This window comes from Crinia signifera, chromosome 8 (genome assembly GCF_055691185.1).
Source record: "Crinia signifera chromosome 8, ASM5569118v1, whole genome shotgun sequence".
Taxonomy (NCBI): Eukaryota; Metazoa; Chordata; class Amphibia; order Anura; family Myobatrachidae; genus Crinia; species Crinia signifera.
In genome coordinates this window covers 136,835,209-136,907,297 of record NC_139224.1, presented here as the reverse complement: position 1 = coordinate 136,907,297, position 72,089 = coordinate 136,835,209, and the positions used below count along the sequence as shown (strand labels likewise).

General features: G+C 45.9%; 1 long non-coding RNA gene across 1 annotated transcript; it reads left to right on the top strand.

Moving 5' to 3' along the window:
• Window positions 1-14,285: 14,285 nt before the first annotated feature.
• On the top strand, window positions 14,286-42,885 carry LOC146027107 (uncharacterized). Its single transcript, XR_014454672.1, has 3 exons — window positions 14,286-14,393; window positions 41,189-41,374; window positions 42,755-42,885. It is a non-coding gene; the product is annotated as an uncharacterized LOC146027107 (long non-coding RNA).
• Window positions 42,886-72,089: the final 29,204 nt, after the last annotated feature.

Here is a 72,089-nt window from a genome sequence, read left to right as displayed (position 1 = left end):
CAGGCAGCAGGTACTGTATTGTACAGTATATTATCCTCCAGGCAGTGGGCACTGTATTGCATATTATCCTCCAGGCAGTGGGCACTGTATTGCATATTATCCTCCAGGCAGTGGGCACTATATTGCATATTATTCTACAGGCAATGAGCACTGTATTTAATATTTTCCTCCAGTCAGTGGGCTCTCTATTACATATTATCCTGCAGGCAATGCACTGTAACATTAGTCTCCAGGCAATGTGCACTGTATTGTATATAAGATTAAGCCTCCAGGCAATGGACTTTACTGCAATACAACTGTATTGCATTTAATCAACCTGCTCTGAGGACAGTGGCAGGTTGGGGGTTTGACAGGGACGGTACAACTCTCAAACCATAATGCATGTTAGACTTCAGACAATGGGCTCTTATGTACACTACTCTTGTGTACTACACTACCAGGCATATAGTAATGATTTCTGTATTGTATACTAGAATAGCACACGGGAAGTAAGGGGTTCTGTATTGTATACAAGAATACCAGACGGGATTGGTATGAAATCCCGCTGCCAGAATCCCGACCGCCGAAATCCTGACACGGGGGGGACGTGGATCACACCCCCCCCTTACGGGTTCGCTACGCTCGGCACACTAATTTATGTGTCGGAATTTTGGTGGACGGGATTCCGGCGTCGGGATTTTGACCGCCGGCATTCTAACTACATCCCTCCTAGACATATAGTACAGGGTTGCCGACTTTCAAATGCTCCTCTCCGGGAGAAGCCCGGAGAGGAGGCTTTCATTACCCGTTCGGGGGGCGGGGCTTGACTGTGACATCATTAAGCCACGCCCCCATTACGGGAAATAGTCCAAATCAATGATCTCCATGGAGGGGGCGGGGCTAAAATGACACAAGTGTGTTGTTTTAGCTCCGCCCCCTCCTGAGACCCGCGGATTGCGACATTTAAATGCTGCGATCGCGGGGCTCGGTGGGGGTCCCCCTGATTCCGGGAGGGTTGCCCACCCTTCCGGGGGGCCGGGAGGGGGACCCGATTTTCGGGAGACTCCCAGTAATTCTGGGAGGGTCGGCAACCCTGATATAGTAATTGTTTTGTATTGTATGCTACAATACTAGGCAGGAAGTAATGGGCTCTGTATTGTATACTAGACTACAATACATATAGTAATGGGCTCAGATTGTATACTAGAATACCAGACACAAAGTAATGTTCTATGTAATATATTGTATACCAGATGTATACTAGGAAATCTAAAATAAAGTAAATTCCCCACAAGGTGTGGGCCCTCATGACACAATAAGCCCAGCATCACCCCAACACTTCCCACCTGCTTCTCCTCTATGGGCATGACTACTTTCCTAGAATATATAGATAGATTTAATAAAGCAGTGGCTTATTTGTCTGTGTATTCTGTTTATATACATGTATATAGCAACACATATAATATATGTTAGAGTAGTGCTTCTCAGACTGTGGGGTAGATGTATGAAGCAGTGATAAGGGAGGAGAAGTGATAAAGTGCCTGGTACATTATCACGCACACATTGGCACCTCTGCACAATTCTAGGGTTAATTTTGTTAGGAGCCAATTAACCTACCTGCATATTTTGGAATGTGGGAGGAAACCAGAGTACCCGGAGGAAACCCACAATGGGGGAGAATATACAAACTCTGCACAGTTAGAGCCATGGTGGGAATGGAACCCATGACCTCAGCGCTGTGAGGCAGTAATGCTAACCATTACACCATCCGTACTGCCCATGCCACCTGTTATCTATATTGTGTTAGCCTACTGACTATATTGACGTATACACGGTCCATCATTTGGATTACCAGTGAGTGCAGGTGATGATTACTAGCATGTTTTGTTAAACTCATAACTGGAAACTTGCATGTGATTTATATTTTATTATAAATAACTGAATCATATGCAGCAGATTGGGAAAAGTTCTCAAAAAATAAAGTACAATTTTGGACGACCATTCGTCAGGATTGGTTGCGTGTGGTTCGATTGTATGTTTTTTTTTGTTGTCTGCAGTGATTGGAGGAGAGTTACTGGTTTCCAGAGAGACTTTTCCCTTATCAGACGCGACTTGTGATGCCTGTGAGCTGGAAGATTCTCTGGAAACTTTCTTATAGGTGCTTTGTAAAATGGGGCACCGCATCTCGGTTCCCTGCTCTCTGCTCTGTTCCCTGTGTCACTATCACCTCATGCTGTCCCAGTGTTCTCATCACTACAGTAGCTAGCAGCATTAGATCACTGGGGACAAAGGGGGAGCAGCCTGTGGTCTCCTATTATTATACAGTTGGAGTAGCCTGTGGTATCCTATTTTTATTATTATACAGGGGAGTAGCCTGTGGTGTCCTGTTATTATTATACAGGGGGAGCAGCCTACAGTGTTATTATTATTATTATTATTATTATTATAGAGGTGTAGCCATCTGTGGTGTTCTGCTGTTATTATTTCCCAGTCCCCCCCCCCCCCCTCCCACCCTCACCACACCTCTGATGGAGCAAGTGCTTTAATTTTTTTTTTTCTGTCTAAACAAGGGTTGGGATCAAAGCCCTGTCCTCTTTCTGAATTACTCACCCCACAATATTTTTTTATTGGGGGGGGGGGGGGGGGGGTCAAATGCACTAAGCTGTGCTAAAGTGGAGAGACATTATTATTAACCCAACCCAACCCACTGCACTCTCTATAGTTGGTAAGTATCCCCAGCATGATACTGGGATCATCCCTCCGTTGTCTGTCCTTCATCATCCCTCCTTGCAGCAGCCACAGTGACACCTATAGAGGGGCTGGCTGCCTGTAGTCCCAGGGCTGCCATGAGGGAGTACTGTATCATGCTCAGGATTATTTCTATACTGCGCTCTAGGGATGGGTAATTAATCATATGATGTTTCATCGGTAACATCGGATTTATGCTTTCAATGTTCTATGTTTAACCCTGCAATGTTAAGGATCCAATGTTTCCTCAACATCGCTAGATTTCTCCCCCGATGTTTTTCTCAATTTTCCCATTTTTGTTTTTTTGTGTGTGTGTCACTGTGTGGTGCTGTAACTGTTTACGGTAGCAAGCTCACTGCTTGTTTTATGTTCATAGACAACTTAAAAAACATACAAAACAGTAACACACACTGGGCCATATGTACTAATCTTCAAAAGTTATAAAATGGAGAGTGATAAACCACCAGCCAATCAGCTCCTACCTGACATGTCACAGACGGTGTTTAAAAAATGTGAGGCAGGAGCTGATTGGCTGGTGGTTGATCACTCTCCATTTTATCACTTTTGAAGCTTAGTGCATCTGAGTGGTGATGATACAGACTTCAGTTGAGAGAGGATAAGAGAGAGAAAAAGATTAACTAAAGAGGAAGTGAGAACATTAAAGCTACTGTATAGTATACTCCTAATATTGCAACAAATATTAAGGTACAGTATGTTCTATTTTGCACTGTATGGACAGTTTCTTGTTATTTTCTATGTTCAACTTAAGTTATTAGCCTGTTGCTACTGTTAAAAATTAAGTTAAAAATGTTACTTCCTCATTTTTGCGGCCACCGCTTATGCTACGGAACATACATAGCATATAGCAAGCTGCAAGAGTTATTTTCGGGGTCCACGCCACCATCTATTACCTTTAGTAATGTTGTGGCAAGCGAAGCACAGTGAGCCACCTAGCCCGAAACATGGTGGAGGGGACAATCGCGATTCACGTAGCGGCTAACGTAACTGGCGTAAGCAGTGGCCGCAAAGATAAGGAAGTACCTTAAAAATATTTAAAAATAGCAGATTTTACCACATAACATAAATGATTTATCCAATGTGTGTGTAAATTCTAAGCCACCAATAAGATGAACTTAATAGAAGGATTATTTATCATTTCAGAAGTTTATTAGTGTATTATATGCTTAAGTAGGCAGTTTATTAGAAAATATATAGAAACATCGGTTAACATCGGCTTCAGAGTACCAATGTTTAGGTATATATGATGTTTTGTAACCAAAGTTGAAAAACATAATTCAACTGATGTTTTCTTTCGATGTCCCATCCCTACTGCGCTCCCCCCTGTCAGACACTGTGCAGGGCAGCATGGAAGCTCCTGCACAACAGGAAGAGGCAGCAATGAGCAGTCCACAGAAGCCCCGCCCCCGCCCTACTACATCCAGCAGCACGAACGTATCCCAGGCTCCAGCAAGTGTGTAGATTCCTCACCACCACAATCTGCAGTGCTCGTGGTTTTGGGACAGACAGGAGGAGATGGAGGCTGACTTCTGCTGCACAGATAAGGTAAGAGTGAGTCACTGTGTCAGGCTGCTTCCACCCATCCCCCCAGTTAAGTACTCTTCTTCCAGGGCTTCCTCATGGATCATGATTCATGAGGGGTCTTTTATCAGGCACAAAACAATACTGTAGTTTGTGTAGGGATCTCAGTCCCTGTGTTTTGCATTTCTCTACCCCCCTCAGTTTCACCCTGCATCTATCTTTTCCCATCCTACCGCTCCGCATCTCTCCGTCCCCATCCTACGGCCCCGTGTCTCTCTGTCCCCATCCTACGGCCCGTGTCTCTCTGTCCCCATCCTACGGCCCGTGTCTCTCCGTCCCCATCCTACGGCCCTGTGTCTTTCCGTCCCCATCCTTCTGCCCTGTGTCTCCCCGTCCCCATCCTACCGCCCCGCGTCTCTCCGTCCCCATCCTACGGCCCCGTGTCTCTCCAACCCCATCCTACCGCCCGTGTCTCTCCGTCCCCATCCTACGTCCCGTGTCTCTCCGTCCCCATCCTACGGCCCTGTGTCTTTCCGTCCCAATCCTACTGCCCCGTGTCTCTCCGTCCCCATCCTACCGCCCCGCGTCTCTCCGTCCCCATCCTACGGGCCATTGTCTCAGAGAACAGTCTGCTATATGGGGGCAGACATTTTATGATGGTCCGTCTCCATAGCCTCAGAACAAAGCCATGAGGGGAGCCGGGACCGCAGCGAATACAAGCAAATCTGCGGGTCTGTGGTGGCAGCGGCATTACAATAGCCCCAAAGCCCCCCGGCGCCTGCACTTACACAGCGCCTCACCGTTACCGCGGGGGCTGCAGGGTTATTGTTATGCCACTGCCCCTAACCTCCCTGACATCGGCCTTTAACCCCTTGGGTGATATGCCTGGAAATTTTCCAGGCATATCTGGGCTGTCCCAGAAAATTTCCGGGCATACCACTTTGCATTAGGTGCAATCCAGTGGTGCCTCCAGTGGAGCACCACCTTCAGGAGTCCCCTCCGTCAAACCCCACCCCCCTGCCGCTTCTGTCGCAACCCCCTCCGCTCCGGCGATCGTACTCCGGAACTCCCCTGCCGCCAGCCGGCTCTCACTATATGCATCAGTGACGTAGGCAGCAGGCTCGGGATGGTCGGCGCGGCTTGGGGGCACTCGGGAGAGTTCAGGCTCCCGAGTCCTCCTGAACCGCCGCAAAACATCCCCGAGCGTACTAATGTTGGAGCGGAGGTGAGGGGGGGCTGCGGCTTCCTACGATCTGTGGTGGGTTTTGCTGGGGCAGGACAAACCTGTCAGGGCCCCACAGCAAAACCCACCACTTAAGAGGTTAAATACTGCGATTCACAGCTTTCCAGGGGAAAGTGCTGCTCATAGTCTCCTCTCCAGACTTCTCCCAGAGACGAGTCTATAAAATTATACCCCGTTCTCACTGCAGCCAAATTCCCGGGTCTAGCATGTAGACCCGGGAATTTTCCTTTTAACACGGGATTTTTGGCAGTGTGAACGGGTCGCATACCCGGATCTCAGACACGGGTTGACCCGTTCACACTGCCGAAAAACCCGTGTTAAAAGGCAAATTCCCGGTAGAACTTCTTCACCCGGGAATTTGCCTTGCAGTGAGAACGGGGGTCCAGCGCGTGTATTTCTCACTCGCAGTGAGAACACGGCATTAGTTAAGCCTGCTTTGATGTGACCTGTAGTCCTACTTTTACACGAGAGGTGGGAGGAATATCTCTTGGCTTCACACCAGGCCTTGGGGATACCTGGTGGGGGCCGCATTTATCTTCGAGGGAGGGGGGTACACTTCTTGATGAATCGCAAACCTGAGAACACCATACCTCCCAACTTCTGTGACGATGAAATAAGGACACTCGAGCGCCCGAAAAGGGGGAGGGGTGTATGCAAATGAAGGCACGGCTTATGCTAATTAGCCGTAACCTCATTTTCATACGAGAATAGACGCTGTGCGCATGCGCACAGTGTCTATTCTATTAGATTGGGGGGTCTCCCAACTGCCACCCCCCGCAGCGGGACAATGCCTGCCGTGGGTGGGACAGCGGGACAGGACCCGAAAATCGGGACTGTCCCTCTGTAATCGTGACAGTTGGGAGGTATGGAACACCAGTTTGGGGCAGGATAATGTGATAGCACTGAATACAGGGTGTGAGATCCCTGTGCAGCTGTCATAGAGAGGGTTAATCTCTGCAGCTCATTGTTACATTGTTGCAGAATCTGAGCTGGGAGCTGTAACCATGGACCAGCTGCAGCTTACTAATCACTCCTGCACATAACACAGCATCAGGGCCAGACTAACAATGGGAGGCTGCAGCTCCAGGCCTCCACATAAATAGGCCCATCACCATGGCAGCGTGATGATCACCAGGCAGACACCACAGTCACATGGATGAACATAAAGTATTGCAACTTGTCCGCCACCCATTCACAGTGTGTGTTCGCACGCACTGGCTGCGAATGGAAGTTTTACATAAACATCCATTCGCAGCCTGCGGGGTAACACCCACATCGCCGACCATTGAATGATGTGGAACATGCACACACATTTAAGGTTCCCAATCTGAGGGAAGAGGGTGGGCAGCTGACATCCGGTGATGTCAGCTGCCCGCCCCTCGCACCAGCTTCATCGGTGCATTAACATGAGAACACCCAGCGTTCTCATGGAAACACGCATGGAAGGCTGGGCATTCCCATATGCTAATGAGCCGCCCCTGCCCTCCGGCTGCAAGGTTGGGTGCGTGCACAGTTTGATCGCCGTGGGTGCATGCACCCAGCACATGCATTGAAATGCACATGCGCAAACAACAAACATCTGCCCTGTGGGAACGCGGCCTTGCGAATGCACCTGAATAAGGTCCATAGTGTATAGGTCTCATAGTGTGTACACACGGGGCGATATGGCTTCCGATGTTGCCGATATAGTGAACATCGGAAGCCATATCGCATGCAGATCGCATGCTTTTCTAGGGCTTGCGAGCCCGATGCGCTGCCGATGCGTGCTCCCGTGTGAGCGCAAATCGGCAGTGAAATAGAGAGGGCAGCCAAGACTATATACTGCAGATCTGCACTATGTAGTCTAAATTGTCCCTCTGCAGCATGCCGTGCGATGCGAGTCCCGATAAGATCTGATCGTATCGGGACTCGCATCTCACGGCATATCCTGCCGTGTGTACACACCATTACATGGTTTTGGACTCCACTTCTCATAATAGGCCCTTGAACAGCTCCAGGCCCATGAGGCCCTACATCTGGGCCTGTATGGCGGATGTAGGTGTAATGTGTCCCCCTGCTATGGCATTGTGCGGTGTTTGTTACTGGTACTCCATGCTGATTTCCCCCTAACTGCCCAGTACCGGAATGTGTGGCTGATTATGAAGGTTGGATATGGTTGTTAGGTTGGCCTTTATTAGGTAGGCATACTGTACATTGGGTCGACACTGTTAGGTCGTCACCTATATAATATCGTCATGGCCTAGGTCAGCAGGGACTTTAGGCATACCTCCCAACTGTCACGATTTTAGAGGGACAGTCCCGATTTTCCGGTCCTGTCCCGCTGTCCCACCCGCGGCAGGCATTGTCCCGCTGCGGGGGGTGGCAGTTGGGAGACCCCCCAATCTAGTAGAATAGACGCTGTGCGCATGCGCACAGCGTCTATTCTCGTATGAAAATGAGGCCGCGGCTTATTAGCATAAGCCGCGCCCTCATTTGCATATGCCCCGCCCCTTTCGCCGCGCGAGTGTTCCTATTTCCTCCGGACAGAAGTTGGGAGGTATGCTTTAGGTCGATATGATAAAGGTCAATATAAAGATGGTCGACATGTTTTGTTTTACACTTATACAGTTTTCATGTTGACGTAAGTCAGCATAGACACACACACACACACAAAAAAAGTAGACCTTTTTCAAGTCGACCTTTTTTATGCCGACCTAAAGTCCCCATTGACCTAAGCTATGTCGACCTTTCATAGGTGTTGACCTATGGCCTGCCAACCTAACTGTGTCGACCCAATGTATGTCAACCCAAATTGGGTCAACCCAACGACCCATACCCATGAAAGGAGAGACAGAGATCTATGCAGTGTTTTCCCCAAACCCCACTGCCTCAGGCAGGTGTAGCTACAGGTGGGATACTGTCATTAGGTCGACAAGCATTGGGTCGACACCATTAGGTCAACATGCAGAAAGGCCGACATGGGTCTAGGTCCACATGGGTCTGGGTCGACATGGGTCTAGGTCAACAGGTCATTAGGTCAACACAAACATTAGGTCAACATGGGCAAGGTCGACAGTGAAAAGGTCGACATGGTGTTTTTCACAGTTTTTTGAGCCGACATGCGCCAACAGGCGGTATTGTGTGCCGAGCGTAGCCCGAAGCGAGGAGACGCGGTGCTACGGTTCAGTGTCCATGTTTTCTGTGTAGAAATTTGGGTAAAAAAAGAATGAAAACCCCATGTCGACCTTTGACTGTTGACCTTGCCCATGTCGAACTACTGACCTGTCAACCTAGACCCATGTTGACCTTTCTGCATGTCAACCTAATGGTGGCGACCCAATGCTTGTTGACCATTCTCTTGTAGACCTACTGATCCATACCCCATAAGTTGTCCATAGATTTTTTAAGATGATTTTTGTTAAATTTAAAATCAACTGTTTAATACAGTAGTAATACTGCGCTGTATATACTGTACGTACCTAATGTGTTTTTAATGAAGTGGTTCCTACATGGGGCGGTATTCAATGAGCCTGATTCGCCATGTTTTTATGGCGAATTTGTGCTGTTTGGCGAATTTTTTACTAAAACGGTGAATCGCCCCATTCAATGACCACATGGCGAATACATTTGAAGGGTTTTTTCGCCATGATTCACCGAGTAGCAATCGCTATCTTTTTATGGAGAAGTGGAAGGTGAACTTTTAAAATAAAGTGTTTTGTTTTTTACATTTGGTGTAAAAAAATCGGGAATTTTATTCTGAGGAGGGGCATGCTATTTTTATTCATGTGCTGTAAGCACATGAATATATATTTAATTTAAAAAAAACATTTTTTATTTTTTTATTTTTTACACAGCAGCCAGCAGGGGGCGCCGGAGCCGAGCCGCTCATTACATATTCATATATTCACTGTACCCGATCGTTACGATCGGGTGTAGTGAATATACGCGGTCCCCTGCTGGCACCCCCGGGGGGCAGCCTGTGCTGCATGGCACCCGGGGAGCCCACCTCCCCCCCACATACGCTCTGGGGCAGGCAGAGAGACTTCCATCTCTCTGCCTGCCACCGTCCTCAGGCTCCCTGCGGCGTTCGCCGCAGGAGCTCATATTCGCCGGTCACGGGCAGCGAGCCCCTGACTCGTTGAATACCGGAGCCGGCGAGGCTCCGGAACGTGGCGAATGTGCAGCGAATTCTAAAAAAGATTCGCTGCACCTCGCAGGTATTCACATTGAATACTGCCCATGATCTTTGTACAGCATTGACACCATACGTGATGTATCATTTATGGGTCCCGCCTAGTACATTTAACCTAAAATATATATATTTTTTGCGAGCCGGATGGCTCCCCGACAGTCGGGATTCCGACAGTCATTACTCCGACGTCAGAATCCCGACTGCTCGCTCGTGGGGGTCCATGGCCCCCATAGAGGGAGAAAAAAATAGGTGGCGAGCGCAGCTCGCTACCGTGCCCGCAAGGGGCTTCATTGCACTCCCCACGCTGTGCAGTTGGGATTCCGACGTCTGACTAATGACTGTCGGAATCCCGACTGTCGGGTTTTTATACCACACCCATATTATTTTATCCCAGTTACTGATACTTGGTAGCCATGGGCCAGCAGCTTCTTCTCTAACTGTTCAGTCATGTATATGTAACGCAGAGTTGCCTACCCTCCCGGAATGGCTGGGAAGGTCCAGAAAATCGTGTCCCCCTCCCGGGCCCCCCGGACAGGTGGGCAACACTCCCAGATACCGGCAGACCCCCGCATTTACCCGGTGGCAGAGTTTTACATTTAAAATGGTCGGCGGAGGGGGCGGGGCTAAATATGCAAATCATCGTTATTTAGCCCTGCCCCTTACTCAGAGACCCACAAATTGCAGGATTTGCATTACTGGGGGCATGGACTAATGATCTCTCCATCAGCCCCGCCCCCCAGAAGTGCTGCTGACAGTCTCCTTTCCAGGGTTCTCCCGGAGAGGAGACTGTAAAAGTCAGCAAAACTGAAGTAATGTAAGAAATCTCTCCATGTGTAGGCCCCATAACAGTATGTGGCCTGAGGAGGTGACTGTCACTTTCAATATCATCCTTAAAGCAGCAGCACGCAGACTAGTGATGTCCCCTAGGAAATGATGTAAGACCATCTCTATCAGTGTGTGGTGCACTGCTGTATCTTCTGGGCTCCTCTATATTACCCACATTTGTTTTGGCCTGAGGCAAACTAAGGCAAATCCTTGAGAATTGTCCCATAATTCTGGTAAAATCTGGGGTCAATATAAATTGTCCATATAAATAATCCAATGATTTGACAATGATTTGTTATATTGATTTGGTTTATAGTTTTCGGATGCAGATTTAGTGGAGGAATTCAATTGTCGGTGAATGCATCCGTCCTGCCAGATCAGAGCAGCAATAGCCGTGCTTTATGGCAGCCTGATCGCATGGCATGCCTTGAGGAATATGCACCTGGTATGGAAACAAGTAGGTGAGGAGGGATTACCAGAGCGCTGTTATGGGGTGTACACACGGTGCAATATACTTTCTATTCAATCCCGAATAAATTGGGATCGGATCGAATGTTGCGAGTACACATTCGATTTAGACTGTAAAGTACAGATCTGTACTATATGGTCTTGCTGCACAGTCTATTTTTCTATTTGATTTCAATACCACGGTGCCGCGTATTGGGGATTGAATGAAAATCGAATACGTTAAATTTCTGTTCGATTTGAAGCAAAAATCGAATAGCAAAATAGACATACAGCGCGCCCCCTGGGAAACGGAGCCTTCCTCCGGTCCCCACCGCCTCCCCACCTTCGCCCTTGCCGCCCCGAGCGCCCCCTAACCCTGCCCGTCTGAAGCGGAGATGGGAAGGGACACGCAGCGTCCCTGCCGAGAGACTGGGACGCGCGTGCGTGTGAGACACACGCGTGTCCCAGTTTAGTGAAGCCCCTGCCGCCGGCGCTCGCCAGCGGGGAGGGTCTGGCGAGCCCCGGCCAAGGATGGCAGGGGCTCCATCTGTAATCGAACCGTGTGCACGCCCTATTAGACTCTGAGCCTGGCGGGTAACCTGCCGGGTAACTCTGAGGATTCAGATGAAATCCCGGCGGTAGGGATCCCGGCGTTCAAAATCCCGACGCCGGAATCCCAACCACCAAAATCCCGACAAGGGGGGGACGTGGATCGCCCCCCCCTTGCTACGCTCGGCACGCTAATTTATTCTCCCTCCAGGGGTGTCGTGGACACCCACGGAGGGAGAAACTGTCGGGATTTCGGTGGTCGGGATTTCGGCAGTCAGGATTCCGGCGTCGGTATTTAAACTGCATCCCATCTCTGAGCCTGGCGGGTAACCTGGGGGCACCTGATGTACTGTACATGTTACTGTTGTGATTACGTTACCTTTTTCTATAGTAGACTATACAACTAGTCAGAGTCCAATTCACTCCTGCACTTTATGTTTTTATTCTTCTGCACTTTATTAAATACTGTTTAAACTAGATTTCTCCATTTGTTTCATAGGAGTTGCTGCTGAATGGTGACGGTGTGATTCCCAATATTGACCTCATCCGAATAGGGTGTAATCCTCTCTGTGGATGAGCAATTGTCAGCCATAAAACATAGCCCATGTCCTCTGGTAGGAGACTCCACCTGACCTGCTTGGGGTTGTACTTAGAATGATGCTGTTATACACTAGGGCAGTGGCTCCCGAACATCATGGCGCCCTAGATAATCACATGCTTTTTGCGTCACCCCTAGACCAAAGGTTTCCTATTGAGAAATTTCTCAAAGAATATTAAGTAATTTGTGTTTATATGTCATTCTTAGGTTCACTTATGTGATGAGGGACAGGATTCTCTTCTGTCTGTCCACACATCTGGTTTTCCTAACACAATGACCATACATAATTGAAGTTTTTCCTGGACCCCCAACCCAAGTCACCCCTGAAAGTGTCCTGAGGCCCCCCAGGGTGCCACGGCACACAGTTTGGGAACCACTGCACTAGGGAATTTTGCTTCTCCTCTCTGGGAGCGTCTAAGATCGGGGGAATGATATCACTGAAGATTACATTTTGCAGAATTAAATTGCAGGACATTTTATCAAGCTAGTGCTGACAGATGCTTTGGTGTAATTGTTCCCATAGTGTGCCCAGGGCTGTGTACGCAGCTTTACCAAATGTTGGTCAGTAATTGGATGCAGTCAAAATCCCGACATGATCAAAATCTTGAATGGGTCAAAATCCCGACAAGGACAAAATCCCGACATTAATATCCCGACAAGGTCAAAATACCGACATATAGAATGTACAGGTGAAACCTTGCGACCTGTCGACTCAAAGTCATGTTGACTTTTTCACCTGTGCATTCTATATGTCGGGATTTTAAATGTCGGGATTTTGTCCTTGTCGGGATTTTAAATGTCGGGATTTTGTCCCTGTCGGGATTTCATAGTGAATCCTCAGTAATTTCAGCATTGTATAGCGGGGCGGGGACAGGATAATCTTCCGACACAGATTTTCAGGACCATTTTACAGAGCCGCGGTGGCCAATTTGTGTATTCTGAAGGTTATCCAGATAAGGAACGGTCACTAGGTCGACCACAAGAAGGACGACATATACTGGGTCAACCATTGAAGGTCAACAACCTCAAAAGGTTGACATGGGTTTAGGTCGACACAAGAATTAGGTCAACATGGGGAAGGTCGACAGCCAAAAGGCCAATGTTTATTTGTTATATTTTTAGCTGACATGTGCCGACATGCGGATTTTCATGCCCTACCATCCACTAGGGCGTGGAGGGAGAATAAAATAGTGTGCCAAGCATAACGAGGCACCTTGCCCGAAGTATGGTGAGCACAGCCAGCCATGCGAGGGGACGCGATGCACCGATACGGTGTCCATGTCCACTGTGTCGACCTTTTGAAAACCCCATATCGACCTTTTGAGTTTTATTGTAGATCTAGACCAAGAATAGTAATAAAATATTAGGACAGAACAAGGGTGACATGTACATTAAATACGGGGTTTATAGGCAACTTGTAATCCCTGTGGACAGATTGCCAGACTCCAATGTCCAGAAAGCCGATCTGCTTCATTGTGCGGACACTGAGGTCTGTGGGAACCTGATACTAATCCTGACCACCCGACTAATTCATTCAGAGTATTGGTTCAAGTTTGGGTCACATCAAGAATCACACTGCTGTAATAGTACGTCTGCAAGTATCCCAACACCCCATATTCCATTTGTTATGGCATTGTGTATTCCTGGAATTAGAAATGTATTCACATCACAGGATGAGAGATCATGCTCTTTATAATATATGTAATATAGGAGCAAAAAATAAACCAGAGAAATAAGGGTGATGGGTACAATAGATAGAATTTATTATAAAAAGAAGTTTTACAAATATTGAGAGAGAATGTAAACTTCCTAGCAGATGTGATTTCAATAATAAAAGATCTGTGAGTAGCGATGTCTTCTACCATCCTGGACAGGGGGCGTTCCATGCTGCAGTATGCAGGGGACAGAGGACCTTGGCTCCAGCACATTGGATCTGGCAGTACCGTCAGCTGCCCACAAACATCTATGGGACCAGGGCATGTGCAAATATACTGGTTTCTAGGGTCTGCATTACTCATTATTTTGTATACACTGAAGCCTATTTAGCAAGATGTCAATTTATTAATTCCTGCAGGAGATAATAAACTACAGATCCCAGGGTAAACTGGCACTTGTGGTTCTCTAGTTTTATTGATATAAATACACATGCAAAAGTGTTTTTTATTTTTCTGACAAAATGTTTATTTACTCAAGGCATACAGAAGTATACAGACACTGCCCGCTTGCCTCTGTGACATCACAAGTTGGAGAGCGACAGAAGTTGGCTGGTTTACACTAATGATAAAGTTTGTTAGGTATGTGGAGCAGCACAGAACATAAAAGTTGGATGGTTGGAGGAAAGTTGAGGCCCATACACACTAGGCGCTTTTGAGCTCAAAGTTGCCACTTTTTCCGTTTTGAGCTACTTTTAACTCAAAATCTCCTAGTGTGTATGGGCAGGCAATGAGCGGTGAGCGCTGATGTACCACAATACTTCACCCTGTATAACAGGATAAGTGGGAGACTGTGGAAAGTCATGTCAACTCCTCTTTCTGCCAGCACTGCTTGCTTGTTGCGTCCCATTCCCCATAACCTCCTTTTCTCTATCTGCCACCCTGCCTGCTTTCTGCATCCCACTCCCCTTCACCTACTGTCTGCTGCCACTGCCTGCTCTCTACATCCCATTCAGTCACCTATTCTCCTCGATCTGCTACTACCGCCTGCTTCCTGCATCCCACTCCCCTCCTTTCCTCTATACTGCTACCACCTGCTCCCTGTGTCCCATTCCCTGTCAGTTTCTTTCCTCTCTCTGCTACTACTGCCTGCTTTCTGCATCCCTTTTTCCTCCTCTATGCCACCACTGCCTGCTTTCTGCATCACATTCCCTGTCACCCATCCTCTCTCTGCTGCCAGCACCTGCTTTCTGCATCCTATTCCCTATCTCTTCCTCTACGCTTTCTGCTGCCACCACCTACTTTCTGCATCCAGTTTCCCATCACCTTTCTCTGCACCAATGCCCCTTTCTAGCCATGATTTGGGTTGGTTTATTTTTTCATCAAAATATTAAAATGTAAAGAAAATAAAAACCTGGCCTCCAACCGTCCCCTCTAGCCAAACCATCACTCGCCTTTATTGTGTTGTTATTTCATGAAAAAATAAACTGACACAAAAATATTAGACCTCCTGTCTTTGCTACCACCGACTGCTTCATCACTTTCCCTAGCACTTCCTTTCTTCTCTCTGCTTCCACTTCCTGCTCTCTACATCCCATTGAGTCACCTACTCTCCTCTATCTACTGCCATCGCCTGCTTCCTGTGTCCCACTCCCCTTCACCTACTGTCTGTAGCCACTGCCTGCTTTCTTCATCCCGTTGCTTGTCACATCCTCTCCACTCTCTACTTCCACCACCTGCTTCCTATTCCTATTCCCCTTTACCTACTGTCTCTGCTGCCACTGCCTTTATTCTGTGTCCCATTCACGTCACCTCCTCTCCTTGCTGCCACCACCTCCTTTCTGTGTCCCATTCCGCATCACTTACTGTCTCTGGTGCCACCTCCTGCTTTCTTCATCCCATTCTGTCACTTCTCCTCTCTGTATTGCCACCTCCTGCTTCCTACATCCTATTCCCCTTCACCTACTGTCTCTGCTGCCACTGCCTGTTGTCTGTGTCCCATTCACTGCCACCTCCTCTCTTTGCTGCCACCACCTGGTCCCTGTGTTCTATTCACCATCACCTACTGTCTATGCTGCCACCGCCTGCGTTCTTCATCCCATTCCGTCACCTCCTCTCCTCCCTCTGCTGCCACCACCTGCTTCCTGCGTTCCATTCCCTGTCACCTACTGTCTCTGCTGCCAAAGCCTGGTTTCTTCATCCCATTCAGTCACCTCCTCTCCTCTCTCTGCTGCCACTGCCTGCTTCCTGCGTTCCATTCCCAGGCACCTACTGTCTCTGTTGCCACCTCCTGCTTTCTTCATCCCATTCCATCACCTCCTGTCTCTGCTGCCATTGCCTGCTTTCTTGCATCCCATTCCCCGGCACCTACTGTCTCTGCTGCCACCGCCTGCTTTTTTTATCCCTTTCCCCTCACCTCCACTCTTCTCTCAACCTCCACCTCCTGCTATCTTTATCCCTTACTCCATCACCTATCCTATAAAAAAAGTAAACTAACACAAAATAATTAAAATTTATCTTGATTTCTTGACTTGTGTATTTGATTTTGTATATCTTCAATATAATTTCAATACACTTTTATGATTAAAACAATTATTCAATGTTAAATTCTCTGTCACCTCCTGTCTCTGCTGCCACCGCCGGCTTTCTTCATCCCATTCCTCTCCTCTTCTTTCTTTGCTACCTCCGCCTGTAGTCTGCATCCCAATCCTCACCACCTCCTGTCTTTGCTACCTCCGCCTGCTTCATCTCCCCGTCACTGCCTCTCTTCTCTCTACTGCCACCACCTGCATTTTTCATCCCATTCTGTCACCTCCTCTATTTACTGCCACCGCCTGCTTCCTGCCTCCAATTCACAATCACCTCCTGTCTCTGATGCCACCGCCTGCTTTCTTCAATCCATTCCTCATCCTCTCCCTTCTATGCTGCCACCGGCTGTAGTCTGCATCACATTTCCCTTCACCTCCTCTCTCTGCCCATACAGCCTGTTTTCTGCATTGCATTCTCCTCCTCTCCTGCCACTGCTTACTTTTGGCATCCCATTCCCTGTCACCTCCTCTCTTCTCTCTGCGACTACTGCTTGTTTTCTGCATTCCATTCCCTAACACTATCTCTCCTCTCTCTGCTGACACCACCTGCTTTCTGCACTTCATTCCCTAACTCTTTCTCTCCTCCTTCTTTGCTGACACCACCTGCTTTCTGCTCTCCATTCCCCATTGTCACCTCTTCTCCTTCTGCTGCAACCACCTGCTTCCTGCATCCCATTGCTTGCCACATTATCTCCACTCTATACTGCTACCACCTTTTTCCTTTTTCCTATCTCTTCCTCAACGCTTTCTGCTGCCACGGCCTACTTTCTGCATCCAGTTTCCCATCACTTTTCTCTGCACCAATGCCAATTTCTAGCCATGTTTTGGGTTACTTTATTTTTTCATAATACAACATCATAAACATATTAAAATGTAAAGAAAAAAATAAACCTGGCCTCCAACCGTCCCCACTAGCCAGACCATCACTCGCCTTTATTGTGTTGTTGTATCATGAAAAAAGAAACTGACACAAAAATATTAGACCTCTTGTCTTTGCTACCACCGACTGCTTCATCACTTTCCCTAGCACTTCCTTTCTTCTCTCTGCTTCCACTTCCTTCTCTCTACATCCCATTGAGTCACCTACTCTCCTCTATCTGTCTGCTTTCTTCATCCCGTTGCTCGTCAAATCCACTCCACTCTTCACTTCAAACCACCTGCTTCCTACTTCCTATTCCCCTTCACCTACTGTCTCTGCTGCCACTGCCTGTATTCTGTGTCTCATTCACGTCACCTCCTCTCCTCTCTCTATTGCCACCGCCTGCTTCCTACATCCTATTCCCCTTCACCTACTGTCTCTGCTGCCAATGCCTGTATTCTGTGTCCCATTCACTGTTGCCTCCTCTTTGCTGCCACGGCTGCCGGACGGGGTCCCGACAGTCGGGATCCCGACAGTCATTAACCCGACGTCGGGATCCCGACTGTTAAAACACTGACGGCCGGGTTCCCGACGGCCGTCGGCTATTTTCCATCGTGGGGGTCCACGACCCCCATAGAGGGAGAATAGAATAGGTAGCTCGCCACCGTGCCCGCAGCGAGCCTGCAAGGGGCTTTGTTGCACTGGCCACGCTGTCTGAGAACAGGCAGTCGGGATCCCGACGTCGGGATAATGACTGTCGGGATCCCGACTGTCGGTGAATCATACCACACCCGCTGCCACCACCTGGTCCCTGTATCCCATTCACAGTCACATACTGTCTTTGCTGCCACTGCCTGCGTTCTTCATCCCATTCCATCACCTCCTCTTCCCTCTCTGCTGCCATTGCCTGCTTCCTGCATTCCATCCTCCATCACCTACTGTCTCTGCTGCCACCGCCTGCTTTCTTCCTCCCATTCAGTCACCTCCTCTCCTCTCTCTACTGCCACTGCCTGCTTCCTGCATCTAATTCCCCAGCTCCTACTGTTTCTGTTGCCACTGCCTGCTTTCTTCATCCTTTTCCCCTCACCTCCTCTATCCTCTCACCCTCCACCGCCTGCTTTCTTTATGCCTTTCCACATCACCTATCCTATAAAAAAGTATACTAAAATAAAAGTAGTAAAATGTATGTTGATTTCTAGACTTGTATATTTAATTTTGTATATCTTCACTATAATTTCAATAAACTTTTATGATTAAAACAAATATTACATTGTAAATTCTCCATCACCTCCTGTCTCTGCTGCCACCTTTCTTCATCCCATTCCTATCCTCTTCTTTCTATGCTGCCACCGCCTGTAATTCTGCATCCCATTCCTCACCACCTTTGCTGCCACTGCCTGCTTCATCTCTTTCCCCATCACCACCTCTCTTCACTCTACTGCCACCGCCTGCATTTTTCATCCCATTCTGTCACCTCCTCTCCTCTATTTACTGCCACTGCCTGCTTCCTGCATCCCATTCCCCATCACCTAATGTCTCTGATGCCACCTCCTGCTTTCTTCATCCCTTTCCTCTTCTCTCTTTTCTATCCTGCCACCGCCTGTATTCTGGGTCTTATTCCCCATCCCCTCGTCTCTTTTGCTGCCACCACCTGCTTGTTTTATCCCTTTCCATCACCTCCTCTCCTTTATTTTCCGCCACTGCCTGCATTCTGCCTCCTTCTGCATCCTTTTCCCATAATGCTCTTACCAGCGTCACCATCAAATACAAAGGTCTTATACTACTTGACCCGTGTGTAGCCTTTGCCACTGTAGATGACACTCATTCAAATGCTGCCACTGCCTGTAGTCTGCGTGCCATTCCCCGTCACCTAGTGTCTCTGCTGCCATCACCTGATTTCTTCATTCCATTCCATCACCTCCTCTCCTCTCTCTGCTGCCACTGCCTGCTTCCTGTGTCCCATTCCCTGTCACCTACTGTCTCTGCTGCCATCATCTGCTTTCTGCATCCTATTCCCTATGTCTTCCTCTGTGCTTTCTGCTGCTGCCCCCTACTTTCTGCATCCAGTTTCCAATCACCTTCTCTCTCTGCCACCACTGCCCCTTTCTAGCCATGTTTTGTGTTATTTTTTTTTTCATAATACAACATCACAAAAATATTGAAATGAATAAAAAAAAAAACCTGGCCTCCATCCGTTCCCCCTCTAGCAGACCATCACACGCCATTATTGTGTTGTTGTATCATGAAAAAATAAACTGACACAAAAATATTAAACCTGCTGCCACCGCCTGCTTCTTCCCTGTCCCCATCACCTCCTCTCTTCTCTCTGCTGCCACGGCCTGTTCTCTATCTATCATCTACCTGTCTATCTATCTACTTACTATCTGTCTATCTATCTACTCACTATCTATCTATCTATCTGCCCTAGTAAAAGTCACCAATGACCTGCTGTCAGCCAAATCCAAGGGTCACTTCTCCCTGCTTATCCTTTTGGACCTATCTGCTGCCTTTGACACTGTGGATCACCTTCTCCTCCTCCACACACTCCAAAACATTGGCCTCTCTGGCACAGTCTTCAACTGGTTTTCCTCTTACCTCTTCAACCGTTCCTTCTCAGTCTCTGCCTCTGGCTCCACCTCACCACCTTCCATCCTTCCTGTCGGGGTCCCTCAGGGTTCCGTCCTTGGCCCCCTTCTGTTCTCTCTGTACACCTCCTCTCTGGGTGCACGCATTAACTCCTTTGGCTTCCAATATCACCTCTATGCGGATGACACCCAAATCTACCTCTCCTCTCCTGATCTGTCCCCCACTGTTTTCTCTCAAGTTTCCAACTGCCTCTCTGCCATCTCCACCTGGATGTCTGAGCGATTTCTGAAGCTGAATATGGACAAAACCGAACTTATTATCTTTCCCCCACCCAGAGCTATGTGCCCTACTAATATCTCTATCACTGTTAACAACACCATCATCTCCCCCGTTCCCCAACTCCGCTGCCTGGGTGTCACTCTTGATTCCTCCCTCTCCTTTGCACCCCACATCCAAGCCCTGGCCCATTCTTGCCGGTTCCAGTTACGCAACATTGCTCGCATCAGGCCCTTTCTCTCACAGAGTGCAACTAAACTGATCATCCACGCATTGGTCATCTCACGGCTTGACTACTGTAATGCTCTCCTCACCGGCCTCGCTCAATCCCAACTGGCTCCTCTCCAATCTGTCCTCAATGCTGCAGCCAGGCTTATCCTCCTCTCCCGCCGCTCTAATTCTGCCACTCCCCTTCAACAAAATCTGCAATGGCTTCCATTCCCCTACAGAATCCTCTTCAAACACCTCACACTCACATACAGGGCCATCTCAAATTCCATTACTCCATATATCTCTAAACTCATCTCCATTCATACACCCTCCCGCCCTCTACGGTCGGCTGACGACTGTCGTCTCTCCTCCACCCTGATCACCTCTTCCCATGCTAGAGTACAGGACTTTGTCCATGCTGCACCCCTTCAGTGGAATTCACTCCCTCGCTCCATTAGACTCTCCCCGACCTTGCAAAGTTTCAAACGGGCACTGAAAACTCACCTATTCATCAAAGCGTACCCTTCCACTGCATAAACCAGCTGGTTCTCCGACCCCTTGCCTGTTTACATCCTGCTATCTAACCACCACCCACTCGCTTGCACCTCTTGTAATCTGTCTGTCTCCCCTTTCTACTAGATTGTAAGCTCCTCTGAGCAGGGCCCTCTTCCCTCCTGTTGTCAAAGCCCACTTATCTTCACATTTCACTCACAGCTCTCCTATACTCCAACACTCAGTGACCATCTTCGTCTGCATACTCATCTCCATCATTGGCCTCTAGTTGTATGTTGATTGAGTCCTCACTACTTACTTTTAAGCTGTAATGTGTATTGGTCTGTGGCGCTCTTTATTTGTACTGTATTTTTGTTATTTATTCAATGTTATGCCAAGTTTTGTCTCCCTGTATTGTTCCTTTGTACGGCGCTGCGAAACACTTGTGGTGCCTTATAAATAAAATTATAATAATAATAATATCTATCTATCTAGTTATCTATTCATCCACTATCTATTTTCCCACTATCTATCTATCTATCTATCTATCTATCTAATCATCCACTATCTATTTATTTATCCGCTATCTATCTATCTATCTATCTATCTATTAATCCACTATCTATTTCTCCACTTTCTATCTCACTATATATCTCACTCTAATATATATGTCTTCACTATAATATCTTATATGCTTAATTTTTTTTTTTGCTGCCACCGTCTGCTTCATCTCTTCCGTCACCTCTACTCTCCTCTCAACCTCCACCGCCTGCTTTCTTTATCGCATTCCTTTATCTATCTATCTATCTATCTATTCATCCACTCTCTATCTCACTATATATCTCACTCTACTACATATTTTCACTATAATTTCTTATAACATACTGTATATGCTTAAAAATGTTTCAAATGTAAATAATAAAAAAAAATGTGCCACGCCTGCTTCATCTCTTCCGTCACCTCCTCTCTTCTCACTTCTGCCACCACCTGCATTTTTCATCCCATTCTGTCACCTCCTCTCCTCTATTTACTGCCACCGCCTATATTCTGCGTCTCATTCCCCGTCGCCTTTTCTCTTTTGCTGCAACCGCCTGCTTTCTTCATCCCATTCCTCTCCTTTCTTTGCCACCACCACCTGCTTTCTGCATCCTATTCCCAAATTGCTCTTACCAGCGTCACCATCAAATACTTGTAGTCTTATACTACTTGACCTGTGTGTAGCCTTTGCCAGAGTAGATTACACTCATTCAAATGCTGCCACTGCCTATAGTCTGCATACCATTCCCCGTCACCTAGTGTATCTGCTGCCACTGCCTGCTTTCTTCATTCCATTCCATCACCTCCTCTCCTCTGTCTACTGTCACTGCCTGCTTCCTGTGTCCCATTCCCTGTCACCTACTGTCTCTGCTGCCACCACCTGCTTTCTGTATCCTATTCCCTATGTCTTCCTCTATGCTTTCTGCTGCTGCCCCCTACATTCTGCATCCAGTTTCCCATCACCTTCTCTCTCTGCCACTTCTGCCCCTTTCTAGCCATGTCTTGTGTTTTTTTTTTTTTTCATGATACAACATCACAAAAATATTGAAATTAAGAAAAAAAAACCTGGCCTCCATCCGTTCCCCCTCTAGCCAGACCATCACACGCCTTTATTGTGTTGTTGTATCATGAAAAAATAAACTGACACAAAAATATTAAACCTGCTGCCACCGCCTGCTTCATCCCTGTCCCCATCACCTCCTCTCTTCTCTCTGCTGCTACGGCCTGCTCTCTACATCCCATTTAGTCACCTACTCTCCTCTTTACTGCCACTGCCTGCTTCCTGCGTCCCACTCCCCTTCACCTACTGTCTGTTGCCACCTCCTGCTTTCTTCATCCCATTCTGTCAGCTCCTCTCTCTACTGCCACCACCTGTTTCCTACATCCTATTCCCCTTCACCTACTGTCTCTGCTGCCACCGTTGGTTTTCTGTGTCCCATTCACCGTCACCTCCACTCTTTGCTGCCACCATCTGCTTCCTGTGTCCCATCCCCTGCCACCTACTGTCTCTGCTGCCACCGCCTGCTTTCTTTGTCCCATTCATTCACCTCCTCTCCTCTCTCTACTGCTGTCACCTGCTTCCTGCATCCCATTTGCCGTAACCTACTGTCTCTGCTACCACCGCCTGCTTTCTTCATCCCTTTCCACATCACGTCCTCTCTTCTCTCAACCTCCACCGCCTTCTTTCTTTATTGCATTTCCCTATCTATCTATCTACCCACTATCTATCTATCATCTACCTGTCTATCTACTCACTATCTGTCTATCTATCTACCCACTGTCTATCTATTCATCCACTATCTATCTATTTACCCACTAGATGTCTATCTATCTACCCACTATCTATCTATCTATCATCTACCTGTCTATCTACTCACTATCTGTCTATTCATCCACTATCTATCTATTTACCCACTAGATATCTATCTATCTATTAATCCACTATCTATTTATTTATCCACTCTCTATCTCACTATATATCTCACTCTAATATATATATATATATATATATATATATATATATATTTGTCTTCACTATAATTTCTTATAACTTTTATGCTTAAATTTTCTTTTGCTGCCACCGCCTGCTTCATCTCTTCCGTCACCTCCTCTCTTCTCTCAACCTCCACCTACTGCTTTCTTAATCGCATTCCTTTATCTATCTATCTATTCATCCACTATCTATTTATTTATCCACTCTATCTCACTATATATCTCACTCTACTATATCTTTTCACTATAATTTCTTATAACTTATATGCTTAAAAAAATTTCAAATAAATTTACATTTTTTTCTGCCACTGCCTGCTTCATCTCTTCCATCACCTCCTCTTCTCTCTACTGCCACGCCTGCATTTTTCATCCCATTCTGTCACCTCCTCTATTTATTGCCACCGCCTGCTTCCTGCGTCTAATTCCCCATCCTCGCCTCTCCTTTCTATGCTGCCACCACCTATATTCTGCGTCTCATTCCGTCGCCTCCTCTCTTTTGCTGGAAGGTCCTGCTTTCTTCATCCCATTCCTCTCCTTTCTTTGCCACCACCACCTGCTTTCTGCCTCCTTCTGCATCCTATTCCCAAACTGCTCTTACCAGCATCACCATCAAATACAAAGGTCTTATACTACTTGATCTGTGTGTAGCCTTTGCCACTGTAGAAGACACTCATTCAAATGCTGCCACTGCCTGTTTTCTGTGTACCATTCCCCTTCACCTAGTGTCTCTGCTGCCACCGGCTGCTTTCTTCATTCCATTCCATCACCTCCTCTCCTCTGTCTACTGTCACTGCCTGCTTCCTGTGTCCCATTCCCTGTCACCTGCTGTCTCTGCTGCCACCACCTGCTTTCTGCATCCTATTCCCTATGTCTTCCTCTATGCATTCCGTTGCTGCCCCCTACTTTCTGCTTCCAGTTTCCCATGACCTTCTCTCTCTGCCACTTCTGCCTCTTTCTAGCCATGTTTTGTGTTGTTGTTTTTTTTCATAATACAACATCACAAAAATTTTGAAATGAAGAAAAAAAAAACCTGGCCTCCATCCGTTCCCCCTCTAGCCAGACCATCACACGCCTTTATTGTGTTGTTGTATTATGAAAAATAAACTGACACAAAAATATGAAACCTGCTGCCACCGCCTGCTTCATCCCTGTCCCCATCACCTCCTCTCTTCTCTCTGCTGCTACGGCCTGCTCTCTACATCCCATTTAGTCACCAACTCTCCTCTTTACTGCCACTGCCTGCTTCCTGCATCCCACTCCCCTTCACCTACTGTCTGTTGCCACCGCCTGCTTTCTTCATCCCATTCTGTCAGCTCCTCTCTCTACTGCCACCACCTGTTTCCTACATCCTATTCCCCTTCACCTACTGTCTCTGCTGCCACCGTTTGTTTCCTATGTCCCATTCACCATCACCTCCACTCTTTGCTGCCACCATCTGCTTCCTGTGTCCCATCCCCTGCCACCTACTGTCCCTGCTGCCACCGCCTGCTTTCTTTGTCCCATTCAGTCACCTCCTCTCCTCTCTCTACTTCCGTCACCTGCTTCCTGCATCCCATTTCCCGTAACCTACTGTCTCTGCTGCCACCACCTGCTTTCTTCATCCCTTTCCACATCACGTCCTCTCTTCTGTCAACCTCCACCTCCTGCTTTCTTTATCGCATTCCCCTATCTACCTACCCACTATCTATCTATCTATCTACTCACTATCTATCTATCTATATATTCATCCATCCACTATCTATTTATCAACTCTCTATCTCACTATATATCTTAAGCCCCCCATACACGGTCCATTAATCGGATCCGTTGTGTGCTTAAACAGCACACATCGTGTCAGATCGCATCCCTTGTTCATGCTTTGTGCATGCACTGCGATCCGATACGATGTGTACCTAGTACAAAAAGTATGTGCAGCACATACTTTTTGTACCGTACTATGTGATGCGCGGGAGCACGCATCGCATAGTACAGAACGGAGCCGGCGAAAACGGAGCGTGTATGGGCTCCTTTACACTTACATGTCTTCACTATAATTTCTTATAATTTATATGCTTAACATTTTTGTTGCCACCGCCTGCTTCATCTCTTCCGTCACCTCCTCTCTTCTCTCAACCTCCACCGCCTGCTTTATCGCATTCCCCTATCTATCTATTCATCCACTATCTATTTATTTATTCACTCTATATCTCACTATATATCTCACACTACTATATCTTTTCACTATCATTTCTTATAATTTATATGCTTAAAAATGTTTTGCTGATATATAGCCTCCAATTATCACCTGTTTGGGGGTCCCCTCCGCTCCTGATACCTCCACCCGACCTCCTAAGAACCTCTGGAGAGGGGAGACGGCGACTGCAGACCCGGGGTCCCCTCTGGTGGTGATGCGCTGATCGCGGCCTAGTCTGCGGCAGAAGCGGGGGCCTAACTTTGTTGCCGCCACGCGAGCTCCAGTACTGCTCGGCGGCTCCAGAGAAGTGCGGAAGCGGCCCAAAAGACTCCTCATAGCCTCCCCGGGTGAGCGGACATCTGCCAAGACCCGAGGAGACCCCTTGGAGAGACCCCTGGATTATATCTTTTACTGCCAGGTTGGTGCCCGCAGCTATCTCACCTTGCCGTTCAGCCCTTGGCACTGGGGGAGCTGTAAGTGCCCCGTGCATTAGGCGGCCGCGCTGGTGGGAGACAGCAGAGTCGGGGCGGTCGCTTGTGGCCGCTTGTGGATTGCGGCCTACTCGCCCGCAGGAGCCACGGCCTTGTGTGCGTGCGAGCCAGGGGACGGGCGGGACCCGACCTCCAGGTGGGAGAGTGCGCCGGGTGTGTGGAGAGCCTGCTCCGGACACCCGGGGACGGCCGGGGGCATCTCTCCAGGGCTGAGTGTCTGGGGCGGCAGCGGGCAGATGCTTGCTGGCTGAGGCCTACACAGAAGCCAGGACCCGGGGTGACGGAGGCCTTCATTTTGACTATTACGGCAGGAGTGCTGAGGGGGAACTGCCCTAAAAATATCCAGCAGGACCACCGGTGAGTCTCTACCTACAATTGCCGACCCTATTTGGAGTAAGTTGTGGATCAGCCACATACAATCTATCACCCCCCTGCAGTGGGATCCCATAGGCAGGAGAGCAAGGTTGAAGGCTTGGGCCCATGTTACTATGATCCAGAGGAGCCCAATACGAAAAACAGGGTCTGAGGAAGTCCCCAGAAAGTGTCTTCTTCCCGGGCAACGGCACCTCCTTTCTTAGAGATAATATGTAATCCCACCATGGCTCTCTAAAGTGGGGGCACCGGACGTTTCTTAGACACTTCAATGATTTGTACTTTTGAGGCAGACTTAATGTAATTCTGCCAGGGGCCTGCAATTTTTCTATTCTCCTATCCGCCCTGCGTCATTAGATTGTCTTGCCTATCTCACTTCTGTAATCATTACTAACATAATGCCGTCTAGGCGTCAGAAAGCTGTACCGGGGACTTCTAAGTCTTCTTTCTTCAAACACCCGTCCCCAATCCAGGGGATTAAACTCAAGTCTCCGGTCCCAGCATCTCAACAAAAGCTTCCAATATCTAACGCCTCCTCTGAACCCATTCCGGCACCCACTTCTCCTATTCCCAACATGGGAGACAACGACCCACTAACAATTGGTGCCATGAAACAACTGCTGCAGGCTTTCAAAGCAGACATCTTGCAGGAACTCAAAGCAGCTTTTCAATCATACCAACAATCTATTGACGCTGTGGAGCAACGGGTCGATCACCTAGAAACTAAAATGGGGGAGGTGGTGAAATCCCACAATGAGCTGATAGTCTTACATGAAGAATTACAGGAGGAGAATGCCATTCTACGTGGCAAGCTGTGTGACCTGGAGGACAGGTCACACAGAAACAATCTCAAGATCAGAGGGAAAACCTAGTGCAATTCGTAACTGACACATTCACAAAACTCCTACCCACGGTACACGTGTCTGATTTCCTCTTGGATCACATTAATCGTATCCCTAAGGCTAAAAACGCTCCGCAGGGAGCCCCCCGAGATACTTTGATGAGGTTCCATTACTTCCACATAAAAGAGCGTGTTCTGTGAGCAGCGAGATCTTCAGATGACTCTGAATCATTTGGGAGACTTACAGTTTTTTGCAGATTTCTCCGCTTCTACCCTGGCTATGAGATGGTCTTTCGCACCAATCACCAGATCCCTAAATAATGCAGACATCCCCTATTGTTGGGGCTTCCCGACAAAACTGATAGTGAGACGTAATGAGACCACAACCATTATCACATCTCCATCAGTGGGGGAGAAGATTCTAGCGGATTGGAACGTTACCCTTTGCGCGCCTTCTACCAACAGAGTGGCGCAAGACTGGTCTACAGCTAAACATAATGCTTGAATGTAAAGCATTTGCTTTTCTCAGTTCCCAGATTGCCCCTTCCTGTTGATTGTGATGGTTACTTTGGTATGTTTTGAAAAGTTGCAGTTTGGGGCCTAGTTCTCCTCCATTTGGTGGCTCGGGCTGGGGCGGGGTGTGGAACACCATCCGTTTAAATGTTCGGTAGTGGACATGGTCTGGGCCTTCCCGCCTGCCTCGGTCGGAGGATTCACCACTGGAGGGTTATTAGTGTATCTATGCTTATTATTAATATAGTTATGTTTAGCTTAGTTAGCATGTCTTATACTCTTGTTCACTCACTTACATCCTTCATTTCCTCTTACAATGGACTACGATATTTTCTCATGTCCTTGAGTAGGTTGTCCTAGAAGCTCAGGTCGGACTTTGCATGTTACAATAATACCATGGGTCTTCAAACTGCGGCCCTCCAGATGTTGTGAAACTACAAATCCCAGCATGCCTTGCCACAGTTTTGCTATAAGGGAGTGTTAAAACTGTGGCAAGGCATGCTGGGATTTGTAGTTTCACAACATCTGGAGGGCCGCAGTTTGAAGACCCATGCAATAATACGATTTAGTGGCACATACACACCCATCCCCAATTTGCTACCTCACTGATGTGCCATTTATATTTGCATCATCGTGTACATTACACCTATTGTCGAGACTCTTCGGTGCACCCTTGTACTAATACCCACGCCCCTATGTGCTGCCAACCTGGGCGGCCTTTTCAAACACCTGTACGGTGTCTCTTTCTTTGTTTCTTTCCCACACTGTATTTTTCCTACACTGTATTTTTCCTACCCTACCGGGCTGTTAGCCCAATGTCTACCCCTTTTAATCTCATTCCTGAATTATCACCCCCTATGCAACACTCATACAGCATTTAGGTACACTGGATTTAACACTATAAGTCTTCGATGTACAATATTGGACCTAGTCTTAATGCTCTTGAAACAGGTATATTTAGCGAAGTTTTTGATGTGCATTTTGCTTGTAGTCCCCGAGCTGTTTTGGTCCAAGAGGTCTGGAATACTTATTATGCCTATGGTACTCCTAAAGCTATGGTATATGTTTACTTATGACCCCAAATAAGCTTAAAATATTGTCTCTGAATGTCAAGGGCCTAAATTTCCCCAATAAGCGGAAAATGGCGTTGACGCATTTCACTATAATTAAAGCCCACATTGTGGCAGTCCAAGAGACACATTTCCCCGCCTCTGCCCCACCTCGCTTTTATAATAATAAATTTCCACATTGCATCACAGCCAATGGCCCCAATAAGAAGGCTGGAGTGGCCCTTCTTTTTTCACAGAGGTGCAATTTTTCACTCGCACAACAGATTGCAGATCCAGAAGACGGTATCTAATAGTTATGGGAAAAATTGACGATAACGCCCCAAACACTAAACAAATCCCATTTATACGAAAATTTTGCTAGACTCTCCACTCGTCATATAAAGGTTTGTTGATTATATTGGGGGATTTCAATTTAGTTCTTGATCCTAACATGGACAAATCAACCCCCGATCTAGACCGGCTGTGCCCCCTAAGAGAACCAAATCACAAGCATTCCAGCGCATTTTATGTGAGTTTGGCCTTTATGATGTGTGGAGAGAGAGGAATCCTAGTGGCAGGGATTACACTTTTTATTCTGCAGTCCATAGATCCTTTTCTAGGATTGACTTGTCTCTTTCGGATGGGAGGACCCTCCAGCAGATTGAGTCTGCGGATATACTGCCGATCGCATGGTCTGATCATTCAGCTATATTGCTTACCTGGGATTTATGTTTAATCAAATTGCCCCCCAGAGCATAAACTTAAACTAGACCCTACTAACCGTTCTTTGTACAGGGAGCTTCTCAGGACAAGAGATGTGTGGAATACTCTCTCTATGTCTGAGGTACGAAAAAACTAATTTAGGATGAAGCAGACATTTTATTCCCAAGGAGACAGTGCAGGTAGATTGCTAGCGAGAAAACTAAGGGAAACAAACGTTGGAACGCACTAAGCAAATTACTAACGTGAAGGGAGTCACAGTAACAGATCCTCTAGTTATTGCCAATTCTTTCGCAGAATATTATGCATCATTATATAACCTTCGCCAAGACCCCCTTACACCTCAACCCAATTCAGAAGCTATAGATTCCTTTTTAATACACATTGATCTACCCTCAGTGGACCAGACCACTTTAAATTTCCTTGAGCGTCCATGATCGGAAGAGGAAATCCGTGTAGTTATCGATAACTTGCCGTCTGAAAAAGCCCCTGGCCCAGATGGTTATATCAATAAATTTTATAAAATGTACCGAGACCGACTACCTCCGTTGCTAGCCCCTCTCTTTAATGAAGCATCGAAGCAGGGCTCTTTCCCAACTGAGATGTTGGAGGCCCGAATTGTGACCTTTCCAAAACTAGGTAAAAATCCTATAATTGTAATGAATTACCGCCCCATAGCCCTTCTAAATACTGATGTGAAAATCTATGCTAAATTGATTGCGAATAGGCTTAATAAGATCCTTCCATACTTAATTAACCAAGATCAAGTGGGTTTTGTGATGGGACGCCAGGCCCCAGATATTACGAGGAGAACTATACATCTGTTGGACGCCTTCTCTAGGACGGCGGAGCCGCTTTTGGTCCTGTCGTTGGACACGGAGAAGGCGTTTGACAGACTCCATTGGGGCTACCTACAAGCTGTCCTCCGCAAATTTGGATTTGGAGGTAGGGCCTTATCCTCTATTATGGCCCTATACTCCAATCCATCGGCCAAAGTTTTTGTAAATGGTATGCTCTCGTCCACGTTTACAATTTCTAATGGTACCCGGCAGGGGAGCCCGCTATCTCAGCTCATGTTTGTACTTGCAATTGAGCCACTGGCGGAAGCCATTAGATCGGCCCCCGACATAGAAGGCCCAGTCCTATTTGGGGCGCTCTTATAAGATATCTTTATTTGCGGACGACGTCCTACTCACAATTACTAATCCTTCCACATCCCTAACCTCTCTCCATAGGATACTGCATACCTACTCTTCAGTTTATACTATAAATTAAATAGCTCGAAAACAGAAGCTTTACCCATTAATAATATACCAGAACAACAGTCGAAAGAACTTAAGGCGAGCTACGGCTATGCGTGGCAGTCATTGAGCATTAAATATTTAGGTATTCAAATCACCCCTAAAATCTCGGACATAATCTCTGCCAATTACCTACCATTACTAAGTAGACTCTCCCAGATGACAAAGGATTGGATGCTTCTTGAGACATCATGGCTAGGCCGCATATCAGCTCTTAAAATGATCTTACTCCCTAAGTTGCTATATCTTTTTAGGACCATTCCCATCCTCCTCCCAAAACATCTACTAACCAAATTCAATGGGATATTCACAAAATATAGTTGGAGAGGCAAAAAGCCTAGATTAGCCAGAAGTATAATGTGCCTTCCTAAATCAAAAGGGGGATTGGCGTTCCCCAACCTTCTTTCTTATCAAGTGACCTGTATTTTGTCCCCACTCCACGAGTGGTTTGTTAGAGAGAATGTCAAACCCTGGGTCTTGCTAGAACAGGGTCTTGCCTTACCGTTAGCTATCACTGATATTTTGTGGCTTCCCCCATCTGCAGCCCCTAAGTGTATCGAACATTCTCACATCGAAATCACTCTCCCTTCCCCCGACCTGTCCCTTCCGGGATTGGCCCATATGATTCCAGACCTGTCACTGGACCTGTGGATAGCTCGGGGTATATTGACATTAGACTCTCTCCTTAAAGAGGGCACTTTAATCCCATTTAGTGATGTCCAAAACTCCTCCATTCCCACCAAGCATTTTTACAAATATCTCCAGGTATGACATTGGCTGCAGAGCACGAGCCCCTCTCCACATAAAGTAGGACCTTTGTCCAAATTCATCTCCCATAGATTTGCTCCATAACCTGGTGGTATAACCTACTTACAGACCCACAACAGCCTAATAAATTGAATTTTCAAGGTAAATGGGAACGAGATTTGCAGGTTTCGTTATCCGAAGCTGAATGGAAAACAGTTTACTACAATTGTTTCCATATATCTAAATGCCAATCGCACATAGAACAATATTACAAATTGACCCATAGACTATACCTTACCCCGGCCCTCCTACATTCTATGTGGCCATCTACTGATAGCACATGCTGGAGACAGTGCAGGGGAGTGGGAACATTGTATCATATTTCTGGTCATGTCCAAAGCTGAAGGGGATGTGGGACAAAGTATTTAAGCTACTCTCGGGCATATCGGGGTTTGTCATATCTCCACATCCGAAGATAGCACTATTTCATCTATTTCCAAACCACATCCATAAAGATGTTCATTATGTGTTGGGACATATCTTAATCTCTACCAAACTATTTATGGCTAGTCACTGGCAGACTCCTTTAGTTCCTACGATCTTAACTATCAAAGAAGCAGTACACGACCATTACCGGTTTGAAACAGAGGGTTCTGCTTGCGCCATATCTTCTCTGTCCCCATCGGCAAAGTGGATGGCCTGGATGGCATATAAATTGTCCAAACCTACCTAAGATTTCTAGCCTAGATTTTATATATTATGATAGCCTTTTCTTATCTGTCTAGAAATTGTCATGTCTCCTTTCTCAATGCTGTGTGTAATGCATTATCTTTATACCGCTACCCAGTGCTCGAAGTGGGCCGGTATACAACGGTATGGCATACCGGCACTTCACTTCGGGCACTATTTTTTTTTTTTTTTTCGAAAAGCCTCCGGAGATTAAATGAGGGCGTGGCCTGGCGTCGGAGGAGAGAAGTTCCCCGAGGCTCCGGATTTTATAACCTCAGAATTGGTCTCCCCTACACCCTCAGCGAGTCCTCACCTCGGTCCAGCCTCACCGATGCTAATACTGAAGGGATGCAGAGCCGGGGAGCGCTTCCGTCGCTCTTGCAGGTTGCGGCCTTCAGTGCTCCTGAAGCCGGGGCCTAGATTTCTGCGGTCCCCCTGCCGGATCCGCAGGAAACGCTTCGTTTTGGCCGCCGGAGGTCCCCTTCCATACTGTATGGGATCCTGGGACACGGTGGCTGCGGGGACAGGCTCCGGATCACCAGCTGGTGCCCTCACAGTCCCTGGGGCTCCATCCAGCAGAGCTCTTTGGCCCGCAGTCTGCAGCGGCGGACATCTTGCCTGCTTCACCCCAGACACACCACAGGAGGCAGAGGCTTTGCTGGATTTTAACCCTACTACGGTCATCTCCTCTGCAGCTCCCTACCCTCTCCTGAAGCAGCTGGAGTAAGAACACCAATATCTGAGGTGAGCTACACGGGGAGAACTGTCACTGGTCTCTGCCCTTACCCCACAGTGACTGACTTTCTTTATAGAGGGTGAAGTAGGCACTGTTTACACTTCTACCTTTCCCCCAGCCAGTCTGGAACAGCAGCCTCCCACAAAAGGGTGAATATCTGGGACACTGACCAGTGGCATTGAGATTTTGCTATAGTCCCCTCTGCACCCCTGTACATTCACAGGACTTTTTGAGAAGTGGTAATTGGATCTACACCCTCTAGACTCCCTTTTTACCTTTCAAACCTATCGGTGGTTATCTAGGTCGAGGCACTGACAGGGAGCCCAGCTGGGAGCGCGCATGGAGGATGATGGGAGCCTTACTGGGGATATAGAAGATGAAGTGCAGCTGATGCCCGGCAGCGTGATGGGGACAGGTGACGGGAGCCTGTGCGGAAGTCTGCGCTGCTACCGGTAAGTGGAAGCTGCGTCCTGGTCTGCTGTGTCCTTCCCATCACCCAGTGCACACCTGCCACTCTATATGGTCTGGCTGCCTACTAGCCCCTTTCTGCCCTCCCTGTGCACGGCCTCCTAACAGCGTCAGCCAGAGGTGTCTGCCGCTGGCATCAGGAGGTACACAGCTCCCACTTGTACGGCTCTCTCTTCTCCGCTCCTCCTCCTCCATACCTCCTACCCTTCCCCCTACCTCCTCTCCACATTTTCCACTTCCACTACTCCTCTCCTCTGCTAAACCTCCTTCTCACCCATCACAGTGTGTGGCAAATGTATATTGGGCATCACGGTGTGTAGCAAATGTATATTGGGAATCACGGTGTGTGGCAAATGTATATAGGGCATCACGGTGTGTAGCAAATGTATATTGGGTATCAATGTGTGTAGCAAATGTATATTGGGCATCACGGTGTGTAGCAAATGTATATTGGGCATCACGGTGTGTAGCAAATGTATATTGGGCATCACTGTGTGTAGCAAATGTATATTGGGCATCACTGTGTGTAGCAAATGTATATTGGGCATCACGGTGTGTAGCAAATGTATATTGGGCATCACGGCGTGTAGCAAATGTATATTGGGCATCACTGTGTGTAGCAAATGTATATTGGGCATCACGGTGTGTAGCAAATGTATATTGGTCATCACGGTGTGTAGCAAATGTATATTGGGCATCACAGTGTGTAGAAAATGTATATTGGGCATCACTGTGTGTAGCAAATGTATATTGGGCATCACTGTGTGTAGCAAATGTATATTGGGAATCACGGTGTGTAGCAAATGTATATTGGGCATCACTGTGTGTAGCAAATGTATATTGGGCATCACTGTGTGTAGCAAATGTATATTGGGCATCACGGTGTGTAGCAAATGTATATTGGGCATCACGGCGTGTAGCAAATGTATATTGGGCATCACTGTGTGTAGCAAATGTATATTGGGCATCACGGTGTGTAGCAAATGTATATTGGGCATCACGGTGTGTAGCAAATGTATATTGGGCATCACGGTGTGTAGCAAATGTATATTGGGCATCACTGTGTGTAGCAAATGTATATTGGGCATCACTGTGTGTAGCAAATGTATATTGGGAATCACGGTGTGTAGCAAATGTATATTGGGCATCACTGTGTGTAGCAAATGTATATTGGGCATCACTGTGTGTAGCAAATGTATATTGGGCATCACGGTGTGTGGCAAATGTATATTTGGCATCACGGTGTGTGGCAAATGTATATTGGGCATCATGGTGTGTGGCAAATCTATAATGAGCATATGCCAAACACAGTAATGCTCATTATACATTTGCCACAAACGGTGATGCCCAATATACATATGTGGCTGTCCCTGTCACTTTCTCTCTGTGTTCCCGCTGTCAGTCTCTCTCTTCTGTCACTCTGTCCATTTGTCCTTGCTGTCCTTGAATTTTGGCTCATACAGTGTGGCACAATGTGCAAGGGGCACTAGTACTAAATACTGTAGTATAAGGGGTCCTACTAGTGTGGTATATAAGGGGTATGGTATGCTACACTTAAAGACACGCCCCCTTTTTCAGTGGCCACGCCCCCTTTCCATACCCCCACTTTCATAATTTCCACTTCGAGCACTGCCTGTACCTACTTATAAACTGTATGTCCTACTTCATCTACAGTGTTGTTATCCTCCCCTTCCCCATCCCTCCACTCCCCCCTCCCTTGTCTTTTCTTTTTTCTTCCCCCTCCCCCCTCTTTATTATGTATTCCTTATCATAATGTCTGTTTTGACATGTTTGAAAATTTCAATAAAATTTTAATCTTGAAAAAAAAAATGTTTAGCTGCCACCGCCTGCTTCATCTCTTCCGTCACCTCCTCTCTTCTCTCAAACTCCACCGCCTGCTTTCTTTATTGCATTCCCCTATCTTATCTATTCATCCACTATATATTTATTTATTCACTCTATATCTCACTATATATATCTCACTCTCACTCTACTATATCTTTTCACTATAATTTCTTATAACTTATATGCTTAAAAAAAAAATTTCTGCCACCGCCTGCTTCATCTCTTCCGTCACCTCCTCTCTTCGCTCAACCTCCATCGCCTGCTTGCTTTATTGCATTCCCCTATCTATCTATTCATCCACTATGTATTTATTTATTCATTCTATATCTCACTATATATATCTCACTCTACTATATCTTTTCACTATAATTTCTTATAATTTATATGCTTCAAATTTTTTTGCTGCCACCGCCTGCTTCATCTCTTCCGTCACCTCCTCTCTTCTCTCAACCTCGACCGCCTTCTTTCTTTATTGCATTCCCCTATCTATCTATTCATCCACTATATATTTATTTATTCACTCTATATCTCACTATATATCTCACTCTATTATATCTTTTGACTATAATTTCTTATAACATATGCTTAAATAAATTGTATGCTGCCACCGCCTGCTTCATCTCTTCCGTCACCTCCTCTCTTCTCTCAACCTCCACCGCCTGCTTTCTTTATCGCATTGCCCTATCTATCTATTCATCCACTATATATTTATTTATTCACTCTCTTGGCCAAATGTAATACGGTGAGAGTTTCAGAAAGTGAGAGATTTTGGGAGAGTTTTCCCCCTTTTTTTAAAGCAGCAATCAATTACACTGCAAAACCAGGTTGATTTTGCCATGTAGTTGATTGCTGCTTTAAAAAAAAAGGGGGAAAACTCTCCCAAAATCTCTCACTTTCTGAAACTCTCACCATATTACATTTGGCCATATATCTCACTATATATCTCACTTTACTATATCTTTTCAATATAATTTCTTATAATTTATATGCTTAAATTTTTTTTGCTGCCACCGCCTGCTTCATCTTTTCCGTCACCTACTCTCTTCTCTCAACCTCCACCACCTGCTTTCTTTATTGCATTCCCCTATTAATCTATTTATCCACTGTATATTTATTTATTCACTCTATATCTCACTATATATCTCACTCTACTATATCTTTTCACTATAATTTCTTATAACTTATATACTTAAAACATTTTTTTGCTGCCACCGCCTGCTTCATCTTTTCCGTCACCTCCTCTCTTCTCTCAACCTCCACTGCCTGCTTTCTTTATTGCATTCCCCTATCAATCTATTTATCCACTGTATATTTATTTATTCACTCTATATCTCACTCTACTATATCTTTTCACTATAATTTCTTATAATTTATATGCTTAAAAATGTTTCGCTGCCACCGCCTGCTTCATCTCTTCCGACACCTCCTCTCTTCTCTCAACCTCCACTGCCTGTTTTCTTTATTGCATTCCCCTATCTATCTATTCATTCACTATATATTTATTTATTCACTCTATATCTCACTCTACTATATCTTTTCACTATAATTTCTTATAACTTATATGCTTAAAATGTTTTTTGCTGCCACCGCCTGCTTCATCTCTTCCGTCACCACCTCTCTTCTCTCAACCTCCACCGCCTGCTTGCTTTATCGCATTCCCCTATCTATCTATTCATCAACTATCTATTTATTCAATCTATATCTCACTATATATCTCACACTACTATATCTTTTCACTATAATTTCTTATAATTTATATGCTTAAAATGTTTTTTTTTTGCTGCCACCGCCTGCTTCATCTCTTCCGTCACCTCCTCTCTTCTCTCAACCTCCACCGCCTGCTTTCTTTATTGCATTCCCCTATCTATCTATTCATTCACTATATATTTATTTATTCACTCTATATCTCACTATATATCTCACACTACTATATCTTTTCACTATAATTTCTTATAACTTATATACTTAAAACATTTTTTTGCTGCCACCGCCTGCTTCATCTTTTCCGTCACCTCCTCTCTTCTCTCAACCTCCACCGCCTGCTTTCTTTATTGCATTCCCCTATCAATCTATTTATCCACTGTATATTTATTTATTCACTCTATATCTCACTCTACTATATCTTTTCACTATAATTTCTTATAATTTATATGCTTAAAAATGTTTTGCTGCCACCGCCTGCTTCATCTCTTCCGACACCTCCTCTCTTCTCTCAACCTCCACCGCCTGTTTTCTTTATTGCATTCCCCTATCTATCTATTCATTCACTATATATTTATTTATTCACTCTATATCTCACTCTACTATATCTTTTCACTATAATTTCTTATAACTTATATGCTTAAAATATTTTTTACTGCCACCGCCTGCTTCATCTCTTCCGTCACCTCCTCTCTTCTCTCAACCTCCACCGCCTGCTTTCTTTATCGCATTCCCCTATCTATCTATTCATCAACTATCTATTTATTCACTCTATATCTCACTATATATCTCACTCTACTATATCTTTTCACTATAATTTCTTATAATTTATATGCTTAAAATTTTTTTGCTGCCACCGCCTGCTTCATCTCTTCCGTCACCTCCTCTCTTCTCTCAACCTCCACCGCCTACTTTCTTTATTGCATTCCCCTATCTATCTATTTATTCACTATATATTTATTTATTCACTCTATATCTCACTTTACTATATCTTTTCACTATAATTTCTTATAATTTATATGCTTAAAATTGTTTTGCTGCCACCGCCTGCTTCATCTCTTCCGTCACCTCCTCTCTTCTCTCAACCTCCACCGCCTGCTTTCTTTATTGCATTCCCCTATCTATCTATTCATCCACTATATATTTATTTATTTATTCACTCTATATCTCACCATATATCTCACTCTACTATATCTTTTCACTATAATTTCTTATAATTTATATGCTTAAAATTTTTTTCAAATGTAAATTTCAACTTTTTTCTGCCACCGCCTGCTTCATCTCTTCCTTCACTTCCTCTCTTCTCTCTACTGCCACCGCCTGCATTTTTCATCCCATTCTGTCACCTCTTCTCCTCTATTTACTGCCACCGCCTGCTTAATGCGTCTCATTCCCCATCCTCTCCTATCCTTTCTATGCTGCCACCGCCTATATTCTGCGTCTCATTCCCTGTCACCTCCTCTCTTTGCTGCCACCGCCTGCTTTCTTCATCCCATTCCTCTCCTTTCTTTGCCACCACCACCTGCTTTCTGCCTCCTGCATCCTATTCCCAAACTGCTCTTACCAGCGTCACCACCAAATACAAAGGTCTCATACTACCTGACCGGTGTGTAGCCTTTGCCACTGTAGATCACACTCCTTCAAATCTTACCTGTTGACATCCATCCTCTTACCTTCTGTATTTCAGCTGATGTTCTATATGATAGCAAAAGTGCATTGTACCTATTACACCATGTGCAATCTGGTCACATTTATAACAAGATACAATATAGCATAATATAAATCTTTGTTTCCACGATGAAATCTATAGACACTTGGATAAGTTACTAGAATGTAACATTACGGGACTGCAGAGCATAAGCTGCTTTGTGACGCTTCTGTTTGCAGTAATGCGCTCATCTGTAGAGTAAGCACCTGGACCTGCACATCAGGGGGTTCTATGGGGAGGGGCCACATCTTAATGGGAAATGGTGGATAGGACAGAGTGTTTGTAAGTAATTGTTGGCTGGCTGCATTTACAGGATATAGGGGAAGATTCTCTAAGAATCTCCGCCCCTCTTTGCCGCCCATTGCATATTTAATTATCGCATATGCTGTAACATATGCGATAATTAAGGCAAAGGACAGCTCTTGCGTTAAGAGCTGTCCTTTGCAGTGAGAGTCGCCGGGTCCCAGCAGGTCCCGGCGGCTCTCCCCTTCCTCCTACACCCGGCAGCGCCGGGCTCTCCTCCCTGCACCCGGAAGAGGATCAGTGCAGGGAGGAGGTCACAGGTCCGGGCAGCACTGCGCTGTGCTGCCCTGACACAGGTGAGGGGGCGATGCGGGGCGGCGGGGGGTCAGCGCGGGGCGACGGAGGGTTGTGATAGAAGTCCATTGGCTTCTATGGGGCATCGCCAGATTTTTCTGGCGATGCCCCCCGCCGCGGTAACCCGGCGGGGGATGCTTACAGCATCCCAAAATGCGGTAAAAACTCAGATAACGGGGTTTTTACCGCATTTTTCGCTTAGAGAATCTCCCGCATAATATGTAAATGAGACTGAAGGGGTACAGACTGAGTATCTTTAGTTACAGAGAGGTCGCAAAATCTCTTCCCTGCTTACGGATCTTTCTTTTACAGGTTCTCAGTAAAGACCTTTTTCTGGTCCCATGAGATGAATTTCACAGCGTTGCGTGTGGACCAAACTTTGTCCGCAGTGCCTGCCGTGCTCCCCCCCACACACACACACTGCACGCCACGATCCCCGGTACGGCTGCGAATGGATGATATGCATAATAATCCGTTCGCTGCCGGGGTGAAATCACTCGATGGTCGGCAACCATCGAATGATTTCTCCAGCGCTCGTAGATCAGAGACACCTGGATGGAGGTACCATTGGAATGCCCAGCGTGTTAGTTGGGGTGGTGCTTACCCTTTCACTAGGCAGCGAGTGTACACTGCATAGAGATCAGGTCTGAATCAGGCCCAGGGTGATCATAATGAATAGCAGGTAGGAAATAAATATGTGGTACACAAAAGTGCCAAGTTGCTCAAATGATTGGTCCATTTGGACCTTATTGGTCCATTGCAAGTGCTTGCAAGGGTGGGGCTAGTTCAGGCAAGGGAGGGGCTAGTTCAGGCAACGGAGGGGCTAAACAAGGCAAGAGAATCACAGAATTCCCCCACCCTACAGGATAGTAGTAATGCAGAGAACTTAGTTTATTTCTCCTTCGCTCCATAGGGATATATGTACACTGAGTTCTCTGCATTACTACTATCATACATGTATTCCAATGCACTGATTAATCCTTTTGCTGTACATACCATCTATGTATATTACATGCCGCATACATAATGTAGTGCTGGAATAAATTCACCAGCAAATGTAGGGGCATTTTCTAGTGAGATCACTGAGAGAATGACCTGAAATCTCCCCGGGTGTACGCCCCTTTAGTGTACAACTTTCCATTCTGAACATGTATTATTGGTTATTATAATACTGCTATACCCAGATCTAGCTCCCTTTTACTTTCTTTATCATGCCCCCATTTAAAGTTGAAGTCTTCAATCAAACATGGTTAAAAATAATAAGAAAAATGAAGTTATAATGTACTTACATGCAGAACCAGGCATGGTCGCATCCAGCAGTGCCTCTGCCTCACTAGATGAACTTAGACCAGGTGGATTTGGGAAGCTTCTCCAGCTGGAGGTAATTGACGAGAAACCCGTAAAATTTGCCTGCTCCGCCGCTGTAATTGGTGGGTAATTGGCCTCTTCTGCCTCCATTAGTTCTAGATGGTTATTACTGGAGGCAGAGGGTGGAAAGAATGCCTACAGAAATAAGAAGTAAAAGTGTATATCAGTGATTATTACATCTACCATAGGACTGGTAGAGGACATAAGACAGACAGAGGCATTTAGCAAACTTCTTGTTTGTGCCATTCAACCATGTGCCATTCAACATTCTTGGGGGTGATAGAGCCAAGGCACTTCTTCAAAAGGAGGCCCGATGGACATACATGTTGAACACTATCAGCGCGTTTGGGCTGAATGAGCAATTGAATTTGAATTGTTTTCTCTAACTCCACTTTGCCTTTATAAAAGTTTCTCTTTGCTGACAGTGCCTATTTGCTTAACATGTCTTATTCATTTTTGCCGTTTTTTCACTTCTCATGTTTAGATTATTCCATCTTTGCCTAAAACATGTAATTATAAGTTTTTTTGTCTCTCACAGTGCTGCGGCCTCTATGCAACTGCGGGAAGCTAACGCCATCACTATGGCTACACCGTGCCTCTGATTGGATAGTGCGGGATGCTGGAAGCAGGAAGTGGCTGCGACTTGTGGTATGCAAGCAGCCGGCTGTTCCTTAGCAACCGGATACCCGTGACGTCATCCGACGTGCGACGAGTCAGCATGCAGGTGAGCATAAACGCGGGCTGTAGGCGCGGACTGTGCTAACACGGGGCTGGTGAAGGTATTTATTCTTGTTTATTGCATGTTTGTATCGCTTCTGATGAAAATCTGTGAAGATTGAATCGTTAAGCGCCCCTTGCGTGTCCTTCTCATTATTTCCGTGAGTTCCGCCCGATTCTGTGGATATATATATATATATATATATATATATATGCACAGCATTGCAGTAGATGTGAGGTCGCTATGGTGCAATTATAGGTGTTCATCTACTCTGTGCTATCAAGAGATATCTATATACTCTAGAAGTGCAGAGAGGAAAATGACATTCCAGAAGCTCACTATGGAAAGTGTAACCTGTGCTCTATAGTCCACTTTGTCTCCTTGTCAGCTTATTATGAGGCGCAGGATTATCAATTATATTAGAAAAATGTCAGAAGATGTAACGGAGCTCACATCTGGGACAATAAGAAAGTATTGGTAACATAGTAATTATGTCCTTTCTACTTGTGTGTCCCCTGCTAGAAAGAAAACTAAAAATGTGTCTTTGTCAGTGATCTTTATGTAACCCTGAGCACAAGAATAACTTTAGGGAACTTTACACTGTTAAGGCCCTCATACGCTACGCGATTTGGGCCAGAGGATCCAGCAGATTGTCTGTGACATCCTATCGGATCCGATGCGCAGTCCCGTGAGCATCGGATCAGAGCTCGGACGGGCTGCACATTAAATACATCTTATGTGCAGCAGTCAGCAGGACATCCAGGGTGCGGCAGGTGGCGAGGAGAATTGAAAAATCCTATTCAAAAGACTGGGTGGCCACTGTTTGGATGAGAGATCTCTTTCAGCCAATCAGCAGCCACCTGATCTTTTGAATAGTATTTTTCTATTCATACACCCCCTGCCTGCAGATCTCCGAGATTGTGTGTGATAAATCCCATGTAATTCGTGTGTATAAAAAGGCACATCATGTGCCAAATCTTATTGAGCTCTCTCAGGTAGTGTTAGGATTAAGGTCAGGGTTAGTCTGCAGAAGAGGACAGTTAGGGTTAGGTACTAGGGGGCAGTTAGGATTAAGGTCAGGGTCAGGCTGCAGAAGGGGAGAGTTAGGCTTAGACACTGGGGTGGATAGTTAGGGTTAGGCATTAGGGGGTGGAGTAGGGCTAAAATGACTAAAACTTGACAATTTGTCAGTTAAACATTTCACCCTGTCTATCCTAGACACTGCCTAATTAGTGGCCCTGTCAGCCTATTGCATGCTGACATAATGGCTGTCTATATAGACAGAGCCGATCCCTTAATCCACACCCCAAGTATGTGTTTGGCACTTATACATTATCTGCTGACCAGCAATGAGTAGCTCATGGAAGTTCTGTTTTATACTTACAGGGAAGTATGGGGGCTCCATCCCAAGGGATTCCATGGCGACCCAGTCAATGTGCTGGAAGAAGGGGTGGTGGCGAATGCTGTCAGTAACTCCTGGTTCTTGGCCCAGATGGTTATTGACAAGCTGAAAAAGGTATTTGGATGTAATTATTCAGCACAGTTGCTCAATACAATCATTGTACAAACATTTCTGCTGCCGGCACAGAAGAATATAAAGGGATTTCTCCATGGCTACAGTATGTTACTACTGACATTCTATCTGGGATCTGTTGTGTGTCTCACATTACATTCCCCATTCCAAGAACATGTAACCATTCTGCCATTTCCTGTCATATGTGTCCTAAAGGTCCATACACACTGGGCTATTATGCCCAGTCGGTGTGCACAGCAATGATCGCTATCATTGCTGAGGGTGAAAGCCGCTCAGTCCATACACACTGGGCGGCTTTCCCCCTGCCCGGCGGGGGAGGACGGCTTTGCATAGTGCAGAGCTATGCAAAGCCGTCCTCAAAGCCGCTCATCTGCTTGTAATAGCAGCAGATGAACGGCTTTCCTGGCGATGATGCGGGAGCATGCAGCATCGCTCACCGCTCATCGCCGGGCATATACACTGGGCGGCTTTGAGCTGAAAGCCGCTCAAACCTGCTGTTTTGAGCGACTTTCAGCTTAAAGTCGCCCAGTGTCTATGGGCCTTAATACTGATGTGTCTGTGTAACAATGGCTGCTCAGGTCTTGCTTGGCAATTGTATAGACATTTGTAAATAAGACTACATGCATTACTTACATACATCTTATAGATATACACAACATATCACATAGGCATGGGGCACTAAGTGGACTCGGCCAGAACTTTCTATACCTGTTATCACTAGAAATATATGTATTGGTGTTTGATAGAAACATATCTGTACATTGTTATATTGTCACTATACAATAGTCTAACGTTACTTATCTGATTATTGTCTGTCTAACAGGAATGACTGCAGAGAAACCAGTGGGATGATGCAGGTGAGGGGCAAACACACGGGCGATTTATGCCCTATTTCTAAGCGATCTGTCTAGGACACTTAGAAATGAAGCTCGGATCGCTCCCTTTGTACACCCTATAGCTATTGTGGTTCGCAGCCCTGCACATCACTATCGCCCACAAATATAGACAGTGCATGCACGTTCTATCCTGCTTACATTACCAGTCCGCATAGGCAAACACTGCTCAGCACAGATTGCTCAGCGCATATAGCAGGTGATTCCCATGTGTGCAGCTATGTGTGCTGAGCCATCTGTGCTTAAGCAGCACAGGACTCAAGTCTCCCCATGTACAGGGCTTTAGTTGACTATGTACTCCATTGTGATGCTCTTTATATTTATTAATCCTATTTATAAAATGCAGAAAAGTCACCTCTCAATAAAAAAACACCCATGTAGGTCTTTTACTTATCTGTCAATAGTTATAGCATAGCTAACAGCTGCGTCAGCCGTCGCCAGAGAAAAGATTCAGCTATTTTCCATAAAGCCACAATCTTTATTCACTGCTGCACAATGCGTGGCATAGCGGGACATATGGTATGTGTACACTCCCGCTATGCATACACTTATATAGGAGCTGGCTGGTGCGGGTACATGCACCCTGCTGCTTTATGGGAGCCTGCACTCCCACTACAGCAAGCTGCTCTACGCAGCAAAGCTGTAGCAGGACACATCTGTAGTCAGTAATAGTGGCCGGCTGTTAGAGTGCAGAGTTTACTTGTAGCAGTAATTGGACAGTAGAGTAGATCAGATACTCTGGTTTTCAATAGAGATCAGAGGACTGAACAGATTGATCCTATAACACAGTGACTAATGGTTACTTACATCCAACATCTTATAAAGGTATATACAACCAATTACATCATTTATATTAATAATTTATAAATGTAATATCATATTTACCATGTTAATGAGGTCCATGGCGGCAGATTCTGTTGCGCAGAATCTTGAGTGAGCAGCATGACCTCCGGTTATCATTTCGTTCAGGATGACTCCAAATGAGAACCAGTCTTCGCCAATCATGTACTCCTTGCCGAAATACAGCTACCAGAAGAGAGCAATTGGTTACCAACATTTTAGCAATCACTTTATTTAAAAAAATAAAAAAAAATTAAATTAACAAAATAGCGGTAAAGATAACCCCTACATGTTATAGTAACAGCAGCAATATTGTATATTGTTTATAAATAATAATTACTTTGCTGTTTTTAGGTATATTGTGACCCGAGTTATTGCTCTTTCACTTGTATATGCTAGTTCACGTACTATATATTGTTTATAAATAATAATTACTTTGCTGTTTTTAGGTATATTTTGTCCCGAGTTATTGCTCTTTCACTTCTATATGCTAGTTCACGTACTATATATTGTTTACAGCAGCTGTCCTGCCAACACACGGCAACAGTCTCACGTCATCTTCCCCTGGTAAGAGTCGGACCGGAAGTCGCATGTACCCGTTCCCATGGAGGACGCTATGGTGGAGGGTAGTCACTTAAGGTAATGCTGGTTACACACCAGAACGATTTTGCTCAGTCCCATCAATGTCGATGCAATTTCGTCCGATTTTATGTAAATTGGGCACGTTTTGGCATGTTTTAGATCCGATTCCGATCTGATGGTTACCCTTTGAGCGCTTATTGTATGTATGCACTATTTCCATCTTTATCACTCTTGGGATTATTACTTTGTGCATGATATGTTTGCAACACTTTGGGTTCAGCTGCGCACTTTGGTCTGATTTGTATTTTTCAATCAAGATCATTCTGGTGTGAACCCAACATAAGAGTCGTATTGTTTACTGGTGATTCGGCACCAGACCCAGAAGTCCAATGCCAGAGCCGCATCGCAATTGACAGCTCTTATGGAAAGAGCTGTCCTCTGCATTAATAATCGCATATGTTAGTGCATGTGGGATTAGTAATAATGCGGTACCCGGGGAATGCTGGTGATGTGGTGGTGGTGGGGGGATGTTAGTGCATCTTCCACATGGAGAGAAATTGCCAACACTTGGCAGAATCAGAATTACCCAGAAATGTGCAACGATGCATGTGCGTGCTACAGTGAATGCCCTTTTTACCCAACTTGGCTATATGCCGTCACATACGGGGTTGGAATCAGGCCCCATGTACATAGTTACATGAGGAAACAGTAGGAAACCCTTTGCATTTACCTCAGGAATAATGACTCCACACCTTCTAGCACAGCCAGTAACACCCTCGTCTCTAGGCGTGATCTCAAGGGCCAGACCGAAGTCGGCGATCTTGAGATGTCCTGTTGGAGTCACCAAGATGTTCTCTGGTTTTAGGTCGCTGTGAAGAAAATAAAATCTTTGTTTTCATACAAACAGGAATTATTTGGTACATAGATTATATTGCACGTTACATGTGTACATTCTAACTAATAGTAGTTTTATATGTTTGGGAGCAAGGACTAATGTAATCATATTTAGGTTAGTGTCCATGTGATTCCACCATGTCATGTACATCTGTATGTGTGCTGCAGACATCTAGGTTATTTAATAGTGGAACCTTCCTCAGCCCAATAACCCCTGTGATACTAATATGTGTGGTTACAGCATATTGTAAATAACTAGTGATATTGATGTCATAGGAAGCAGCAAATGGAGGCTGATGCTGGTCGTTCCCAGCTGGAGAAGGGGAGCAGCTTATAAATGGGGTCAGTTTATTCTTATTTGTAACCAGAAAAGAAATAATAACAATACACTGACACGTGGGCCAGGCAGCACATTGTGCTTATTGTGCTGCTATTCCCTGAGTGCAGCCGCTGCAATTTATCATTGGGGATTGTAAGCTTTTAGGGGTAATGGGCCTTATTCAGATCTGAGCTCAGTACTAATTTGTTTGGAAAATGAGCAAAACCATGTGCACTGCAGGTGGGGCAGATGATACCTGTGCAGAGAGAGTTACATTTAGGTGGGGTGTGCTGAAACCGAAATCTAAATTGCAGTGTAAAAATAATGCAGCCAGTATTTACGCTGCACAGAAACAAAATAACTCTCTATACGTGTTACATTTGCCCCACCTGCAGTGCACATGGTTACATTAAAAGTTAAGTTTTCAATCATAATCAGAAACAGAGTGCCCCACAAAAAGAGTCCACTTTCCCCTCTCCCCATTAGATTCATATAAATAGCAATTGGAGATGGAATTAAAGGAACCAAATTAGGTGAAGTTATCCAACCTGTGTCCATCCACGTCTTCCGCAATTATGTATTTTAGCTTTCCTTAATTTGTCATCTGTCACACCTGCTCCTCTTACTTCCCTTACTACACCTCTCATAACCTCCGTCCTCCTCTTTTTTTATGTACCTCCCATTCCTTCACCTCCTTCCCCTGCACGTCTACTTTTTCCTCCTTGTTCCTCTGCGCCTCGCACTCCCTCCACCAGCTTCACCTGCACATCTACTCCCTCCTTGCTCCTCTGCGCCTCCCACTCCCTCCCTCCACCTGCTTCTCCTGCACCTCTCACTACCTACTTCCTCCTCCTTCCTCTGCACCTCCCCCTCCACCTCCTTCCCCTGCACTTCTTACTCCATCCTTCCACCTCCTCCCCCTGCACCTCTCACTTCCTCCTCCTTGCCCTGCAACTCTCACTCCCTCTTTCCTCCTGTACACCTCCCACTCCCTTCCTCTACCTCCTTCCGCTGCACTTCTTACTCCATCCTTCCACCTCCTTCCCCTGCACCTCTCACTCCCTCTTTCCTCCTCTACACCTCTGACTCCCTTTCTCCACCTCCCTCCCCTGCACCTCTCCCTCCCTTCCTCCACCTCCCTCCTCTGCACCTCTCACTCCCTCCCACCTCCTTCCCCTGCACTTCTCACTCCCTACTTAATACTCTCCTCAGCTATAATTGAAAATAAAAGCATAAAACAATTGTGCAGAGACAGCCTCTGTGGCTACTGAGAGCTGTAGATAACGATTGTACATTACTATGTAAAGGAGGCCATGTAACATGTAAGTGGGAAATATGTGATAATATGTTACATGTATAGCGTGTAGGAAGCAGACATGATCAGCATATTACATTCTGCATTATACACTCCATAGTAATATTGCTTTATTATACTATTATCATTCTGTAACTATATAATTACCCATGGACTATTCCCTTGGAATGGAGGAATTGAATCCCGCATACTATCTCTGCTGCATAGAACCTGTTGGATAGAAAACAGGTTAATGTTACATTGTAGGATGTATAAATAATGGGTGTGGTATAGGGGCCCGACAGTCGGGGTCACGACAGTCATTAGCCCAACATCGGAATCCCGACTGGCCGGAATCAGACAGCATGGTGAGCGCAATAAAGCCCCTTTCGGGCTCGATGCGCTCGGCACCCTGCGGGCACGGAGGCTTGCTACGCTTGCCACCTATTGTATTCTTCCTCTATGGGGGTCGTGGACCTTCAAAAGGGAGAATAGCCGGTGGCCGTCGGGCACCCGGCTGTCGGTGTTTTGACAGTCGGGATCCCTTCGTCGGGTAAATGACTGTCGGGATCCTGACTGTCGGGACCCCGTCCGGCACCCATAAATAATGGCTGTGATTCCCAGATGACGCTCCCCCATTCTCTGACAAAGGCCTCATTTGGTTTGTTTCACATTCACCAGCTGAGGTTTCCCATATGAGGTTAATATGAGGTTTCCCATATGAGGTTAATATGAGGTTTCCCATATGAGGTTAATATGAGGTTTCCCATATGAGGTTAATATGAGGTTTCCCATATGAGGTTAATATGAGGTTTCCCATATGAGGTTAATATGAGGTTTCCCATATGAGGTTAATATGAGGTTTCCCATATGAGGTTAATATGAGGTTTCCCATATGAGGTTAATATGAGGTTTCCCATATGAGGTTAATATGAGGTTTCTGTTTTTGTGCATTGGTGCAATTCACTTCATATTGGGGGTTATTCTGGTTGATTCACAAGGCTATGAATTTGCAGCCTTGCGAATCCATGTAACCCCGCAGTTCGATTGGTGGTACGTCATCCCACCATTCACAAGGGCGATTCGCTGGCAGGGACTGCGAATGGATGTTACACAGTAACATCCATTCGCTGCCTTGTGCGATCAGCCCATATAATTCCATGGTCACCGGCCATGGAACTATGGGGAAGGCGTACGCATATAAAAGTGACTTATCCTACCAGCCGCTGTCATTCACTGCTACTAATAGATTACACAGAGGGGATATGGTCATTGGCTCACCAGCATGTTGGTTGACAGTCATTAGGTCGACATGCATTTAGGTTGACATGAGTCTAGGTCAACATGCAGGAAGGTCCACATAAGTCTAGGTCGAGATGTTCATTAATTCAACAGCGTCAAAAAAGTCAACACGGGTTAGGTCGATAGTCAAAAAGTTGACATGGGGGTTTTCACATTTTTTTGTCCCAAATGTTGTACGCATGGTGGCGGGGGGTTACAGCGTATTACTGAATTAGGCCCTGAGTCTCAAACCATAGAATAGTAAATGCAACAGTTTTTATCTGAAATTTACATCTGACGTGTGTCATTTCCCAAACCACATACACAGCTGCCCCTTAGTACACGGCCACCTTCATGTTGCTGCACACAGAGATGACAGCAGCTGTATAATCCTGTCACAGCTGGGGTTTGTTACTACTAATAGTATTACTTTGCCCAATATAAGGTGACACATACAGTATAAGGCATATCTTATATACATCACACCACACACTTCCCACAGCACCCCCACAAATGCATGTTTTGCAATTTTTGCACCCACGCACCACACCTACACACACCACCCACACGGACCACCACCACACGTGTAACTCCACCCCCCACACTGTCTCATACCTCACACTAGCCCACGCACACCACCCATAAGCACCCCCACTTGCATACCTCTGCCACACACCATACTACAACACACACAACATCACCGCACCCGCTCCTCCACCACCACCCACAGCACCCCGCCATCCACTTGCGCAAACAGGACATCCGCCCATCATACACCGCCACTACAGCCACACACCCCCTCCCCCCCCAACGCTACACCGGCCTTTCACACATCCACAACATGCCCAAACCCCTTCCCTAACCCACCCCAAAACCCCACAACCGCCCCTCCAACACTGGCGGCAACCACTCCCCAGCCAACTACAACACCCTCACCCCCGCACCTCACACAACCACACCACCCACATGCACCTTCAACTCCACCACTCTCAAAAAAAATACCCCTCCAACAACACCAAGCCCCCCCTTTCACCACACGCAGCACCCTCACATCCACCTGCCAAAACACTGCACCTGCCCTCTCCATTTCGCATTACCCCTGCAACCAGCAACACCAACACCACAGACGCCCATCGTCTGTAAGCCCTGTTCATACCAACAAAATAACATACTCCCTCTTCACAATCAAACGCCCTTTTCATCTTAAAAATGAAACCTCTAACTATAGTACCAATACAGGTCATCCTCTATATAATTCAATGCAGATTTTACACACTAAAGGCATTCACATGTTAAGTGGGCGGAGCCCCTTACAACGGTGTGAAGAGCGCCCGTAGGGCAAGATGAATCACCTAGTGCTTTTATATACTGTATTATCTATTGATACATCAGAACCCTTCTGACTGAATACAAAATGTATATTTATAATATATAATCTATCAGTAAGTCCTCCCTCTAACAGCGGCTGTAACAACACATTACTCTATATCCTCACCTTGCACTGGAGATGTCCATGGGCCCATTCCTCATCAGGAGACTACGGAAGTCTCCGCCACTGGCATACTCCATCCCAAAGAACACGTGATCCTGTGTATGGTAGAAGCAATAGTGTTATTATATACATGGCAGGACAGGCAGAAGGGACAGAGCTAGGGCGAGGGGAATGTCACCTTTGTCCGAAATAACTAAGTAAGGGGAAATTCTATACATTATTCATTCACTTCTCATCTTCTCATGAGAATATAATGGACAGTCATGGGGAGGGGACGGGACCAGGGGGGCGGTGACTAGGCCAACAGTACATAAGTGGACAGTCATTAGGCTAAACACTATAGGTCAATAGTCAATAGATCAACACATGAAATATGTCGACCTGCATTAGGTGGACATGATGAAAAGGTTGACACAAGCATTGGGTCGACATGTAAAAGGTTAGCGGCAGTCACAGCCTTACCGTGCTCTGATGGGAGAAGTAGCCATGGATGAGGAATGGGCACCCAGATGCAAGGTCTAGCACTTTTCTTTCCATGAATGCATGTTCTACGCCGATCTCAAGGAGCCATCTCTTGCTCATGACCTTCACAGCCAACAACTGGCTGTGAGCTGAGTGTGAGGCCAGGAGAACCTAGAGGAAATATTACAGTGTTAACCTCATAACCACAGTGTCCTGGTGACGTCATCCCTTGTGGGTCCCTAACACTAAGCTGAAAGGCCCCCATACACTAGTCCAATTTGGGCCAATTTCATCCAAATCTGATGGACATTGGCCTAAATTGGATGTGTATGACATGCCATTGGGTCCGGTGCGTGGTCCCCTATCATAATGGAGGCCAGACCTGCAGGTCTGACTCTGACCCCCTCACGGGGGGGGGGGGTTGTTGCTTGCGATATATCACATGTGAAAGGACCATATGCAATGTATTGCTTGTGATGTTGCCGTCTAGGGGGGGGGGGGTATGGCCATACACTTCTGCGATACATCGCAATAGTGTATGGCCAGATGGGGCACGGAATCCCCCCATGCCAGTAAAGCCTAGCCACCACCGCGCACCACCCTAGAAATATGCTTTTGTGTTACTGTTAATAAGAAAAACTGAGTGATACATAAGTGATGGACATACATTAGACCAGGGGTTCCCAATCTTTTTTTAATCACGGCACCCTAGAGTATAAGAATTTTTTTTGCGGCACCCCAAGGCCAAAATAATTTTAATTAGATTCTTAGGGTCAGTTATAGGGAAAAGGTCAGGAATTGCTTCTGTTTGCACACATTTTATGATTGGCAGCCACCAGCACTGGTTTTGCTTATAAATAATTAACCATTAATAATTTGAGTTGGTCCTGGACTACCAACCCAGGGCACCCCTGCATGTGTCCCGAGGCACCCCAGGGAGCCACAGCACACAGTTTGGGAACCCCTGCATTAGACTGTGTTACACTGGTAAACAATATTAAAGTGCTACATTGAATGCTACCATGTGATGCCCCAAGCAGCCAGGCAGTACCCACTCTGGAGTATTATATAATACTTTTACTGCCAGAGATTTTGCACCTTGCAGGTTGCGTTTCAGTGAAGCAGCATCTTCTACACAATGTAAAGACGTTTCACACGTATATAAGTGCCACATGTAATACAGGCAACATTCCCTGATGTTCTAGCTGATGCTGCATTGATAATGTAAGAAAAGGGGCGACTCTATAGCGGTAGGAGGTCACACATTACACAGTGCGTCTATCCTTCCATGCTTCTATCACCCCACATACTGTAACCTTATTACAGTGACTACTAGAAGAGGTCGCCCTACCAGAACCATCGGACACTGTAGTGTTATATTATAGCGGGGGAATGTTACACATCATGCAGTTATACTGTGTGCAATATCATTACATGGAATGGTGAATCACAACTGACATTGAATGATAATGCACTGCAGCCTTGTTCACCTCTAATAATATGGAGACATATAGTAATTCCCCTGTGACAACTGAAACCTCATTGCTTACCTTCCCAAAACCACCTTGGCCTAACTGATGGTGAAACGTCAGTCCCTGGATGGTACGAGAGACTGCATCTCTGAGGCAGGATGATGGAGCACTGCTGGTTTCTGATGGAGAGAGAAGCCAGAGGAGAACATTTAAACAGTGCCCATATATGATAGAACATGAATTAAGGGGACATTTATATTATCATGCCCCCCAACTTTGGCAGAGAAGGAAGAGGGATGCTTGTGTGTGCCCAAATTTCTGTGGGCGTGGCCTCATGCTCCATGGGTGTGACCTATGCTCATGGAACTGCTGCGAGGCACGCCCCATCTATGCAGCTCTGGGGGCATGTCCAGCACTTTGTGAGCTACTGGCCATGCTCCCAGCCCCTCTGACTGCCTGAATAGATGCTGTGCACAGGCACACAGCATTTATTCCCCGCTAAGCAGCGGCAGGCAGGGGGGATTCCCTGTTACCGCACCATCACCACTGCGGAACGCTGCCGACCCTGGGTGGGATGGCAGACTATCACAAACGGGATGGTTTAGCGAAAATCAGGACAGTTTGGAAGAATGTATTACAGCAGAAAACAGGGTAAAGTGACCAGAAAATCAGCCAAGTGACATGAAGATTTCCATTCAGTTATCCTACTGAGGAAAATGTTAGTCCAGTAGCATCAGGAGGCTAAGCTATTTTGCTTAGAGATTTTCTTTTATGAAAACAGGACAGAGCGATGCACATTGTCATATGCACACGTGTGCAGCTCTGACGGGAGAAGTACATATCCAACTCCACCAACTGTATCTTGTCCCCATTGGGTAATGCTATCTTCAGATAGGGGGAGTGTGCAACAAATAATTACTGGCTAAGTTACATGGTCAGAGGAATTATTGTATGGTTGGATGGAGACCACATCTGGTGGACACTTCGTCCCTACTTATTGGTTGGTAGGAGACGGATGCCAGCTGCTGTTTATGCAACTGACCTACAGGTATCACTCTTTTTATGTTTAGTCTGAGGAAGGGGCTGGAGGGGAGGAGCTTATGTACCGCTCTCATTAAGTGCTGACTACCTTTATCTACACCTCTATCTGCTTTTCTCACAGACAGTGATCAGCGCTGGGTCTTATCCACTTACACTACGTATAATCAGGGCCGGAGCGCCCCAGGGGGGGAGGGGCGCCCCGGCGCTCACCCGCTCCATGGGGTGGAGGGTGCCCTGTTGCCGTGCTGCTCCGGGGGAGGGGGTGCCTGGCCGCCGTGCTGCTCCCGGGGAGGGGTATGTGGAATGTGATGATGCCGCGTTCTGTCTGCCGTGCTGCCTGCGGGGGGTTGCCTCCAGGGGTGGCGGTGCGGCTCGCTCACCTGCTCCCAGGGGCTTTCCTCCTGCTCTCCTGGGTGTCGGCGGGACCTTTCCTGCTGCTGCTGCTCCTCCTGCAGCTCACTACCGCCCTCTAGTGCCCGGCGCCCTAGGCAAAAGCCTAAACCTGCCTAGTGGTGGCCCTGCCTATAATGACTATTATACAACTGGCACTAAAGTTAATATTAAACATGATTTACAGAAATTATTTATAAAACCGATGGGATAACTAGTCTGTTAAATCAATACAAACAAGCATAGGTCAAAAACAGCAGAAATATCTCCTTTACTGTCAGCAAGAAAAGCACTGCTGCTGGCAGAGAGAGGGAGTCACACTGCAGGGGGGGGCAGACTGCAGGAGGGAGTCATGCTGCGGCGGGGGGGGGGGGGGGGACAGACTGCGGGAGGAAGTCACGCTGCAAGGGGGAACAGACTGCAGGACAGAGTCACGCTGTGGGGGGGACACAAACTGTGGGATGGAGTTACGCTGCGGGGGAGACAGACTGCAGGAGGGAGTCACAGGGGTGAGACTGGTGCATGGGGGAGTCACGCTGTGGGGTGGGAGACATACTGTGGGGGAGTCAAGCTGCAGGGGGGGGAAAGACTACAGGAGGGAGTCACGGGATGAGACCGGTGCATGGGGGAATCACGCTGCAAGAAGAAGGCTGTAAAGCTGAAACGCGTTGGTGACACTTTGTGCACACACAGGATTCGGAAGGAACATACCACCCACACCTGAGACGGAAGCAGAACCAAGCGCCGGGACAGGGTAAGTAGGAGGCTATGAGCAAGCAGTGAGGCAGGAGGGATCCCGGCAAAAGTAAGTGAGACGGCGCCTACGGCTACAAGGTCAGCCGTGATGCCGGTCCACTGAAACAAGTCCCTGCTTCAGCCGCAGAGGGCATCGGCAGAAGTATACAGTATCCCCCACATGTGTGCGACGCCGCAGCAACTCGGCACCAAGCAGAAGTGACACCGGTCACCCTAAACTGTACCTACCGCACACTCCTCCGAAAACCTAGGAGTGACATCAGGCTGTTAAAGGGGTACCCGAAGAATCCACTAGCTTATCTGACAGCGGGACGCCGCACTCAGATAACCCTAAGAGACTATTATCCAAGTGCTCTCACCAGAGACTTATCAGACTGTTCCTAAAGTTTACGCAATCCTAGGGAGGAATCACCAACCTTTGATGCGCACAGTTAGGACTGAGCATACAGACTATCCAACTTATGCTTATGACCAATTGACCCTTTTTTGTGGCCAATTGTGTACATTTTAATTGAATCCTTGTTTGAAGTAAATTACAATTGCGGACATACTGAGTCTATTACCAATTTCTACTGTATACAGCCATATGCACCCATATATATGTATATTCACTGCATATTGATTAATAATTAAGACAGAGCGCGACACTAACCCACAAAAATTATATACGTTCAAAAAGATTGGATCCCAGTCAGATCCATAAGTGTTCGCAGCTAGTCATAACATCAATCTCAGTGCGCAGATACAACAAGAAATTCTCTACCACTGATAATCTGCCAAAGCAGGTGATCTCCAGTGCAGTGACGGATTATTGTGGTATACCTGTACTGCTATATATAAGCATTATTGTATTTAACAACAAGGTAGATATCACTGCATTAGATTTGGATACAAGTAACTGAGCATGTTGTACATAAATTCATGGAGATGTATTTTGTAATATAAGTAGTAGACACAGAGGCCTCAGCACCTAGCTCCTATACTACAGCTACCAAACTACATTCAGTGCCTGTATAACCACCGTGTGTGTGTATGTATCACTTACTTCTTCGGTCTGCATCTGCTTGTAGGTCTTCTCTCTTCTTTCTTACCGCGCTGGTCTCCGAGCAGGGTGATGTCCTCCTGCAGATCTTCTTTCTCCTTGTGGCCGCCTTCCTCCTCGTCGCCGTCCTTTTCTGCATGCCAAAACTCCACTTGGCCTTCCACCGCATGGCCATGCTCCACCTGGTCATCCTCTGCATGGCCATGCTCCACATCGAAGTCTTCATTGCCGTCTTCTTCATCTTTTCTCTCTGCAAAGCTGTCCTCCTCCACGTAGCGATCTTGCCTGTAGCTCTCCTCCACATCTATAGCTACCAACTGTCATCTGGCTACCAACTGCCACTTGCAGCAGAGGGTGGAAAGTAAACAGCTTGGTTGCCATGACAACATTCAAAGCAGCAAGTGCTGTGCTGTGGCATTACCCAGTTATATCTGTGCACTACATGCAAGTTGTATATGTTATATCAATTGGGGGGTATGTGTGATATTAGCATTGGATTTAATAGTGATTTCCTAAATTATGGTGGGGGGACATTTTTATAAGCAGACTGATTAGATTACAATTTATATATATTGAGGTACATATTTGGTTATGTTTGTCACTTCTATTCGAAAAAAAATTCTTAGAAACATTCATTTATATTAGGGATGTGCACCGGCCACTTTTCGGGTTTTGGGTTCTGAGTACTTTGAGGTTTTGGGTTCTAATGGGTTTTGGCAAAACACCTCCTAAGTGTTTTGTGTTTGGATTTTTTGGGTTTGGGGTTCTGATTTTTTGTAAAAAAAAAGCATAAAAACTGCTAAAATCGCAGAATTTTGGTTTTTATTTTTTGCTCCTACGCTATATTAACCTCAATAACATTCATTTCCACTCATTTCCAGTCTATTCTGAACAGCTCACGCCTTTTTTAGAGCAAAAGGTTGCACCGAGGTAGCTGGATAACTATGATAAGCCACACAAGTGTGCGGCACAAACACTAGACTGATATGGCACACTTAGCATCCCCTCTAGGCTGATACTGCACACCTAGCATCACCCCTGGACTGATATGGCACAGGTAGCATCACCCCTGGACTGATATGGCACAGGTAGCATCACCCCTGGACTGATATGGCACTCTTAGCATCACCCCTGGACTGATATGGTACGCTTAGCATCACCCCTGGACTGATATGGCACAGGTAGCATCACCCCTGGACTGATATGGCACAGGTAGCATCACCCCTGGACTGATACGGCACATTTAGCATCACCCCTGGACTGATATGGCACACTAAGCATCCCCCCTAGTCTGATACGGCACACCTAGCATCACCCCTGGATGATATGGCACGCTTAGCATCACCCCTGGACTAATACAGCACACTTGGCAGCACCCCATGAATTATACGGCAGACTTGGCTCACCCCAGGAATTATTTGGGAGACTTGGCTCGCCCCTGGACTGATATGGCACACTTAGCATCACCCCTGGACTGATACGGCACACTTGGCAGCACCCCATGAATTATACGGCAGACTTGCTTACCCCAGGAATTATACGGCACAGATGGTGGCACCCCTGACCTGATACAGCACACATGGAATTCTACGGCACAGATGGCGGCACCCCTGGACTGATACGGCACACATGGCGGCAGGCATGGAATTATACGGCAAACAAATTCCTGCAGTAAAAATAAAAATGTGTATTCTTTTAATTATAAAAAAGAGCAGCACACCTTACTTAGCAACACCCCATGAATTATACAGCACTCTTGGCTTACCCCTGGACTACAGCGCATTTAACAGCCCTTGCAGTAAACAAAAAAAAAACACCTTATTTTTATTTTCATTAAAAAAAGGCCAGCTTCCCTGGTCTGATATGGGACACATGGGGCACCCCTGGAATTATACGGCACATATGCGGGCACCCCAGGACTGATACAGGACATATGGGGGCACCCATGGAATTATATGGCACACATGCGGGCACCCCTGGACTGATACAGGACACAAGGGGGCACCCATAGAATTATACGGCACACATGCGGGCACCCCTGGACTGATACAGCACACATGTGGGCACCCCTGGACAAATACAGCACACATGTGGGCACCCCTGGATGGATACAGTACATATGCGGGCACCCCTGGACTGATACAGCACACATGTGGGCACCCCTGGACAAATACAGCACACATGTGGGCACCCCTGGATGGATACAGTACACATGTGGGCACCCCTGGACTGATACAGCACAAATGTGGGCACCCCTGGACAAATACAGCACACATGTGGGCACCCCTGGATGGATACAGTACACATGCGGGCACCCCTGGACTGATACAGCACAAATGTGGGCACCCCTGGACTGATACAGCACAAATGTGGGCACCCTGAACTGATGCAGCACACATGCGGGCACCCTAGACTGATGCAGCACACATGCAGCCACCCTGGACTTATACTGTGCACTGGCAGCAGTCATTTAAAAAAAATATTTTTTTTGCTTAATTAAAATAATGTAGCCCCCTCTTTAGCACTAGCAGCAGCCCCCTATGCATAAATCATCCCCCCCCCCAACATTTCATCCCCCCAGCATGTTTCCCCAGCAGCTCAGCTCAGCAGACACCACGGACACATCCGTGCTGTCTGAAATCACCAGCCTGTTTGAAAATGGCGCCGACCGCCGGGAACTATATATCCCCAGGTCTCGCGAGAATCCGACAGCGGGAAGATGACGTCTGGCCTCGTTTTGAACTCAGAAAAATGGCGGCGACCATCGAACTCCCGGGATCCGGCCTCGGATCAGGTAAGTCCGTGGGGGTTCGGATCTCTAGTATCCGAACCCTCTCATCTCTAATTTATATTCCTATTTTATTTATGACCAGTTACTTCTATATATAGCTCATTTTAGAGCAGTGATTCCCAACCTCAGCCCCCAGTGTGTGATGTATGTACCTTTGAGCTGATGCAGCAGATCCTGTGTGTTCTCACATCGGGAATGCAGCAACACTTACAGTACCCAAGTATGAGTGATGCAGAGGTGTATGTAGTATGATCACAGGATGCTGTCACATAGGTACCGTACAGTGCGGGTGTGTGGGCAGGACAGGCGGCTATACAGCACTCAGCTTTGTCTAGTTCCAGGTATATATCTTACAGCATGTGGTCATTAGGTCGGCAGTCAAAAGGTCAACATGGTCATAAGGACAACACAAGCTGAAGGTCGACATGAAAAAGGTCGACCCTGAGTTTTTCATGATTTTTCTTTATGACTTGTTCATACATTACCACACCAGTGGGCATAGAGGGAGGGTATAATAGTGTAATTAGCGCAGCCTGGCTCACACAAGGGGATGTGGTAGACTGATGCAGTGCCCATGTCGACCTATGTCAACATAAAGACCAAAACAATGAAAACCATTTTGCTTGTGTCAACCTTTTGACCATGTTGACCTTTTGACTGGGATGCGGTACACTGATACAGTGCTAATGATCATCTTAGTTAGTATTTCATGATGGCAGACACTACTATGGCCACCTGTACTCCGGAAAAAGGAAACTATACTTGTGTTGACTTTCCGACCCTGTCGACAGATTTCATGTGTCAACCTAAGTCCTGTCCACCTGGCAACCGCATTCTTTAGCTGCATATGAGCAAATAAATGGTGATGGGGAAGGTGGGAGGTCACTTCTGTGTCTGCCTCTGTGTAATAAGGCGGGCACTGCAATGCTCTCTGTGTAATAAGGTGGGCACTGTGTCACTCTGTGTAATAAGGCGGGCACTGCAATGCTCTCTGTGTAATAAGGTGGGCACTGTGTCACTCTGTGTAATAAGGCGGGCACTGCAATGCTCTCTGTGTAATAAGGTGGGCACTGTGTCACTCTGTGTAATAAGGCGGGCACTGCAATGCTCTCTGTGTAATAAGGTGGGCACTGTGTCACTCTGTGTAATAAGGCGGGCACTGCAATGCTCTCTGTGTAATAAGGTGGGCACTGTGTCACTCTGTGTAATAAGGGGGGCACTGCAATGCTCTCTGTGTAATAAGGTGGGCACTGTGTCAATATTTAATAAAGAGGGCACAGTGTCACTCTCTGTGTAATAAGGCGGGCACTACGACACTGTAATAAGGTAGGCACTGTGTCGCTCTGTGTAAAGAGGTGGGCACTACAATGTTCTCTGTGTGATAAGGTGGGCACTGCGACACTGTGTAATAAGGCTGGCACAGTGTCACTCTGTAATAAGATGGGCACTGCGACACTTTGTGTAATAATGCGGGCACTGTGACACTGTGTAATAAGGCGGGCACTGCGATGCTCTGTGTAATAAGGCGGGCACTGTGACACTCTGTGTGTGATAAGCATGCACTGTGACACTCTGTGTAATAAAGCTGGCACTGCGACACTCTGTGTAATAAGGCAGGCACTGCAATGCTCTCTGTGTAATAAGGTGGGCACTGTGTGAATATCTAATAAGGCGGGCACTGCAACACTCTCTGTGTAATAAAGTGGGCACTTCGATGTTCTCTGTGTAATCAGGCTGGCACAGTGTCACTCTAATAAGGTGGAACTGCGACACTCTGAAATAAGGCGGGCACTGTGACACTCTGTGTAATAAGGCGGGCACTGCGACACTGTGTAATAAGGCGGGCACTGCATTGCTCTCTGTGTAATAAGGCAGGCACTGCGACACTCTCTGTGTAATAAGTCAGGCATTGCAACACTCTGTGTAATAAGGTGGGCACTGCAACACTCTGTGCAATAAGGTGGACACTGCGACACTCTCTATGTAATAAGTCAGGCACTGCGATACCCTATGTCATGTAACAAAGCAATGAAGAAGGCAAGTCAAATGATTGGTTGCATAGGGAGAGGTATCAGCAGTAGAAAGAAAGAAGTAATAATGCCACTGTATAGGTCATTGGTACGACCTCATCTAGAGTACTGTGTTCAGTTCTGGAGGCCTTATCTCCAGAAGGATATAAATACATTAGAGACTGTACAAAGAAGGGCAACTAAAATGGTGCATGGGCTACATCACAAAACGTACCAGAAAAGACTAAAATATCTTAATATGTATACTTTAGAGCAGAGAAGGGAAAGGGGGGACATGATAGAAACTTTCAAATATATCAAGGGCTTTAACAAGGTACAGGTGGGAGACATTCTCCACAGGAAGAGGAGCAACAGGACACGAGGACATGCACTGAGACTAGAGGGAGGAAGATTCAGGGGAAATTTGAGGAAGAATTACTTCACAGAAAGGGTAGTGGATAAGTGGAATAGCCTCCCATCAGAGGTGGTAGATGCAAATACAGAAGTACAATTTAAACATGCTTTGGAAAGGTATATTGATATCCTTACAAAGAAATAAGGAACAAATTTGGTTTGAGGTAACATGTTTAAAAAAGGGGCAGACTAGATGGACCAAGTGGTTCTTATCTGTTATAGTTGTTACTGCTAAATGCCTGTGCTCTCAGAGACACTGAATAGCATGCAGACTATCTCTGCTGCCTTACTGGAATTTTTTCGATGGGGCCCATTTGGGAACCTCATATTACGTCTTTGTTTCCCATATAACTTGGGGTTATGTTCCTGTAACACATTATTATCTGAAAGATGTTATTCCTTCTCTGCTTCAGGCCGGGCAATCTGTGTTGGTTACACACTAGCTTTGCGTCCTACACACTTTCTTTGCTTCCTTTCTTTGCCACCATACTTTCTCTTAAATATAAACTTAAATAAGTAATAGCTCTTTTTTTTCTGCCAAATCTATATATCTGTGTTTTTATTTATTAGATATTTCTTCTTATTATTATTACATTATTGGCAAGCGATTTGCATACATGGCGCTAATGGTGAAACAATGGCACTGCAGCCCAAGCGGTGGCTTGGGGGAGCTGGCGTTATGGTCTCTGCGGATTCCAATGGGTCCGGCCATCCGTGTGGAATCTACTGAAAATGTCCCTTCCAAAATGTCCGCTGCCTTTTAGGAGACAGATGCTATAGAGGTCCTACTGGACAGATGGATAGATGCTAGAGGTCCTACTGGGTAGCGTATATCGCTACCCAGAATTTATATATACATATATATCCCCCCGGAAATGAGTATGAAAACCCTAACAATGGCGTGCAAACCCTGTTAACAAGCATTTAAATCCCATCAATGATCATAAAACCCCTTGCAATGATATTTTAGGTATATCAAATTATAATAAATGTATGGGGGGGGGAGCAGACATTTTTGAGGCAGGGGGGGCGCAACATTTCTAGTTCCGCAACTGCATGACACACTTCATCCGTCGGAAAGTTTAAAGGGGTTATGGAGGGTGAACGGAGTAGAGGAAAGCAGAGTTTTAGGAGGAGGGATGGAAATCTTTGAAGAAAAGGTGAGGGATAAGTGCACATTTGAAGTTGGTGAGACTTGTCAGTGGTGGCCATAAGACATGTTCTGTTTTGCTGCCAGCAAAGCTGATGAGCAGAAACCAAGTGTCTGATGCTCCTGATGGGAAGAAGATCATAGCTGAAGATTGAATCTAAGGACTAGAAAGCTTAGTGTCAGGGACCAGGCCAGGTGTGTGTCTAATCATTGTGCCATATGGGGCAAGAACTAACATAAATCCTTTCTCATCTTTTGAAGCTGCATCCACTAACTTCTTGGCATGGGCGAAACTACGGAGTGAGCAGTGTGCTCATCATACCACCTAATACTAAGAGGGACAAGCAGGACAACAAGATCTGCCCATATTGTGCTGCGCTCCTGTGCGTGTCACTATATTCTATTATGGCTGAAATGGAACCTGCTACACATGCCCAACTGCAGAAGCTCATCCATTCACCCATTGCTGGTGCTTAGTTGGGACTCTGGGCCTTATTCTGTTTGGTACGGTGGGACCGTATATGGGCGGATCAGGGTTTTTTTCATCTGCGCATGCGTATCTTTCGTAATGCGCATGTGCGGTGCCCTCACACCGCTCACGGACGGGTCTCTGTGGGCGGCATGTGGGCATTTTTATGGGAGCGGACGGAATAATGAGGGAAACTGGGCGTAAACATGGGCGTACATGGGGGTGTGCACACAAAATGCACGGTGCCACAACCTCCTCGATTGACGAACGCATAGTGCATTTTAGCCCAAAAACAGGCGGACGCCAAAGATAGCTCCAGACCACCCCTAAAGATACCGTATGAGAGCGGACGCCTGTGTCTGCTAATTAACGCTGATTACTAGTCAAACACATACACCTGAATGTAATAAGCAATGCTGCAGGCTATTAAGTGAAAACCATTATTTCACTACCTGCAAGCCACACACAGCCCTCAAACACATTGGAAGCTTATCTTTCTACACTTCAACATGTAAAGGTTGGTTTAATTTTAGCTAATATTCATTCTAATACCTGGTTATATATGTCCAGCTAGTTATTTTATAACCATACAGTATACACCCATTCAGAAAGTGTGGTTTTTTACTTTAAAAAGCAGGACACTCAATTCACAGGAGTCGACATGTGTCAACTTTTTCACTGTAACACAAACATACCAGTGTTTTTTATTATGAAAAAGACACATAAACCACTTCTAAGAGCAACAAGGATGTTATTGGACTCAATTTCTACTTGCAATGGTGGAGCAATGTCCTAAGGCCATGGCCACTATATTGCACACAATCTGTATATTTTTTCCCAAGAACATACATTATGCACTTTCATATCTGCTATGAATTTTGTGTAGCACACTCTGTATGTAAGATGTTACCAAGCACATTATTGCAATCACATATCTCTAACAAAGGATCCCAACATCTGCCTATCACACTCTTAAGTCTCATACTGCTTTCACATTGCAGAAATGGGTAATGACACGGTATTCTTAAATAGGACTTTAAAACGGGTCTGAGCCTTGAGACCTTTCACATTGCAGGTGAAAACCGTTTTAAAAATCATTTAATACCATTCAAACATTCAACCCGTTTAACCCCCAAGGGACACGTTTCAAGCCATTGAAATAGAGCTGTTCAAACTGCCAAAAAAACGGCTTTGTACCGTGTAGGACTCTGCTTTTTAACCGTGTTGAAATACCGGTTAACTTTAACCGGTAAATCAACTCTGGCACTTTCACATTGCAGCCTTAAACGATTTAAAATGGAAAAAAAACTGCAATATACCGTTTTAAAAGTGCGATGTGAAAGGGGTATCATGTTGAACAATATTAGAACATGTTTGCACACATACCATTTTGTCATGCTTGGTTGACTGACACATCTTTAACACACCTGTACCAAGAACTATGGGGAGTCATCACTGTTTGTTTTTGGAGGACACATATGCATTCCTACACAAATGTCACTTTTCCCTCTTGTTTGCCTACCTCATCCACTCCATGAGGAACTCATTGTTCTAATTATGGACATAATTTAGTACATACACACAAACACCAACCTGACTTTATTTAAAAGTTAATCCAATGTGGGGACACATAGATAGTGAGTAAAATGCCTTATTAGAACATAATTAATATACATGTAAGGAGGATTAAAAAGTTGTTTTATTAGGGTGTTTATTAAGGTAGACAATTGAGGTAATAGAAAACAATGATTAAATAACACTTGGAATAATTAAGTAATTGTCTTAATTCTACTTCAAAGGGAATATTTGCAGGCCCATATATGTGAAGGGTACACCACCGTGCACGGACGTACGCTTCCTCTCACGATCGGTTGAAAAAAGCTGAGAGCCGTCCGTGCACTGTGCAGTACGCCCAGATATACGGAAAGTGTCGATGGAAAAATGGGGCAGACTAGATGGACCAAGTACACGGTGGCGTACGCACAAGTGTACGCCACTCCCCATTGTCGGTGTTTGTGACAGTCCGTGTGCCGCTGTTCTGTGGGAGGACTTACGCTCACCGTGAGCGTACGGGAAACGTACAGTGTGACGGACCGTACGTACGTTTCGCCGTACAAACCAGAATAACCCGCTCAGTGTGGCCTGCCATGTGGACTGGGCATGGAAATTCAGTGGGCGGTATTCAATGTGAATACCTGCGAGGTGCAGCGAATCCTTTTTCGGATTCGCTGCACATTTGCCAGGTTCCGGAGCCTCGCCGGCTCTGGTATTCAACGAGTCAGGGGCTCACTGCCCCTGACTGGCGAATATGATATATCAAGCATCGGCTGTGGTGCATAATGATGCGATATATCTGTGAACGACGCAGTTCACAGATATATATCGCTCGTACACATCAGCCGATGGTGCATCGATATATCAACCATTCAATAGTACTATAGGAGGCAAGTGCTGAGGCCTCTATTTCTACTACTACCATTGATAAATACATTTCCATGAATTTCTGTACAACCCGCTCAGTTACTCGCACCATAGGGTCATTTAGTGCTATTGGCCTTGTTGGTAAATGTAATAATGCTTATAAATGGAAGTCATGGGCGTGTTGCACATGTGTGATGTATGTACCTTTGAGCTGATGCAGCAGATCCTGTGTGTTCTCACATCGGGAATGCAGCAACACTTACAGTACCCAAGTATGAGTGATGCAGAGGTGTATGTAGTATGGTCACAGGATGCTGTCACATAGGTACCGTACAGTGGGGGCGTGTGGGCAGGACAGGCGGCTATGCAGCGCTCAGCTTTGTCTAGTTCCAGGTATATATCTTACAGCATGTCGTCATTAGGTCGGCAGTCAAAAGGTCAACATGGTCATAAGGACAACACAAGCTGAAGGTCGACATGAAAAAGGTCGACCCTGAGTTTTTCATGATTTTTCTTTATGACTTGTTCATACATTACCACACCAGTGGGCATAGAGGGAGGGTATAATAGTGTAATTAGCGCAGCCTGGCTCACACAAGGGGATGTGGTAGACTGATGCAGTGCCCATGTCGACCTATGTCAACATAAAGACCAAAACAATGAAAACCTTTTTGCTTGTGTCGACCTTTTGACCATGTTGACCTTTTGACTGGGATGCGGTACACTGATACAGTGCTAATGATCATCTTAGTTAGTATTTCATGATGGCAGACACTACTATGGCCACCTTTACTCCGGAAAAAGGAAACTATACTTGTGTTGACTTTCCGACCCTGTCGACAGATTTCATGTTGTAATATTTCTTGAATTGCGCACTCGCTGGTGTTGATGTGGACCTCTTGTTAATGCTAAACAGAAGTATTGCAACACCTTTTAGTAAACAAATATGTATTTATTAATACTTAAAAAGTGCATACACTCTATTTGTGCAGGGTTATTGGGGATGGGTAGGTCTCCCTGTTGTAATTTGGTCACAGGGACCTTTAAAGCTGCAGATCTCACTCTCGTGTCTTCTGCAGGTTGGTTTGGGGTATTGGGGTATTGCAGCTGTGCTGCAGGGTTGGGTTGAATTGTTCAGCAGACTCCCGTGGTTTGGCAATGCACGGGGTCTTTCTGTCTGTACTGATTTTTGGACAATGGGTGGGGGGTATGTGGGTAGTTTTTGCAAAAGCAGATCGGGGTTGTGGATGGGCAGCGGCAGTCCTTGGGTGTCAGCGGGAGTCTCTCGCAGTGTAAAAGAAAGTCTTTGAGGTCAAGGCAAGTGTATGGTGGTACCGGGGGCTGGCGTCCCTAACCCTCCGGTGGTGCACCGTGCACTTACCCGATACCTGGGCTTGCTTCCTGCAGGGGATGGAAACCGCGTCTTCTCCTTCGGTGTTCGCCGGCGTCCTCACTTCCTCGCGATAGCCGGCAGTGGGTCCACACAGTTGTCTCAGTTCCTCGCGGCACTTCCGGGTTCGGCTTTGCGGCGTCGCCCGGGGTGTCGTGGGTCCCGTCGCTGTGTGTGCTCAACTCCTCCTGGAGGAGACTTGTGCAGTGGTGAGTGTGTGCAGGACTGGTGTCCTGAGGTCCAACGCGTTTCGGCACGTAAGTGCCTTTGTCAAGGATGCAGTTTGAATATCCGTGTTCCTGTATTTCTACCCGCCTTACTGCTCTGTGGTTGGTTGGAGATTTAGCTTGTGGGCGGGGTTGTTGCCTGTCAGCTGTTGTGCTGCTCGTGTGCACCTTGGATCGGCCAGTTAGGTTGCATTAGCGGGGTTTGTTGTGTATACCCGCTTATGTATGTCGACTATGTTGACATATGCAGTGGATCAAACTAGTTCTGTATTTTAGTTGTCTGTGTTCTCATATGCTGTTTGTCAAATGATGATAAGGTCGGCTGAGGTCTCGACATCGGTTGTGGCAAGAGTGCTAGGGTTGGAGTGCTTGACTTAGCATTTTTATTTTGTAGGTAGATGTGGTGTTTTTTTGGGCATGGTGGAGGCTGTTAAAGGTGGATATGGTGAATTGTTACAGACTCTGTGTGGTTGGTATGTCAACCTCAAGAATGGTGGGTTTACATTTGGTATATGGATATGGGCTAAGTGATTGAAAGAACTTTATTATAAATGTTATATGGACAGTGGTACCTGATGGTGGGGTACTTGGTGTTCTTTTTTTAAAAAATATTTCTTAAAATCAATGCATGGTAAAAATGTGTGCATATATAGGTGTGCACATAAAGGATTGAATATATGCACATCTCTACACATAAGTGTGTGTACCCTGGTGTGGGTTATATGATACGTATACAGGTGTATATATATTTTTTTCCGGTCATTCAATAGTTGTGTTGGTGTGTTCTGACCTATACCACGTCACTAATATTGAAGTCAATGTTATGTCCCTTTGGTTTCATTGTTTGCAGTTTGTATATCCACCTCAATTCTTCTTTGTTTATTTTTTTGAAGTAGTCCCCCCCTCTCCAGTTATGTGGAACTTGGGTGATGGCGGTGAATGTCATCCCTGTGGGGTCCCTATTGTGTGTTTCGTGAAAATGTTGTGACAGACTATGTTGTTCCAATCCTTTTTTAATATTGCGGATGTGTTCGTACATTCTTGTCTTTAGGGGTCTGATGGTTCTCCCTATGTACTGCTTGTTGCAAGGGCATGATATTAAATATACCACCCCTTTTGTGTGGCATGACATTTCTTGTTTAATGGAGTAAGTCTGTCCTGTGGTGTGTGACGTTATAACTGTCACTTTTCTCTGTCCCTTTCTATCTGCTGTTTTACAGGCTATACATGTCCCGCAGTAGTGGAATCCTGGTGTTTGGGTCTTTCCGTCAATTTTACTTTGTATGAGGTTTTTGGGTGGTATATGATTGTGTACCAGTTGTTTCTTAAGATCAGGGGCTTTTCTGTATACTATTTTTGGTTTCTCAGTTAGTGTCTCTGCTAGTATGTCATCTTGTTTCAAAATGTGCCAGTGCTTGTTTACTATTTTTTTGATCTGTTTGGCTGAATCGTTATATTGAGTGATGAAAAATGGGCCTTCTTTTGTCTTGGTGTCTACTGTTTTTTGGGTTTTGTTTATGAGTGTCGATCTGTCTACTGTCAATATTTTGTTATAGGCCTCGTCTACTGTCTGTGGATTGTATTTCTTCTCAATGAATTTTTGTTTTAGTTCTTGTCCTTGTTGTTTGTATTCTTCTATTGTGGAACAGTTTCTCCTGATGCGTGTAAACTGTCCTACTGGTATGTTGTTGATCCAATTGGGGTGGTGACTGCTGGTAGATAAGATGTAGCTATTGACATCTACAGGTTTGTGAAATGTTTTGGTGGCAAGTGTGTTATTATCAATGTATATCTCTAAATCCAGGAATTCTACTTTTGATTGGCTGTACTGTGTAGTGAAGGTGAGGTTGATATTGTTATTGTTGAGATGTTTATTGAAGTTAAGTAGTTCTTCCTCAGTCCCCTCCCATATGAAAAGTACATCATCTATGAATCTGCGCCAGAGGACGAGGTTTGCCCCGAAGCCATGCCCCCTCCATATGTTCTCCTCTTCCCACTTACTCATAAAGAGGTTGGCATAGCTCGGGGCAAACCTCGTCCCCATCGCTGTCCCCTTAACCTGCAGATAGAATTGGTTATCGAACCAGGTGTAATTATGGTTGAGTATGTAGTTGATAGAGTCAAGGATGAATTTGGTCTGTTCCTGAGGTATGGTGTTGTCTGATTCCAAAAAGTGTCTGGCTGCGTCTATTCCATGTGTGTGTTCTATTATTGTGTAGAGGGAAGTGACATCGCTTGTAGCTAGCCACATTCCCTCCTTCCATTGTATTCCTGAAAGTGTCTGTAGTGTGTGAGTGGTGTCCCTGAGATATGATTTCTGTGTGCTGACATGTTTCTGTAGGAATGTGTCTATGTATCTTGACAAGTTTGATGTTATTGAGTCGATGCCTGATATTATGGGTCGTCCCGGTGGATTTATGGTATCTTTATGAATTTTGGGTAACTGGTAGAATACGGGTATTACTGGGTTGGTGGGGTTGATGTAGTCAAATTCTTTTTTGTTTAGTATGCCTAGGCTTAATCCCTCATTTAGTAGTGCTTTTAATTCCTCTTTGTATTTCAATGTTGGGTCTCCTTTGAGTGTGTGGTATGTTGTCTGGTCTCCTAACAGTCTGAGTGATTCTTTTGTGTAGTCTGCTGTGTCCATGACAACAAGTCCCCCCCCTTTGTCCGCGGGTTTCAGTGTCAGCTCTTTGTTGTCCCTTATTGATATGATCGCTTCTCTCTCTGCTTTTGTGAGGTTGGTTTTGGTCCTGTTTTTGTTTGTGGTGTCTAATTTCTCCATGTCTGAGATTACCATTTGTTCAAATGTGTTGATGAGGTGTCCCCTTACGTATGTTGGATTAAATGTTGATGGTTTCTTAAGAGTTGTGTGTTTGTATGGGTCTTCAGGGATTTTTGGTGTGTATTGTACTGTGTCTCTGGCGTAGTATTTTTTAAGTGTAAGTTTCCTGGTGAATGATTTGATGTCAAGGTATGTTTCAAATTTGTCTAGTTTATGTGTCCGACACATAAACTAGACAAATTTGAAACATACCTTGACATCAAATCATTCACCAGGAAACTTACACTTAAAAAATACTATGCCAGAGACACAGTACAATACACACCAAAAATCCCTGAAGACCCATACAAACACACAACTCTTAAGAAACCATCAACATTTAATCCAACATACGTAAGGGGACACCTCATCAACACATTTGAACAAATGGTAATCTCAGACATGGAGAAATTAGACACCACAAACAAAAACAGGACCAAAACCAACCTCACAAAAGCAGAGAGAGAAGCGATCATATCAATAAGGGACAACAAAGAGCTGACACTGAAACCCGCGGACAAAGGGGGGGGACTTGTTGTCATGGACACAGCAGACTACACAAAAGAATCACTCAGACTGTTAGGAGACCAGACAACATACCACACACTCAAAGGAGACCCAACATTGAAATACAAAGAGGAATTAAAAGCACTACTAAATGAGGGATTAAGCCTAGGCATACTAAACAAAAAAGAATTTGACTACATCAACCCCACCAACCCAGTAATACCCGTATTCTACCAGTTACCCAAAATTCATAAAGATACCATAAATCCACCGGGACGACCCATAATATCAGGCATCGACTCAATAACATCAAACTTGTCAAGATACATAGACACATTCCTACAGAAACATGTCAGCACACAGAAATCATATCTCAGGGACACCACTCACACACTACAGACACTTTCAGGAATACAATGGAAGGAGGGAATGTGGCTAGCTACAAGCGATGTCACTTCCCTCTACACAATAATAGAACACACACATGGAATAGACGCAGCCAGACACTTTTTGGAATCAGACAACACCATACCTCAGGAACAGACCAAATTCATCCTTGACTCTATCAACTACATACTCAACCATAATTACACCTGGTTCGATAACCAATTCTATCTGCAGGTTAAGGGGACAGCGATGGGGACGAGGTTTGCCCCGAGCTATGCCAACCTCTTTATGAGTAAGTGGGAAGAGGAGAACATATGGAGGGGGCATGGCTTCGGGGCAAACCTCGTCCTCTGGCGCAGATTCATAGATGATGTACTTTTCATATGGGAGGGGACTGAGGAAGAACTACTTAACTTCAATAAACATCTCAACAATAACAATATCAACCTCACCTTCACTACACAGTACAGCCAATCAAAAGTAGAATTCCTGGATTTAGAGATATACATTGATAATAACACACTTGCCACCAAAACATTTCACAAACCTGTAGATGTCAATAGCTACATCTTATCTACCAGCAGTCACCACCCCAATTGGATCAACAACATACCAGTAGGACAGTTTACACGCATCAGGAGAAACTGTTCCACAATAGAAGAATACAAACAACAAGGACAAGAACTAAAACAAAAATTCATTGAGAAGAAATACAATCCACAGACAGTAGACGAGGCCTATAACAAAATATTGACAGTAGACAGATCGACACTCATAAACAAAACCCAAAAAACAGTAGACACCAAGACAAAAGAAGGCCCATTTTTCATCACTCAATATAACGATTCAGCCAAACAGATCAAAAAAATAGTAAACAAGCACTGGCACATTTTGAAACAAGATGACATACTAGCAGAGACACTAACTGAGAAACCAAAAATAGTATACAGAAAAGCCCCTGATCTTAAGAAACAACTGGTACACAATCATATACCACCCAAAAACCTCATACAAAGTAAAATTGACGGAAAGACCCAAACACCAGGATTCCACTACTGCGGGACATGTATAGCCTGTAAAACAGCAGATAGAAAAGGACAGAGAAAAGTGACAGTTATAACGTCACACACCACAGGACAGACTTACTCCATTAAACAAGAAATGTCATGCCACACAAAAGTAGAGATGTGCGGGCTCGGATATCAGAGATCCGAGCCCCCACGGACGTCATCATTCCGAGCCCGATTCCGAGCAGCGCTCGGAGATTCCCGCCTGACTCGGTCCGTCCGCGTGATTAGAACGTCATCTCCCGGCGTCGGATTTCGCGAGGCTTTATAAGCAGCTGCCGCGCCCCCGCCATCTTCACTCCAGTTAAGTAGTGGGTTGGGAGAGGGTGTGTTGGTGCTGCTGCTGGGGCTTAAACTTGAGCTTGTCCTTGAGCTTTTGCAATCGCTGGTGCTGTCTCTCAGTGCTGCTGTGTAGTAGTCTAACTGTGTACTTGTAGTACTACTGTCTCCTCTGTGCGGTCTACCTCTGGTGTGCTGTGCTGCCTGTAATTGATTATTTTATTTGCTGGGGCTGTCTCCCTCAGTGCTGCTGTGTACTCTGTTCTCAGCTTAGGACAACAGTCTAACTGTGTACTTGTAGTACTACTGTCTCCTCTGTGCGGTCTACCTCTGGTGAACTGTGCTGTAATTAATTATTTTATTTGCTAGGGCTGTCTCCCTCAGTGCTGCTGTGTACTATGTTCTCCTCTGCTTAGGAGAACAGTCTAACTGTGTACCTGCCTGTAGTACTGTCTCCTCTGTGCTGGGGCATACCTCTGGTGCTGTGCTGTGCC